The sequence below is a fragment of the Corvus moneduloides genome, chromosome 1, assembly GCF_009650955.1.
Source record: "Corvus moneduloides isolate bCorMon1 chromosome 1, bCorMon1.pri, whole genome shotgun sequence".
Classification (NCBI taxonomy): Eukaryota; Metazoa; Chordata; class Aves; order Passeriformes; family Corvidae; genus Corvus; species Corvus moneduloides.
In genome coordinates, this window is record NC_045476.1 from 151,800,326 (window position 1) to 151,872,414 (window position 72,089).

Consider the following 72,089-nt stretch of genomic DNA (forward strand, 5'->3'; position numbering starts at 1 on the left):
CATCTGAAATGGCACCCAGCACCTATGTTTACTAATTGGATAGAACCCTGAATACTATTAGATTGAGGAACATAGAGAGAGTCAGTAGAGAGATTCAGCTCTCACCAGGCTGGCAGCTGGATCTGCCTAATCTCCCCTGAGGGTACTGACTACTGCAGTGGTTTAGGCACCGAGCTCACATATAGACATTTACTTGGAAACACCTGATTTTAGGTGTCTTCATCCCAAGCAAGACCAACCCATGACGTATCTGTTATAACAAAGCATGAATTCAGAAATGGAAGGCAGAACATGTTGAAAGGAGGAAACTGCAGGGTTTATGCCTTTGTGAGGGCTCAACAACTGATACAAATATCAGTGGGCACTCCTCCTCAGTCCCCCTCCGAATGTTTCAGTGGTTGCCATGTCTAGAACAAAGGGGACTACAAAAGGGCAACCTTCTCTTTTTACCTTCCACTGTTTGAGGTTAAACAGTGCCTCTTCTATGGAAGACTTACATCAGCAATCAGCTGTAGGCCAAATACAGGGACAGTTTTTTAATAATTATCCTGTTCTTTTATTAACACAATTGGCTTAAGCACCAACCACTGCATTAAAAATAATCTGAACTTGATTGTGCCCTTCTGTTTTAGTCAGGAGTATCTGCCATATGCTTGACAGAAAGGGACAATATTCAATGGTAGAATTTTTGAAATGCTTCCAAAATTAACCTTCCTGTTTCTTACTCTATTAAAAACAATTCTCTCCTGCTACTCAATGCAATTTACAGGAGGTGCTTGGAAGAAAACAACCTTGAATTTTCTTATGACACTAACTTCAATCATGATAAATCTCAAGATGAGAGTAAACAGGAAGATATAAGCCTCTTTTACAACCATGTTTCTGAATAACATTATAGTCAGAGATGTTCTTTATAGTCTCTGCTGAAAAAAATGCACTGAATTTTATTGTCATCATCTGACAGATGCCACTACTGTCCTTGTTTAAATCAGCATTAAAACGTTAAATATAACTTGAAGAAAAAGCCTGTTATAAGAGTTTGCATTTAATGAAATACAAAAGTAAAAAATAATTACCTAGAAATTAAAAATGAAACTCGAATTTGCTAAAATAAAAATTCTGCATTAAAGGTATGTTGTGTGGGATGCTGAATTGCAGAAATTAATACAAATACGTGTAGAATTGAATAGTTTACAAAATTGACAAAAGTGCTAATTGTGCGTGCCAAAACCCCACTTTCTGTCTTAACTACTCAGTGAGTTTAACTTTTTTAATATCTACTTTTAGCACTGTTCTTTAGAAGCAGAGATAACTATTTAGAAAGTTTTACAAGACAGTGCCATACCAGTAACATGAAATATTACTTAATAGCTCCTTCCTAAGTATTAAAATGATGCAAAGAGAAAATATATTCTTCCTTTTAAGAGCAGAAAATTGTGTTCTATCTGATTTTTCATCTTCGCATTTATTGAGATAATTATTAGAGGTTATTCTGTAGTTTGGAACAAAAATCCAGAAGTTCCCTGGTACATGTGTCCAGCCAAGCATTAATTAGTCTGAGTGCCTCAGATTCTTGCTTTACTTTCTGTATTCACTCTTCCTAAGATAGCCTAAGTGAGATTTTCTGTGATGATGTGCTGGACCCTCCAGAAGTCTGATGGAAGCTTTCCAAGGCACTATCCTGCAGTCAGGAGCTCTCACACAGATTGTTGCACCAGCAGCAAGACTGTGGGCAAATAGTGAGAAGCTCTGGAAGTTTCTGTAGAGCTGCCACTGAGGAACTTGCTTTTGTGGAAGGTAACAGCCTTCTAGAAATCCCAAGTTAGGGACCTGAATAGGAATGGCTTTAGGTACCACAAACCCGGTCCTTGCCTTATCTGATCTGATGAAAAATTCTGTAATGTTTGTTGATGGAGTTTTGCAGTACAGCTGGAGCCATGTGTGGCCATGGAAGTGCTTGTCCCATTTATAATGCTGCCAGTAATATTGAATCCCAGCACTGAACATCACAGGCGTAGGGTAGGGTATATTTTTTGTGTAACATTTTTGTAGCACATTCAGTAGTGACATGCTTACTCATTATGAACAGCAACACACTTAGGGAATGGACCTGTAATTCTAAGTATTTTGACCTCCACCATCTCCATAAATATTCAGTAAATCTGTACTGAAGTAGAATCAAGAAAACTATGCCAGACCTTAGCTCTCACCAAGAAATATTTCTCCTGATACTGCATTAAAGAGCCATATATAAATACCTCTAGGGCAGTAAGAGATGGAAAGCAACTGCTTACATCAATAAATCATTAGCAGCAATTAGGACAGAACAAAATTGGCATCTGGCTATTCCAGATGATGATTGAAGCGATGTATAATTGTAAAAACCATGAAAATGTAAAAGAGGTATTGGAAATCCATACTCAGTGAACTAACGCAGGCAGCCTGAGCACAAGCTGCAAGTCACTAGAATTTGACAAGCCTTTTTGAGCAACACTGTTCTGAAAGCAGAGAAAAGGCATATGAAGTGTGAAATAGTCTGTAAGTTAAGAGTTGATGGACTGCCTGGTCATTTCCCAAGTTCCCTTATGAGGTCTAAATAATCAGCAGCAAAGTGAGTGCAAACACAGCCTGTTTCCTCTTGCACTGGAGTTACTGCACTCTTGTGAGCAGCATTTTGTTAGTAAGAGTAAAATTTGGTGTACAATGAGAAAATAAGGCACAGATGAAACGCCACTTGACTAAGTACAGCAAAGCAAGTGACAGAGTGGTGTTGATACAGCTCACAAGTGCAAGCAGGTGGGAGCTTCAGGAGATGGGACAGGTACCCAGCATACTTCAGTTCAAATAAATAATGCCATTTGCTACACTGCATTTGGGTGTGTACTTATGATTCCTACGAGGAATCATTTGCAATAATTCAGGCTGATTTAGACACCCAGCCAAGAGTGTGTAGATTTCCTGCATGTATCCCTTGTGCATAAGGCGGCCAAAATCCTCCTTAAATCTGGAAATTTGGTTGCTCTTCATGGAATATTTGTGGAAAACAACATGGCTTTTTCCTGCTGTATAAATATCAATGTGGGTATTTTTGCACTTAAAAAAATCTAGCCGCTTTACATGTGCAGAAAATTTGCTATATTTTTATATCTGGCATTCAAAATACTCTGAAAATCCACAGAAGTGACTGCTAATGAATATGGCTTTAAGAAGTCTAACATTTCAGTCTCTGTGTCTGTTTAGTACCTAGTCTTTCTGCTGTGACTACCCCTGATGGGTTGGAAGGCAGATGACTGTGCAGCTGGAGGCACCTTCAGATGCTTTCCTGCAGGTCATTAACCCTTTTTCTGCCCACCCTTATTGGAACTACCAGCATCTATAAGTCACATAGGGCAACGATAGCGCTACACACAGAGATTTTTTATTTATAACATCATGTGAGGCATAAAGCACTGTCAATTCAATGTACGGATCAAACAATGGTGTGACAAAAGAGGAATGCACTTCAGCTCAAGCAGCCTATGCCCCTATGGTCTAATTTGAAGGCCACTGAAATAGCTGGAATGAGATAGTCATTTCCTACAGGCTTTGGAGCTCTCTTTTGGTTGTTTCTGTGAAATCCTGAGTGTGAAGCAGAGTGGTATTTGTGGGGTTCTTTGTGTTTATGATTATAAATATAATCCTTCATTCAGATGCTGTGATGCTGAAAGCTGTAGAAATCCCCTAGGCTCATATAAAGAGTAAGGCTGTTTGGTAAAAAGGAGATTCTTTTGCAAAAATGTGTTATTTCCATTTATTTAAAAGCAGCTTTCCAGCAGCCAATGGATGCTGATGGAGTATCCACTGAAGTATGGCAATTTCCTGATTCCAAATTGGTTTTTCTCCTTCAATGCTATCAGGTTGTTTTTATCTTAAAATATTTTCCTGAGAAGACCAGTGACATTTTTTGGCTTTTACAGCTAGAGAAACTCAAATCCTCAGAATTTCATCCCCATGAGCTATCCCTGGCCCTACCATATTTCAGTTCAAAAATTCTTAGTCATGCACCCTTGTGTCACTGCACTTCCCAGTGGATGAATATGAAATGAACTCCGTTAGGAATTAGCTCTTCTGAAGAGCTGTCACTGATGTTTCTGGAGACGTGATGTCACCAGCAGGTCAACGGAGGGGATTCTCCTCTCTGCTCTGTTCTCGTGAGACCCGGCCTGGAGTGCTGCATCCAGCTCTGTGGTCCCCAGCATAGGAAGGACATTGACCTGTTGAAGTGAGTGCAGGTGAGGGCCATGAAGATAATCAGGGGAATGGACCACCTCTCCTATGAGGACAGGCTGAGAGAACTGGGATTGTTCAGCCTGGAGAAGAGAAGGCTCTGGGAAGGCCTTATAGCATCTCCCAGTACCTAAAGGGTGCCAACAGGAGACATGTAGTGACAGGACAAGGGGAAATGGCTTCAAACAGAAAGAGGCAGGTTTAGATTAGGTATCAAGGAAGAAATTCTGTACTGTGAGGGTGGTGAGACACTGGCACAGGTTGTCCAGAGATGTTGTGGATGCTCCATTCCTGGCAGTGTTCAAGGCCAGGTTGAGATGTGGCTCTGAGCAACCTGGTCTGGTGGAAGGGGGGTTGGAACGAAATGATCTTCAAGTCTCCGTCCAACCCCAATTCTATAATTTATGTGATATCTGGCCTCAAACTATTAATATACTCACACTGTAATAGAGGGGACTTGTATTCTGGTTTGTAAATGAAAAGTAAATTCCAGGAAAATTATACCCACTATTTAGCTTGCTGTCTAACTAGGAAAAAAAGAATGAAGAAATTAGCTGACTTATTTTATGTACAAAGCAGAGCACTTGACCTTTGATTCTCTGAATTTTTCTAAGTGTGGATCTCTTTCCTTTTTTCAAAGCTTCCACTCTGTGTCTAGCTAAGAACTGGAGAATACGTTGATCACAGATCCAGAAACCTATAATTACCTCCTCAGAGTAGACATTTCTTTGTTTTTTGTTACATAATACCAAATTTCTTCTCCCCCTCATCTTGAAATATCTTTCCTCCTATTTTTTCCCCATCCAGATCGCCAAACTAGAGTGTGGCCTTTTATTTTGAAACTACTAATCATGATGTGAAGCCATTTCATATGCAGGTAATTACATTCATTTAACTTAGTTGCACAGATAATGCTAAGAGAAGTATCAAAGCTCTCACAGGGCTGATAGAGTTGCAGAGCGAGAGTTGCAATGTTTTGAACTGAATTTTGTACCATCATTGTCCTACCTACACTACATATGTAGGAGAAGTCATGGGGAAAGAATCTTCAAGGATGTAGTAAAATGTACTGCTCCCCAGTTTGAGAAATGTGTACAAGCATTAAATACAAGTAGGGCTTTGTGCTTGTTGCTGACAGACATCATTGTTGAGCCAGGAAGTATGGTTTGCATACAGGAGATGAAAGCTCTTATCTACCAACCCCGAAACAGTAATTTAAACTAAACATCTCTATTACTTCCTGATGCAGGCAAGCCATTATTAATTTGATATCTCATCAGGCTTATGTGCTTCTAAATTTGTCCATCAAGTGAAGATTTTAACAAAGAGCTTCAGTTTTACAATGACAAGTAGTGAAAGCATAGAGAATGTGTTCTTTAGGGAAAAAGTAAAAGCACTGCCATGGGAATTAATGAGGTGATAATTGGTGCAGGGGATGCTTGGCAGACACAGGGCTCCACTCGAATTCAGCGTGTACCCTTTGCTGTGTGACTATGTGTGGGGCAGAAGCACGGAACTTTAGTCAAACGTTTGAAATTCAAGTTGTCCTACAGTTGTAAGTGTGGTGTAGCTGGGGATCAGGGATTGGCCTGGGTATGCAACACTTCACCCTTAATTCCTGGTTCCAGAGCTCTCTCAGCCAGCTGCTGCATGCATGAAACAGGGGATTGTCCCAAGAGAAGACCCTGCCTTGTAAGGAAGGGCTTACCTGAATTCCCAGCCCCTGCACAGCAGAGATGTTGGGCAAGAGCTGCAGGAGCCATCCAGAAGTGTCAGACTGGCCTGGAGATTCCCCATGGCAGCTTCTGCTGTGCCTGGATGGACTGACAGGCAATATTTATGTGTTAGATGTGTTGATTAACCTGGCCGGGAACCCAGCCATCCAAATGACTCACCCAGACAGTTTCTGCTACAGAACTGACCAGACTGCACAGGGAAGACACTTGTAAATAGTGGAAGTTGTGCAGATGAAGAAACAGGCACATAGCTCAGCAATTGGTACACATTCAAGATACAAATTTTGTGCATTATTTAATACTCTCAGTAGAAACAGACCATACATGTGCTGGAGTGGTCATGCAGGACCACTGCCCAAATGGATCATAAACCCTGAGCAGAAGTTTGAGGAGCCTCACCAGGTCCAGCTGAAGATGCTGCTGAAAGGACGCTCACAACAGAGACTCCCATCACCACCTGGACGGTAACCAACCATGCTGTTTGAGGGACTGGAGCACTATCCCATGGGAACAACCTCTCAAATCTATTTCGTTTCAACAAATACTCTGTGAGTGTCCATGCAACAGTGGCGCAATGCTCCTGGGGCACTGAAACAACTTGCATACAGCAGACCCCAACACACTCAACACAAAGAAAGAGAAACATGATTTCACCTCTATTTGAGCACCTGTCCTTTCTCATAGAAAGCAAAGATAGCCTCCATCTTACTCCTGATACTCCTGTTTTGGACTTCAGCTCTTGTGCTAGTGCATATTTAATTGTTTTACTGGAAGTGGGATCTGTAGCAAATATTTTCTGCCATCTTAGAGATATTATGTGGTGATTAAACAGTCTTCTGACAGGGAGAATTGAATCAAATCTTATCATGGATAATTAAACATGGATCCTTCATATCTCAGGAGTCTATCTTTGTAACTTTGAGTAAGATGTCTTGCAATCTCCTCTGCCATCTTGCATGAGACTCCTCTTACTTACTAATGAGAGTCTGCTTAAGAGCTAGGAGCTCATGGCTCCACTTATAGGGTGCATTTTGAAGGAGAAATTCCTATCTGTCTTAAACATTTCTCAAAACTTTTGGTGATGGAAGGTTTGTGCCCTTGGTTACTTGTTCCATTGATTAACTATTCCTCTAACTAGAGAGTTTCTTGCTCAGCTTTCTCTTTTGCTGCAAATTGTCCTAATCTGCTGCTTGTCCTTCTTGTTCTCTGCACACCCTCTGCAATATCACCTTTCTTCTGCATTTGTACCAGTCTGCTAAGCTAAGTCAAGCCTATTATATGTCAGTCATGCTCTACAGAAAAGATTTTCAAAGTGCCACTTTTCTTAACATCAAGCAGAAAGTCTTTATCTCTGTAGATATGTAACATCTAAACCAGGACATGGCACTCCTTGTCAAGCTTCAGAAGTGCTGATGAGAGGAGAACTGCTGTCCATTTTCCAGGTTTGAAGGTGCCTTTCTGGCAACAGCACGATATCAGTCATTTAGATATGACTCCCTGTAGCCATCCTTTCTGCTGTGTTTCTGCCCAGTTATTTTTCCTTTTTCTTTTTTTTTTTCTTCCCAAGTGTAGCACTTTTATGCTCTTGTCTATGCCACGCTCCATCTTCCCGACTTCAGATCACTTCACCAATATAGTGTTTTAAATTCTAACCATCTCAAATGCTTTCAGTTCCCCTTTGTTCATTATTTTCACATTTGAGGACATCCATGCTTTTCTGTTATCCAGGTCATTGATGGGGGTAGGGCACAGTATACCTGATTGTGTAGGATACAGCCTGTGTGAGTTACTGAAAATTGAGTACAATCTTACATCAATTACTGCATTCATATTTATAGTGTTTGAGTCCACTAAATTCATACTCATTTCAAGAACTTCATTAAAAAACCACAGCTATACAGCCTAGACAGTAAAAAACAAAGTGTGGTTGTGAGGAGCCGGATAGCCAAAGTACCCATTTAGTCAGATTTTTCAGCAATAAAACATTAATCAAGCTTTTTCTAGAAATCTCACCAAATCCTTGGCAAAACCTCAAATTTCAGCAATGCAAAATCTATCTGAAAATAGGGCTGACCTCTTCACACTTTACTAACAACACTTTATGCCTGAAAAGCTATTACTTGCTATCACTGCTACAGTTATATTTTGAACTCTCCAGAATGTTTTTTACTTTTCATCTATTTTCATAAGATCTACTACAAATGAGCATCTTTCTACCCATCAGTGTAACAGAAAGAACTGTTATCCATATACTTCTGTGAATAATTCAGGAAAACTTGGCTCAGTAAAATCTGGGACTCTGGCTACTGTTAAAGTTATTGCTGGCTCAGGTTACTAAATTTTTTAACTCCTTGATAAGTCATTTGAAACATAAGCTTTCCAGACTGTTTCGGTTTATTACTCTCTTTAAGTGAGCAGATCTAAATTAGAATCTCCTCAGATCAATAGCTCATTTTTATCACAGGACATTTGAACTGTACCATATAGATCAGATAAATCATCTTTCACTGCACTTGAAAGTTTTAAGCTGCAGATCTGTGGTGTAGAACTGCTGTAGGTTGGGTGCTAGGAAAATGATATATTACAATTGTTTCTCCCTACCTATGGCTCTTCCTGAATAAGTACCACGTTTCAGCACAGTGATTATTTTAATTGCAGATGTTTCCTCAAAATGCATGATATATTTCTCTCTCTTAAAGCAGGTTGTTTACTTTTACATTACAACCAATATTTCCTCACTGGGTGCTGCTCAGATTATTTACACCATGAAAAACACTAAGTAATGTATTTGACTCCATGAGATCCAGACCTAAAGGAAAGTGGAAGTTGTAACCACAGCTGTGTCCTGGGCAGTGTACAAATCACAGGATGATGGAAAATTCATGCTGGAAGGGACCTCAGGAGCTCTCGACCCTATCCTCCTGCTCATATCCAGACTGAATTTATCTTTCTTTTTCTTTCATTTTATGCTTATTATCTCTCATCCTCCCACTAGGCACTCAGCTGTGAAAAGTCTGGCTCCATCTCCTTGATGACCAACTTGTGGGCACCGGGAGCTACTTTTGGGAACACCCCAAGTTGTCTCTTCCCCAGGATGAACCAGTGCTCTTCCCTCAGCCTGTCGTCACATCCTCACAGGGTGAGTGCTGCTACCCTGAGCATCTCAGTGGGCCTCGGCTGAACTCCCTTCTGTTCATTGGCGCCTTCCTTGTGACACTTTGCCTTCCAAAGATGATCGTTCTTTGATTTTGATATTGCTGCCCTTTATGTATTAAGCCATTATATGTTGTCTGCTGATCAAGAACTGCCACAGCAAAAGTCATTACAGGGCTTTTGGAGGCAGATGACATGACATTGCATAGAAACACTTGAACTTTTTTTCTGAAACACTTTTTTTTCTAAAGAAAAACAATCCTTTTCATAGCAATTTTTCATTTGTTTTCTTTTACTTCTTTCAACAGAAAAAGTTCTTGAATGCATAGGAGATATTTTTTTCCTTCATTTTGCCTAATTCATGATATATAAAAATAAATAAAGGATTCTTAATCTCAGTCTAAAGTATAATTCTTTTGAAACAAATCAACTTCTTTGCAGACCCTGTAGATAAGGTGAAGAGCCCTGTGAGTTTCAGGGCAGAAGGAAGCCTGATATAAAGAGGGATCCTGCAGAGCCACACAAGCAGGAACATGTGCTCACCACCCAGCACGTTACTGGTGTGGAACTTCAGCCACCAAATCTCCACAATTAATCCATTCTCAAGGCCTTGACCTGAGTCTTTCCATGTGGCAAATGTGAAGGGCAAAGTCTCAGAAAAATAACAGATACAAACCAATATTCCCCCATGATCTTGTGCACAGGTGTTAAAAATTAAGTCCTGAGGTGTTTTTCCAGGACATCATCTATTACCCTGGTCAAAACATGGTTCCAAGAAAGCATTTATACTCCTGTTAGAAAATAAGGATAAAGTCCAAAGTTTTTCACTGTGCTATCATTGCTTCTGTTGGACTTGCAGCCGTACATTACAGCACCACCATAGCAACCACAGGTAGGCTTCCACATCTGTGAGTTCCATGCTAAATCAATTGCAAATTGTGTACACATGCACTTTAATTCATTAAGTTCATTGTGGTCTGTCCTTCACTGCCATTATTCAGTATTTTCATTATTGCTATGAACAGAGGCATAGAGGATGTGTTTATTAATTTTTCAGATGACCCCAGTCTGGAAAGGGTTACCTGAAGGACTGAAAAATAGAATTGGAATTCAGAATACTTTTGACAAATTGAATAAATTGTGAAAACAAAAAAAAATAAAAGAAGATGCAAATAGATCCAGTGAAAAGTACTTATACACAGATAGTGGGAATTGCCTACTCAAATATGCAATAGCAAAAGAGGGGTAAGCACCGGTAAGAGGAGAAGATCTGGCTGGGGGGAGAGGGCACTTATTAAATCACAAGATGAAACAAGGTAAGTAATATTATACTGTTTTCAGAGAAGTATCCACAGCCATGAGATATATAAGTAAGATTTTGTCTACGTGACACGTGGTGGAAATCTTTCTTCTTTCAGCACTGGCATGGCCCCAGCTGGAACATGTGCCCAGCTGTTGATGCTCAGAAGCAATGCAGCCTCTGGTGAGTGTCCAGGGGAGAATGGTCCAAAAGAACAGCCTGAAGGAACTGGAAGTGTTTGCTAAAGGAAAAGAGAGAGGCACGACTGCGGCTCGTAACACATAAAGTGTAGCTGTAGAGAGGGAAGGAATTAATTCTCCATTATGAAATAATGGCTTAAATTACAGTGAGGTTTAAGTTAGGCATTTGGAAAAGCTTTCTAATAACAAAAGTAATTAAGCACAGAAATAGACTGCATGAGGAATATCCATCATTGGAGGCTTAAAGAGGGGGCTGTGTAAGCTGTATAGGAATAGGCAGCCCTGCCATGGGGCTGAAAAGGGGGAAGAGCTGCTCTGATTTGGGTGCTAGCATGAGGAGAAGATTTTCCAAATGCAAATCTCATGGCTGTAACACACTGCTGTCTGTATAATGCTAGCACAAGATGACCTGGAACAATTACTTAATTTATGGATGTGCACAAACCCCAACAGAAGGCCTGTTTTTACAGATGGCACCTCAAAATGTTAAAATACATGGAACAGGGCATAAAAAAATTCCTCTGATTCAGTTCTTGGTATGAGGTCAGCCCAGATACTCTGCAGGAATTGGGGTCCAGCTGATGCTGCAATGTTCTAGTATTGATATGCCAGACAAAGCCTAGCAGGTGAGTGCTACCAGCCTTTGTAATAATCAGCATGCTCTTACTTAGATGCCTTCCTAATAGATTTTGCTTAGATCAAATTTTTATTGGTGTCTGAAAACCCCAGACAGTGGGGGACAGTGAAGAGAGGCTGGTGAAGAAGTTTGTTTCTGGTAGGAACACAAACTTCTATTTTACTGAATCAGCTCATATGTTGGTATCCTACAGATATCTACAAAAGCCAAATACTTTTAAAGAGAAAACTAGATCCAAATTTATCCACAGAGTTTTAATATTAGAAAAAAGCAAGAGCCAGAGTCTTTAAATGTCATATTAAATGCAAACTTATCCGTATTCACCAGCTTGATGCTACCCCTAGTATCATCAGGTAGCTCAGGGACTTGATTACAGTCATCATGACAATGCTATAATAAAAGATTATGAATAGCTTGTTGCTGACTTGGGAGCAATCTGGAAATCTCATATCATAAAACCAGCATTCAGTCTCTTTAACTTTATTATATTAAAAAAGTTATAAAAACTCTCTGCGTAATTTTTACCGTGCTCCGTACACAAGAGAGCCATTATTTAACTCTTCATTTAATTTCCAGATGCTTCACATGCACCATATAAAAGGCATCCGGAGAATCCGGGCAGGAAACAGACTTATGGTAGGCAGCTCAAAGGTATGCATGTGTGGAAAATGCCATTAAAATTATAGCTTATCTAGTGTGCTTTGCTTCCCAAAACTAGAAGAGTTTCAACTACTTACTCAGGTTTAGCTTCAGGCTGCAAGGTTGATGTCCCTTCAACTTGTCTGGGAGTCCAGGTGGGCACTACCTGGGGGTCACATATGTGCTGCACCTCTGAGATGCCGGATCCTCTGAGATGCCCATGTGTTTTTTGCCTTGCAACACAGCCAGTGTGTCCCATTTGGTTCCCTTACATCATGGTACATTGCTGCAGGCTATAATGCAGTGCAAGTGTGGCAGTCTTTGAAGTCCCAGCCCTGGACTTTTCAGTTTTCCTATACTGGACTTCTCAGTTTTTCTTTAGCAGAAAAGAGAGAGAAAATATGTGACTGCAAAGAAAATCTTACCCAGTGGCAATTCCCAGGAGACAGAGCAATGAGGGCTGCCTCCCACCAGGAATTTTCAGGCATGCCATCCCTGTGCTATGGAAGAGGTGTGGCTGGGAGCCCTCACACTGCAGCTGGGCTGCCTTGGCCCTGGTGCCTGAGTGCATTGTACATATTCAGAAACTAGGAAGGGAGTAAGCAAAAAACCATCTCGCTTCTTCAAAGTTTCAGTGTTCTTGAACATTTGAATTGTGAGCCCTGGTTTCCTCCCTCACAGTAATACACATTATTACAAAGAAAATTTTAGAAGTCATGGAAGAAAGAAGAAGTGCTTGAGCAATGACCAGTATGGCCCAGGCAAGAAGGATGTGAGCACTGTTTCAACACCCACTGCAATTTTACAGGCTTGAGAAATCCTCGTTGCTGGGAAACAAAACACAAATTGTCCCTGCAAATGCTTTTACCAGGTCGCTCTGTCCTTTTCCTAATTCAAACTTCAATTATAGAGATGATAAAATGGAAAATAAATATATATACAGTAGCTGAGAAAAACCAATTAGTTTTGCACCAGGTGAGAAATAATGCAGAACTCCTTGTGTTTTTAACAAACTGGCTCTCAATATATATTGTAATCTATCTTCATGACCCAAATATACTTAGGAAGAGCATGACAATGAAATGTATGTAGGAAGTGTAATAAAGGAACTAATTCAGTAAAGTTACTATATTTTATTAGTAGAAGAAAACAATTAAAATTATATCCAGGTAGTAACTTAGAAGCCAAATGTCATAGCTGTCTCTTTTGCTGCCAAAATATGTGTACTCTCTTCCTAACACTCTCTTCCCCAAGGAAAAATAAATGTATCTAAGAAATACTTGTTAGCAATGCAATTACAGGCTTAATTCCCCAACCAACTTCAGACATCATAAAAACAAAACCATGCAGAAGCCCTTTGCAATTGCAATGGAAAAGAGACAGAAAACCACTAAGTGCTCAGAGAAAGATGATATCTTTTTAAAACAAAAGCTGACACAGTCTTTGACAATAACATTTGAGATTACATTAGCATTAGTTTTTCAAATGCATTGTCTTTTTCTTTTAAGCTACAGCCTAGAATGAAAAACTTCTTCTAAGGTTAGACTGCTACTCCTGGACAGGACTTTTGGGACACTCAGACATCAAAGTAGCTTGCCAGACTCTCAGAAAAGCAAAGTAGCTTTGTATCAAAATAGCATTTCTTGGCACTGTTTACTTGTGAAGGTCTGGTCCCTCCAAGGAACTTAATGACAACTGGGTTATTTGTACATTGTGGGTTCAACCATGAGACCTGAGACACTGGGAAGCTAATTGAGAGCACCTCTGAAGTGTTGGCACTAAAAAAATGAGATCAAGATAAAAGTTTGAATAAATAAAATAAAAAGCACAAAAAAATGCTAAACCTTGCTCTTTTTTTCCCCCCCCACCATACCAATTAGACCCATATTCGTATCACAGCTTGGAGAAAGAAAACCTTCAAGAAGCCTTGCATGGTCCATGGGAGTTTGTAGCTGTGCAAGGCTCATGTTTGTGGTGTCCTTCAGGATTCCCATGATAGGGTCTAGATTCATCCCTATCTCCTCATCGATTTGCCAGTGTGCTCCCTGCCCAGCCTGAGCACCCTGGGCTCTCTCCCCATCCACGGCAAGGCCTTGAGGTCCTCCAGAGATACCTGTCTTGGGAGGGGCTGTCTCATACCCTTGGCTTCACCAGGCAAAACTTTGGACACCGTGGAAAGTCTGCTCGCTTGAGGAGTAGGTGTCCTGACCTGAGGCTCCAGGCTTTGTAGAAGGATTTCTACTTGATTTGGTAGCAGCATATACTTTTACTGTTGGAAGTAAAGGTGTACACCCCAAATTAGTACCATGTTCCTTCTAGATCCTCACTCCCAATGAAAGCTTGAATTTCTTTGACAAGGGCCTCAAAAGTCTTTTTCTCCCCAATGACATTGTGCAATTTAAAATACCCATCTAAAACATTGCAGGTGACTTCTACCCCTAGTCAGTTACCGTCAAAAGTCTCCATTCTTTTGAAAAATTGGCAGCAAACCCAAGATAAAAATATTGATGTTTAAAAATTTAGTATTTTAAAATATTGAACATTAACGTCCTTTTAATGATTTTTAAATTGGATCAGGGTAGATATTTTCCTTTTGACACTCACTTATAAAGGGTGTTTGCATTGATAGGTTCACAAGAAGAGGCAAGTGAGTTTTCTTTCAATTTGTCTTGCCTCCAGCCTTGGATCCCAAAATTGCAGATGGCTGGAAGGCACTGGAGCTTCACTGGGTGAAAGAGCATATTCTCACTACAAATGTAAAAACTGTAATAACCAAGTCCCAGAAAACACAAATGCCTGGATCCCTATGTTGAGGGTGATGCAGTGCAGAGCTACTAAAGCTGATGCCAGAGAAAGGTAGACAGAAGAACTTTGCAGATGATCTTTAAGATGTCTCATGGCTCATGAAAATGATCGACTTCAGTGGCATTTTCAATTAATACATGCACTGATTTTTCCTCTGTACATTTAAGCTATCAGTATCTACTCCCATAATGACAGGATGAGAGGGATTGGATTTTTTTTCATATTTAAAGTGTAGCTGATTAAAGTTGAAATGGGATAAAGGATATGCTTTTTTACTAATGGAGATTTTGGATAATAATGACAAGAAGCTTTCAATTGCAAAAGCCAGTGTGATGCCTCACATGTCTGGATTGGAGGCAAATCTTGAGAAGTGTCCTTGACTAGGGTCATTAAAACTGGTATGATTGGATTTGTGGCATTTTTAATGTAGACTCAGAAACAAACTGCATTATTATTGAAAGCCTGAGATGAATTTATTGAGATGGTATGAATAATTTTTCTGAAACAGAAATTCCACAGACAGCTGCTGTCTCTCTCTTAATGAGTTTCAGAGTCTGTATAAAGAGGAAACCCACATCTTTGTGGAAAGCTCAGAAGAGATTTCTTTCTATCCTGCCTCACAGCCTGTCTCCTGAGAAGCACAACCATCAGCACTGACAATAATAAACACAAAACAGAAGTCTAGATTAAATGCTGTGAATGATCTATGGCTTCGTTTTGCTGGTATGCACCTGAGGCTCAAGACCCTTTTGCAAAACGATGGAAACTCATCTATCTCACTAACACAAGTTACGTGCCTACAGTGATTTCAAAGAGAAACTGGCTTTATCTGTAATCTTCTAAAGTGGATTTTAAACCTTCCCTGAATTGAAGGTGCTTAGACCTGATACTCTGGCTTAGCACCCTAGAAAAGCTGAGATCCACTGTAAATCAGGTTCCAGGTCAGGTTTATTTTTCTGACATCACGAGTCTGCAACAGGATGTTGCTATTTGGTGATTTCTAAAGGAAAGATTTGTCGAGATGCTCACAGATACACTGCAATAATGGTGACATTTATGAGATGGGGAGCCAGCAGAATCTCTCACTGGGAATGAATTATAAGCCTGTGTCAGGTTCCAGGGTGCTCTGCTGGAAAGGCCACCTTCATTTTCCTCCCTTACTCCCTCCTGGCAGCAGAATAAAGCTGCTTCTCAATGGTGTTTCTGGGGTGACAAGAAATGTGGTACTTCTGTTTTGTAAGATTGCTGCAAATGCCCTGGGTCCATACTATGCATCCTTGGACCTGAGTCTATTCGCAAACCAGCCTTGCCAGACAACCACATTGTCAGGTCCAGTAAGTGGCATCAACTTTAAAAAACATTAAAGAGCAACCTTTTATAGTTCAGAATAAGACAGGAAGCTCCCGGAATGAGTCATAAAGTTGATTGCTTCCACCTAATAAGGGTGTATAGGTGGCTATAAGAACCTGGGAAAAGGCTCTCAAGAAAAGGGCATTAGAGAGGCAAAGGTGACAGCACATCTGAGAAAAAACATGCATTTCTGCTGTGGCTGTTCAGAAAAGTGCCTGAGACACAGTCAGCTCCTTGGCTCACAGGTTCCAGAGAAATGTTTGCACAGCTGACATGTGGGAGGCAACATGTGGATCTCTGATGGCATAAGCTCAATTATTTGCATTTATATGTACAAATGTGCTACCTTTCCCCATGAATTTCAGACAGAGTATGTGTTCTGTGAGCTGAGGGAAGGAAGGGGTGATCCCATTTCATCGTATTCATATTAGAGCACCCATGGTAAAAAAGACTGGAGAACTAAGAGCAGCCCACAACATTTGCTCACTGCCTTGTTCTAATCTGTCCCATGAAAGCAGTGCACAGGTAGGGTTCTCAATCACAGTTTACTTCTGCCAATAATATGGTAAAACAGACAGCACTGGTGCAATGCTTCCCATTAGTGCTGAAGCAAATGTCTGAGGTGAGGCTGTGAGAGGAGTGAGGCTGGAGGACTTCTCCTCCCCTCCAGGGACCGCAGCTGTCAATAAAACTAACAATCTGAATAAAGCAGAAATAACAACCTGCAGTCCTTCCTGCTGAAATGAAGATTTCAATAACCTGTGCTGCAAATGGCAATAATAAGCAGCCTCTTCTGTTTCGAACCATTAGGATAGAACATGCCAGGGGTAGAAATCAGTCGTTACTTAGAGTGATTGCTTAGATTAAAAGGATTGTGCAAAGCTGGAGTGAGGGAGGTTGACTTTCCTCCCAATCCAAGCAAGCAGAAAGGCAAACAGGGGGCTGACTGTTTCCAGGCAAATCAGCCTGTTTTAATCACCCTCCTTCTCTTTTTCAGTGCATTCACTCGAGCTCCTTTGTGCACATCGGTGTGTGCTCTCCTGTGCTGGACCCTGGGCCCGTGACTGGGACAGCACGCACTCCCCGCGTGACCAAAGAGCAGATTCAGCACCAAACATGGGTGGGAAAAAAAGAAAAACAGGGAGGGAGGCCCGAAACCTCCAATCTGACACGCTCAGGGAGTTACTGGTTGGCATGGAGTGATGCCACTGGCACTAGGAAAGCAGCTTTCTCTCACAGTTTGTCTCAGGTTTATTGGGAAGATTATTAAAACATTTTAATTTAAAAATATTTGGTAGAGACTTCTGTATAAATCAAGAGGACATTTCTGCCCATATCGCTTCAGACAGAGAAAAGAGAGTTTAAAGGGAAAAAACAAGCAAAACCCCATCGACTTTCCTCATGGCTGCTAAAAAGAGTCTTGAAAGAGCTTGTCTTGTGAGCGAGAGGGACACCAAGAAGTACTCCTTGGCCTTAGACAGGTAACACAACTCTTTGTTTCCTTCACTGCCATTTCTGCATCAGAGCAATATGAGATCACCGATCTGCCAACCAGCTGCAGGAGTTGAAGTCTGAAGAGTATCACCATGCATACATTTTACTACTTTCAAAATGTTTTGTTCAGTTTTTTCCTTCCCAAACTTTCTTATTAGATATTTGAAACCTTTACTAGACAGCAGTCTGATGTGTCTGTGTCTGTGATGGATTGAACCAATCTACTGTTGAAGCAAGTGTCTCCTGCTATGTATTTTATAAGCTTAGTAGATCTATTGTAGGATGCAAAACCTCATCGATTATGCTGCAATTTTAGGCTGAATTATAATTGTGCGATTGACACCATGTTTGACTCAAGGCTCCTTCATGCTTGAATGTCTAAATTATCCACTTGGTTTGAAAGAAGATGCTATATTCTTGTGGATAATCTATTGGACTTAGAGTTAATGTACCTCTTGTGTGCCAGAGGTCCTGTGAGTAAAAGCTTGCTAGAGTGGGGAAAGATCCTCTGAAAACATATGATATACTGTAGATTGGGTTAAAAAATGACTATAAATGTCTATCATGAAATAGTTTTGCAGTTTAACTTATTTTCATTCTTCGTCTTGACTCAGACTAGCAAGTATTTTTAAAAGAAAATAGCTGCTCAGTTACAGCTTAGCACCTCTTGACATTTCCATTATCTCATTGGTTTTCAGGTTATTTATTGCTTGGCTCTCTTAAAACATGTGGGACAGAAACTTGGTGTAAACACTGTCAGTTCAAATAGAAATCTGTCTCTGTCTCTTCATGTTCTTATACTGGGGTCAGTGCCATCGTATTTTAGTCAATTGAACATCTGGGTTATTATTTAAGTATTATTACATGGCTCCATAAATATAGATGGCACTGTCCAAAATGACTTCTGTGGTAATATTTATATTTCAGAAAGATCCCGTATGATTCTGCAGTTCATTTTAGTTTTTGAAGACACTCAGTGCTTTTCGAAAGTTTGCAGTTTTGTGGGCACAGCTTCAGTACTTGAGGTCCTTTGGCCCCTTGCAACCTCTGGACACAAAGGACAGCTCCGGGCAAACCCATTATATGGTCCCCTGAGACAGGGACAGTTGTTAGGCTGCCTTGTGAGGAAGCAATTTTTTCCCTGGATCACCAGTAATGGGGAATATCCCTGGTAAGATGAGAGGTAAAATGCACACCAGGGACAAGTATCCCTGGCAGTTGATCCTCCCATCTGAGCTGACTCATGTTCTGAAGGAGTCAAATTTTTTCTAATAATTATTTCTTAATTTAGGATTGAAATTAGTTGAGGTGAATTGCTGAAGCAATTGTGATTGTTGGGCTGATGCTGCAGCTACATGCAATAGCCCCTGAGATGGAGGGCTCTGCAGTGGTGGTCCCGAGGTGGCTGAGTGATGGAGGTGGTAACACAGCTCTCCAAAATGAAGACAACTTGTCATCTAGCCATGTGACTTTTGTGCTGCATCTCCATTTTGCTTTTTCTGCCAGATGAAATTTGATTAACCGCACAATCTAATTACTCTATTCCAGAAATAACCAAAAATGGGGGCTGAGAGCCAGAGTCTCCCTCCTGTTGGAAAGAGCTGGTAGCACAGGGGAAGCCCTTGCCCTGCTCCCTGTTGCACCCAGCAGCTTGGGGTGCCAGCCTGGTGACCCAGGGTGCCAGCCCGGTGACCCAGGGTGCCAGCCCGTGAGCCACAGCCAGCCCATCAGGAGATGCAGCCTTCTGGGCCTGGGGCCACAGAGCAGCTGCCTGCACAGCTACAGGTGTACTAAGCTAAGAGTAGTAATAGGCTTATCTGTTGTAGATGTGGTCTCACAAATCTGTCTGTCCCAGGTGCAGGACTTTACATTTGTTCTTGTGAAATTACAGATGGCTCCTGTTGAGCTCTTCCTCCAGACTCCTTATGGCAGCCTTGCCCTCCAATCCATCAGCTGCCCCTCCAAGGTTGGCATCATCTGCCAATGTAATCAGGGTGCACTGCACCTCCCCCTCCAGAGGAAGGCATTACACAGGATGGGTCTCAGGACAGGACACGACTTCCCACCAGACTTGAGGAAGGTTATGAACCATTATGGCTGCAGGGTCTGAAGCTGAGCACTCAGATCCTCCTGCTTCATGCAAAAGTGTTGTCTGTAAGTCATATACCATCTATCTTTAAATTAGATCTAAACTAGGTGTCTGAGGTAGTTTTGTTTGGTCTTTTCATAGTCAGTGGTGGTATTAAGAGAGAATTAAGTTCTTCTAATGATTAATCATTTATATTCTATTTTGTCTCTGAGACAAGAGAAAAAGCAGGGGAAAAACCCAGCGGTGGGCAATGCTGAAAGCAGGAAAGTCATGTGGAAATGTTGGGGTTTGTCTTCATGCAAAAGTTTTTAACAGAGGGCATTAACATGACCTGTAGATATTCCTATCTATAGGCCTTAGACTCATAATTGGTTCCTGTGTGCCAGGCTCATACCAGCAGGTAAAAAGCTTGAAGTGAACCTGGGAGATTATTTCTTCAGGTGAAGAGTGATTTTCTATAGCAAGAACATAAGGAATATTTTCTTTTTCTCCCTTCCTGCAGGCAATATGAAAACTCTTATGAGATCAAAGACTCATCATCAAATAAAGGCTTTCCACCACTCCTTATCCTTTACAGAATCAATGCTCAGGAGGGTTATAGGTGTTTCTTGTGATTTCTGGACTGTTTTAGCTGAGGGCCCTGTGGTTATGTCTCCTTTGTACTGGCTTGCCAGCTGGTCCTAGTAGCACACAGTACTTTAGCAGACTCGGCAAACCCAATCCCATCGCCTTTGCCCTCCTGCAGGGGACATAAGGACCCTGCAGAAAGGACTGTGTCTGTCTGCCCAGTACTGGCCATATGCCGTCTCCAGTACGCCCACTTCAGCTTTGGCCACTTTCTCTGAGAAAGAAAATTAGAACCAAGGTAGTAACTGATATGAAGAAGAAATTAAATAACTAGGGCATCAGCTCAGAAAATTGATGGTTCAGAGGTATAACAATGATACACAAAATCATGAATGATGTGAGGCAGGTAAACAGGGAATAGTCATTCATTATTTCTAACAGTATAAGAACTAATTAAAATAGCAGGCAGACATCTTCAGAGTGACAAAAGACACATTGTTTTTACACACATCATAATTAAATTGTGGAACTCAATACTTTCAAGTCAGCTGGTTTTGTGGAATAAAGATGTGTAAAAAGGGGTTGGACAGGAGCTCTGGTTCAGAACTGGGGAGCAGTAACTCTCTGGGAATGTTCCTCTTTAGTACTTTGACATTATGTATTCCTTCATGCTTATGACAGAATTTGGATACTTGGCTCCATGCACCTCTGGTCTGTCTCCAGGCAGCTATTGTTATAGTGTTATGGAGAAGGAAAATTATTGACAATGCTTTTACCCATATAGGGCCAGGCCCTCAAAATGAGGCCAAATAAAATAACTAAGGCATGAATTCCTATCTACTGGAAAACTAAATGTATGCAAATATATAAATATTTGCTTTTATTTTGTGCCCTCAGTAAGGAAAATGAGAAACTGGACAGACAGGCTATTAACAGGGTCTTAAATACCTTGGAAATATTCAAGATTGGTACATCAATTGAAATCGGAATGGTGCCAGCATAAGGGATGTGACTATGGCTTTGATGAATTTTTCTCTGAAGGCAGTTTCATTATCCTTTCAGGCACCAGAAAATTACTGTTTTCCCTCATGAAGAAGATGATCTCCTGTGGAAAGTGCAGTGATTCCACATTTTCCTCTTTTGACTGGGGAACTCATAATGGTCTAGGAGGATAGCAATTATTCCCATAAGCCTGCAGATCAAGGCACCCAGCAGATCAAGTGAAAATAAACAGAAAGGAAGTTGTAATAAAAAGCTATTGCTAATGATTTGTGTGGAATCTGCAATATGTATTAATATTTTCTGCTTCCCCCTTCCGGGCATGACTCAGTTGGAGCCCTTCAGTGACATTCCCCTGACTATCTTTTTTACAAAGGAAAGAGAATTCAAACTGGAGAAAAGATTATGTTTTAATCTGTGACTTTGCACAGAGATCTGATGCTCAAAGGCTGTATCTTGCTCTAAAACACTATGAAGGGGTTTCTGGTCTAACACAGCTGATCTTTGCACTTTAAGCTTTTGATTCACACTTTTATAAAACTGCCTCTTAGATTCTTAGATTCTTTTAATTAGTGGCAGGCAGCTTTTGAAAGAGAAAAATAATGGTTACGTACAGGAGCTGGCAGGAGTTTTCCCAACTCATCAGGCCAGATGCTGTTCTGCAAGTTCAAAGGGAGCAGTGAATGCTTCCCACCTCTGGCAACTGGGGCACTTTTATTTAGGTACCCTTTAGACAGAAAAATGTGACATTTGTGGGTTTATGCTGTCTCTGTTTGCTTTTGCATCTGTCCAGCAAGATCTGAGGGGCAGTGCTTTCCTGCCCCTCAGTGATGCCCCGAGGCTTTGTTAGTTGACAGAGAGACTGGAAGACAAAAAACAAAAGAGAGTGAGATCACAGAGTGACCTATTTTGCTAACAGCAAGGAAAGGACTTGGAGGCTCAGAATCTGCAGCAGTAATTTTGGCACTCCTGCCTGAGAGGCTGGTGAGCTGATCATGACTCATGTCATTAAGATGATTTTAATGTTCAATGCCAGCTGATGAAAATTGAGGTAAGGGGAAATTAATTTTACATGCAAACCATATAAAAGCATTGGAAGTTAACTCCAGAGAGAGATCATGAGAAAGAAAATCTTGCCTGCCTGGATCTCCAGGGGAGAGTGAGAGAACTACAGCATTTTATTCAGCCATCTGGAAGGAATTAATTTGTGGTACCTTCTGTGTCTAATTCATCAGGAAAATATTGTACAAAAATGACACAGTGCACATTAAGAACCTGATAAATGTAAAACTAAAGGACTGGAGAAGGACTGGCTGGTGAGGACCCCAGCTGCCGGATGGGCAGCCCATTCCCCAGGCAGTCCAGCTCCCATTTATTTGTTGTTGTGGGGAAAATAAAGGAAAATGCTGACAAAATGACTAAGAAGACTCACTGTCTCCAAACATTATGCATTAAATCTGACCAGTTGCTCTTTCACACATATGTACAAGGGGAATCAGCCATCTCTGCTGAGCAAACAGAGACCACATGCTAACCTGGCTGGGAAAGAGGCTGACTCAAGGGAACACCACACCCTTGGAACATCTCAATAATATTTACAGAACCAAATTCACATGGATTATCTACAGTTGCAGAGCTTGGCTGCCTAGGTGGGTCTTCTTTCTCCAGTACCTCTGTGGTGTTGATGAACATAAAAGGCCAAGGCATTCACAGCTCTGCAGGTGCCTTTGCCTCTTGCCCATCAGTGTGGGGCATCTGGCAGGACTTCAGACATGCTGAGCAGCTGCAGCCCCCTCAGGCTGCCCAAAAAAAGCAGCTGGAAAAAGCTTGTGATTTCAGTACAGTTTTTTTCTTGACATTGACTACTGCAGGTTGGCAGCCACCAGCTGATTTCTTTCCAGTGAGATTTTAGGCATCTTGACACTTCTATAAACCGTGCAGAAACACTACAGAAAGTCACCAGGACTCTTGTTACTTCCTGGAGCCCAGGTTTCCTTCACTCAGCTGAAGAAACAATTCTTCCTGGTCCCAGAGAAAAGTCTGAAGTCAAAAGGGGGAAAAGCCACTGGGGCAGCTAAGCTCAGCCCCACCCAGGCTGATTTCAGACTTGAAAAAAAAGCGGTGGAGTTTGCTGTGTTTCTGGGTAGCCCCTGCACACACAGACCTCAAATAGCTGCAACATGTGGTTATATGGACGTTGTGTATGTGCATCTCGGCAGAATTCATCTTCTGGTGCCACAGTCTCAGTACACTGTGATCACATCAGGAGTAGCTCTGGCAACAAGGGTTGTGTTGGGAGACACAGAATGGTTTTAAGTCGAGCCTCCTGGGACAAGGTTTAGAGGGGGCTTTTTGCCATTTGGGCTCCTTTTCTATTGAGAGATAATGAGAAGGGAACATCCTTGCTCACCAAAACACCTTGGGAGATTCTCTGAGTTGCTCTACTGAGAGCACCAGATGTTGTGGTCATCCAGCAGCTTCCACAGTTGCAGTGCAATGTGCTTGGCCCAGGAGCTCTCTACCCCCACCCTGTATTTCCTGTGCAGGAATCCTGAGAGGGACAACACTGAGGTTTTGTGGCAGAGCGGACTTGGCTGAGAAATCCCCTTGTGATGGAGCAATGCTCAAAGAGCCACTTCTGCTGGACTTCTCACCGTTCCACAAAATCAGTGGTGCAAAGGATTCAACATACTATGGAGAATTGATTTCTTTGATCTTTTAAATACCTTTGAGATTTTTTGGCTAATATTTTCTATGCTCAGACTCTGCTGGAATATTGGTAGATTTTGTACATATGTGGAAATTTGAGATAAAATAGTTCTGTGTGCAAAGAGATGAGAGAAATATCTTTAGCTGATTTTATTTAAGAAAAAGAAGTTTGGGGTGGTTTTTTGACTAGTCTTCCTGACAAAGCTGTTTGGAATAAAATCCTGACTTTTTTAGTAGAATTTTCTCCATGTTATGCTGAATTTGGTAGCTATTTGCATGAGGTACAACTTTTTCAAAGTCATGTGGTGTGCATGAGACACACAGGTTAAGAAAGCGACCCTGCGCTTCATAAACTGCTAAATGATGTAGGAGCGCCCAAAGAGCTGGGAAACACGGCCAGAGCACTCATTTCATGTGCAGCTCCGTCCCAGAGCCTTGCTTGTGCGAACAAGCCTCTTCTATGACCTGCTCTGCTGTTCCCAATGCTGCTTTTATCCTTTGAAAGCATTAATTACATAGTTTCTGGTGCTGTAGGGCTAGACGCCTGAATAACCACGGTTTTTCTTTTCTAACCTTCTGTTTCTTTCTATCCCAAAGGATGAGCTGGCTTCAGAAGAATTCAAATGAAGAGAGGCAGCAGCAGGAAGCAGTAGCTAATCCAGCGTATCACTGTCACAGCTACTCACAGGCCTATGAGAACAGAAAGAGGGAGCAACATCAAGCCAGGAGGAAGCTCTGTGTAGCATCAGTAATTTGCACCTTCTTCATGATTGCTGAGATAACAGGGGAGTATGTGTGTTCAAAAAGAGTCCAGTCAGGTGCCCAGCACAGCCACATTCTTCCCTTCACTCAGACTACAGGGACCATGGTGACAGGAGTGAACCCACCTGGCATTAAATAACTCTCCTTTGTCCTTTAAAAGAATTGGGAGGGGGAAAGGGTTTAAGTGAAATTATCAAAATATTTTCATATATTCTTTCAAGGATTGCATCTGGGTAGGAATACAAAGATCTGAAATGGTCTGAACTGTTCTTCCAGGTCTTAAGCTTGACTAGAAGTGACTAGCATGTCTTAGCATCATGTCACAAAAGGTTTCTAATAAATTGGGTTACATTCTTTTTAAAAGATTAAAAGATTTTACATATTTATCCAGGCGAATGAGACCTCAGCACTGATGGAGGCTGCTAGCAGCAGGATCTGAAAATAAATGCAAGAGTCTTTACAAAATCCAGGGAAATCCAGGGCCAGATTAGCCATCTGTTTTTCTACAGTTAAGTCAGTGTATTTATATCAGGGCACATTTATCTTTTAAATTGGCCTGCTGGTGTGTCTCTGGATCAATGGAAGATTATTCCCCTACCTAATTAGCTTTCACTTCTGAACCCACCCTACAATACCCAGTATAGGTATTTGGCTTGCTCATAGAGCATCAGCTTTCATTTTGTCTCACTGATAGGCTCTCTCCATGGATTCTGTGATATTTATATCCACCTGATAGTTCCTGGCTCTTTAATTTGCCCTTCTCTGCAGTGAGCTGAGGTAAGGGAAGGCATGAGGAATCCCACAGTCTTTTGCCATATGTGTTCCAGTCGATGTAACAAAAATCAGCCAGGAAGGCCTCTGAAACCCATATTTTCCCAGCTCAGACATCTCTGGAGCCCCATGAAAACGAAACAGAAAGGCTTTGTCTTCCCCACAGGTGAGAAGTGGAGGCACTGACAGAGTTGCTACATTTCTGCATTCTCCCCTGGCTGCCAAACCCAGCAGGGACTTCTCCAACTCTTCCCTCTGCACGAAGCCCCATTGTTTGTAGGTGACGTGCATTTCCCCCATGAAAACCGGTGCATGCTGCTAATCCCCATGCAGCAATTTCCCGTGCCAGAAGTAATGCATTATTAACAAAACCATATAATCTGTAGGCTTAAGTTTGGTGAATGCAGCTATGCTGGAGGATAATTGGAAGGACAGATGATATGTTAACTAAATGTTTCGTTTTGCTTAATGAATCATGCAGCTTTTTTGCAGTGACAGCTTAAGTAACAGGCTTGAAGATCGTTTTGCTTCAGACCATTAAACTTTGACAAACCAGTTATTAACTGCAGTTACAGACAGCTCTCTGTGGAGATTTTTGTAATTATGAACCATACATTTAATTTTTTTAATCATTAGGCAAGACTACTGTGCCTGATGATTGACCACTGAGTGACTGACAATTTCTACTGCTTGTGGTCTATAAAGCTATAAGCATCCATTGTAGGGAACGGTAAGTCTTAAAGGCCACTTGTTGGGAGTATTGATAAAAAGCTGTAAAAGCCTGTAACTATTACACACGTTTTGCTCCTGAAGATAAAGAATGTCTTCCCATCCCCTCCTTGCCCTCTAAGGGCAAACAGCTTCCGTGGGCATTATTATGCTAAACAGAAGAAACAAAGCTGCATCACTCTCAGGGAGGCTGAGAAGTTGTGCTTCTTTGAATGCCTAGATCTTTCCTGATACTTTTTCACAAACCGTCTGTGCTGGCCATTACTGGTTTCTCAAACAGGGCACTGCTGGTTGAGCCTGATACACCACCAACTCCCTTTGAAAGACAATTATCTTCTGTTCTTCTAAGGCAGATCCATCACAATTTGCATAGACTTGGAGATATCAGTCAGACCAATACCATCCTGTGTGGAGCCCAGATATGAAAGTGCTTTCCAATGGTTTTTGGTGGTTAAGGACCAAATGTGGATTTCAAAGTACTTCACTTCCACTTGGGCAGTAGAAAGAAAGACAAACCCTGCATGTGGCCTCATGTCAGAGCAGAACATAAAAACTTGATCAGTGAGACAAGTTGCTAAGTTAAGCAGACTGAGATCTCTGAAACTCACCCGAGGCATTAATTATGCCATCAATACATAAAATAAAATTTTGCAAACATTTTTCAAAGACAGCAGGCTAGAAGCAAACTTTTGAGATGCTGTCCCACAGAACACGGCAATAGAGTATATAAAAGGGTTTTGCCCACAGCTTGTGATCAACATATCTGTTTGCTGAAAGATACCCGATGCCTGTCTTATTAACATCTGGGCACTGCCAGACAAGCCTTCTTCCCCCTGCTATGCACAACTGCCTCCCTCTTGAGATACAGCTACTCTGCAAACAGTGAAAGTCTAAGAGATGTGCCATGACCAAAAAGTATCTGTGCATTTATACTTGAGCATGTGCTGGGAAATACTTATTCTGATGAATTTTTCATTTTACTGTAAGGAATGAGATGCCCCCAAATTCCACAGACATGATTTCTCTCCTTTGGGAAGTAACTTTGGGCAAAATTCTGTGCTGAAAAAACTTAGGTTGTTAGGTATTCTAATCTAAAATATGCATAGAGGAGGAAATTAAATAGACAGTCCGTCCTGCTGGCACAAAAATGCTCCAACTATAAGGAAACAAGAGATATATCTACATGTCCTTTTGGCAGTGGTGTGTTGCCAAAGATTTGAACGAGGCATTTTATTGTTTCAGTATCCGCACTGTAACAAATATACATCGTGTTGCAGTATCTGCACTGTAACATTTTATGATGTTTTATAGGCTTCATTGATTCTCATATGGGTTGTGGTCAGGAGAAATTAGTGAGCTGAAATTAATTAAATGACTGAAGAATGAAAATGATTGCCAAATGCAGAAACTAGGTGTTTTGGCTCTATTATTTCACATTTCTGATGAAAAGACTTCCCTGTTGTAATGAGTTGGAAGGACAGTGGGATCCTTGTCTTCTCCTGCAGCCACCAGCAGCTGGGGCAGTTTAAAGCAAACTTTTAGTTTATTGGATTTGCCTTTAGCCCTGAGACATGGTTAGAAGAATTTGGCAAAATAATGATATTTAGCTTATTGAGTAAAAGAAATAAAGAATTAAAATAACCCAAAATGTTTTGAATTTGGTGGGGTTTTTTCTTCAGAATCCACATAAATCTAAACCCCCACAGAGTAAAATTATATTCAACCACATTTTTTGAGCTCTGGCAGGAAAATTAAGTTGTGCATTACGGATTCAAAATGGTAGATTTGTGCTGAGAACAGAACATTTTTCTCTATGCCCTCACTAAAATGATTGATTGCTTATCACAGTTCTCCTACGGGGACCTTTCCATGTATTCCTATTTTAGTGTTGCCTGTGACAAATAGAGTCAGGCAGCAGGAAGAACATTCATATTTTCCTATGACAAATAGGAAATGAGTCCCATAAGCTAGGTCTCTGAACTGCTGTACATACATAAAAATATCAGTGTTCTGTGAAAAGATAGTGGGAGGATACTGGAAATGTGATTCCTAATATGGCTTTTCACAAAAAATCAGATATTAAAATAGTCAACAGTCCAATAGTAATATAACTACAGAACTAATGTATCACAACTCTTATTGTTCTTAGGTCTCTCTCTAACAAAGAAATCTGGCTTATGTATTTCCATTAGTTCATACCTTTCATTGCTTGAATGAGGTACAAAATTAAATTATCTTTGAAGATGTTTGGGTCTTGTGTATGATGACTGAAAATTGAGTGTTCCCTTTGATTCTCAGCAAAACAGGTCTTGAGTTTGATGTGGTTGGCTCAACCTTCTGACCAGAGCCATGATGTGGACGCATGTTTCACACAGGTGGGCAGATCGCCGGGAGCCTGGCGGTGGTCACCGATGCGGCACACATCCTGGTGGACCTGACAAGCTTCATGATCAGCCTCTTCTCGCTGTGGCTCACCTCCAAACCTCCTACCAAACAGTTAACTTTTGGGTGGCATCGAGCAGGTAGGAAACATGTCACAGTATGAATATGTGGAATGGGAAAGAGAAGTTATCACAGCCAGGGGCTGGAGAACATGCTGATGTCCAACATAGGTCTGCAGGCATTGAGAGACAGTGCACTAATGCTCCCACAGGTCTCAAGACACAAAACCAAGAAAGACAGTGATTTTCAAAGAAGAGTCACCTCTTAGTTAAAAGCATGTCTTTCAGTTCATTATTTACCATAGTTTTGGGCTGGTGCTAACTTTGGTTGAAATAACAGTAACTTCTTTCAGTGACTTGAATGTGTGGAGGACTGAGCTCTCAATCTGTTATGAAACACAAGTTTCTATAAAAGCAACAATAAAAATGAGGGTTTGCTCCATTTCTAAAGCAAATGATTAAATTATTTTAAAAAGTCAGTAATGTTACATTCATAGAAAAGTGAGATCCTTTAACATTTACCCTTTTCTAGATTCTCTTCTTTCATATCTCTTTATCACTGTTGGTTTTTATCAGATGCAAACACAGGCAGGTTTTTTAAGCACTCTGTCCTCAACCTAAAACAATGATTTTACAGATGATACCTAATACCAAAAGCCTGACAATCAAACACAAGTGTTTTTATAAAAACAAGACACTAGCAAAATATTAACCATGAGAATCATTTTGTGGGAGTATGAGTCTGTTCAAGATTTAGACATGTAAATATCAATGCCTCCATGTACATGAGCACCTTTAAGCATGGGGTCCAGGTCTCTGATACATTCAACAGAAATCTTGACTCCATTCAGCCTCCTAAACATGGAAGTCCAGTGTCACATCTCTAGAATGTTTGAGGTTTATGCATGGTAATGACAGCTGTTGCACAAGACCCATAGCAGACTGCACAGGGTGCCAAGCACAAGACCAGGGCACGTCAAATGTGACCAGACACTCACAGTTAAGAAACCAGTATTTTTTCCCAGTCAGTCAATGGAGCAGGGAACTGTGTCAATCACCATTAATTTGATGTCCATTGTCCACAGGGCAAGCTTAGACACTTAGCTAATGCCTCCAGGAAGACAATTTAGTTGTCTCTGTCTGAATCTCATGCTGGATGTCTCAGGGCTCAGTTTTGTCGCTTATATGTAAATGATTTGTGATGTTTGAAATCCAGTTGCCACTCTGGAACTCTATGAGTCAATTATACACCTTGTGTCAAGCCATACATGGAGGTGTTAGTGTATCTCAAATGACTCTGGACGCCTGTGCACCTGAACCAAGGACTCAGAAGATAAATGCTTCAAGGATGTTCAGTAGGAGGGTCCAGAAAGAGCTTCTGACTCAGATGTCTGTAGGCCAAGGTTTGTTGGAGCTGCAGAAAGTACCAGGGAAGACATATGCCATAGTCATCCTGTCTTTCTGTAGCTTCCTGAGTGTAATCTACCAGCTCTGCTGGAAACAGGCTGCTGGGTGAGTGGGAGGTTCAGTATGGCTCAAGCATGGCTGGCATTGTGTAGACAACACACAGCTGAATTTTGCAGACTTAGTAAACTACTACTTAACATCAGTTGAGCCACCATTACTTTTTATGTTTATGACCTCTTAGCCTGGGGGGAAAAAAGTGAGACACCTCTCTTGCTAATGTAGGCAGGTTCAGCCACTTCATGTAACTTCATCCTCTGTTGGAACTAGATTATTTTTATTTTGTCATTGCAATGCAGAACTTCAAAACCAATCCTTTATTGCCTTTTTATCCTGGTAGCAAAGAGAGCCTTGCATCAAATGTTAGAAGCTATTTAATTGCATTCCATGATTGGTATCCTGTTTCTTGCTTAGTTTCCTGGCTATATTTTCAGTTTAATATGCAGGTGTGTACCTTAATAGAGTAGCCGAGGGCAGTCAGGTGGCAAAGTCACTATTCACTGACTACCAAGGTCTTGCAGGTGCAGCCCTCCATGTCACTGGAAGCTGTTTCTTCACTGCTTCCCTCAGACTGATAGATATTGTCATGAAAAGACTCTGTATGGCAGTGCTGAGGTTTAGCAGAAGCCATCTGAATGCCTCCTGCCCTCCATGCCAAAGCAGTGCAGCTACTTTCAGCAACACAGAAACACAATATTGAATAAGACTGATAGTGTGAGCCAAACTATTTCCAAGTACAAAAACTCTCTTGCACCTTAATTTCCCTCAGCTGTGACTCAGAGATTCCCACACAATCCTACACTATTGTTTGCTGTGCTCTGTTAGTGCTAGTAGGTCTGAAAAAAAGTAACTGAGAACATCTCAAGTGAAGTATTTAGTGCTGCTGAACTGGTCTGTAAGCTTAACTAAACTTCTGCTAAGATACTCCATTGAAAAGTAATACGTAAAGATGACTGCTAATGTTCTGTTGTGGAAGATATACCTAAATCCACACAGGTGAATGCCTGTGTTCACAAGAGCTCTTGGCTGCTTTCATGTCAATGATAGCACAGCCATCAACACCTTCAGCTGGGCCAAGTTTGCAGGTTCAGCCTATAACTTGCAGAAAAAAATTGTATTATTTATGTTTACTTCTATCTACTTTTAAGCAAAACTAGATTCCCCTGTTGGTGCACTTTCATTTATTACTTGCCAGTTTTAGGCAAAACAATTATTTGATAAGCATTTCCAGCCTGCAGAAGGGGTGATCCTCATAAAATTATGTTAAAAATCATAAGCTGTTTTAATGGATTGTCAGTGGAGGTCTGTGCAAATGCTTTCTGGTTGTCTACTGCCTTTCACTTTGCTGTGAGCTTGCATTTTCTTTGGTATTGTCTCGGTTGTGCTCATTTACCCATTCAAGTCACATGGCAATTACTAGTCCCACATCCTATTAAAAGCATGCTGCACGTTCATATGCACTTCCCTGGACCTCTCCTATAACAGTGCAATAAAAGGTGGCCTTGGGGACTGGATTTATTTGAGCCCAACTCAAAGCCAATAGAGACAAAATTAAATTTTGCTACCCCAGGGAAAAAATAACTTCTTTTGTTCTCATCACAGCTAGTGGCGCAAAATGATTTTGTGGCAGTGGCAGGATGAGTTCCAGGATAAGTTTTGCTGACAGGACCTCGCTGGAGGCTGCTACTGTCTTTCTGAAGTGTGAGGTGGTGAGAGGTGTGCAGAAACGGGGGAGGCTAATGGAGGGGGATTATGGCTGACAATGGGTTTGGGTGAGCTGTGCCTTTCTCCTTCCTTCAGACCTCTGCTCCTGTTGATGCCTGAAACCTAAGGCATCACTGTGATGAAGATAACCTTGTTGGGGGAGGAGGGCTGGTCTTTGGGGGTTTCACACCACACTGTCAGGGCCAGGCAAACTCCTTTTGCTCCTCCCAGAACTCCCCAAATGATCTTTTACATCTCTCCAGTTTCTTAGAATGTTGCATGAACTCAGCAATGGAAAGGGCACAACAGTAGGAGCAGGTAGAACAGGGTTAGGCCACCCCATGCATAAGGCTACCCTGGATAGCCACTGGATTTGCTATGATCAGAAAGGAGGTTGACCCATTCTTTGTGAGCATCAAGTCTGCCAGCATACAAGAAGCAGCTCTCCTCGCTATAAAGCTCACAAACCTGGAACCATTATCATCAACCTCTTAAAATTTCTTGCATTCCTATTCTGACTCAAAATCAGATTGTTTTAATTCCTAGAAATTCTGGGAGCTTTGATGTCTATGATAATTGTTTGGATGGTGACGGGTGTGCTGATATATTTGGCTTGCATGAGGCTGCTACACCTGGATTACGATATTGATGCTACTGTGATGCTCATTACCTCTGCTTGTGCCGTGCTCGCCAACATCCTGTAAGTTATTTTGTTCTCCTCTCATGACATTTGAACCTTGAACATGCTGCTGTAATTCAATAAAAAAACTACAAAGAGATAATGGCCTCAAAAATATTAAGTGTTTATAAGTTCCATGAGGATATGGAAAAGGGTCAAAACGAGAGGTCCTGCTTCTCATTGAAAGTTGCAGCTGCTCTCCTCCTTTCTGTTAGCTGCCACCCTGGAAAGGCAATTTATGAATGTACAAACCCCAGGAAAAGATTATTCTCCATCTCACTTTTTATTAGATGTCAGAATATTCAAGAACTCTATAAAAAATGTGGCCTCATTAATTACCCCATTCACAGTCTTTCTTGATTATGCAAACCACTGAAAACCTAGGAATTATCTGCTCAGCTGCTCTGCATCTCTACTAGTGTGTCAGATTTTACTGTTCAGCATTCAGAAGTGAGAGGGGTGATGATGTGTATGACCTCACTGCTTTCAAGGATGCAATATATCCACTGATATTTGCAACTTTACCTGTCTTGCAGACTAAGCCTGATTCTGCACCAGACTGGCCACAGGCACAGCCATGGGGCACAAGCCAGGGAATGTGTGTCAGCGCCTCTGGAAAAGCCAGCTCTGAGCAATGCCAGCCTGCGGGCAGCCTTTGTGCATGCCATTGGAGATCTATTCCAGAGTATTAGTGTGCTAATTAGTGCACTTATAATCTTCTTTAAGGTTGGTTTTATTAGTTCATGTGCCTTCCCTGCAATCAAGGATAAGTGCTATTTTCACAGCATTGTGACACTAGGTACTATGTAAATATTTCCTCTGTCTTAATCATACACATTGTAATTGTGTCAAAGAGAGTTATTCTTTTTCTTGGGAACTGAAATAACTGTTGAGAGTGTAACCCTTGCTTCTTGGTGTTTCAACTGGATGCTTTGGTGTCTCTCCCTTTCTTCATCTGTAGCACCTTCATTCCCTGCACTAAGGCTCTCTAACTGGCAAAGGAGGCCAGCATTCATTCTGTACTAGTTGAATGGGATATATTATTCTTTAATGTTAACTAATTAAAAATGACAATAACCACAAATAATGAAATTAACTTTTCATATTTTTCTAGCCACAGTACAGAATAGCCGACCCAATCTGCACATTTGTGTTTTCCATCTTTGTTTTGGCAACTACCGTCCCGATTTTAAGGGATATCTTGACTGTCTTAATGGAAGGTAAGACCTGATTCCAGAATCAATACACTTACATTATGATTTTTTTCTGTTTCTTTCTCCATAATGATTATATATGCTAAAAAAAAAGTATAATAGCACATTTCTGAATCAGTTTCTGATATTCTCACGACTCTGATCGTACTTTAAACCGACTTTCAATTTTAATCAAAACAGTTTTCTACCATTACATTAGGTTTACACATATGCCAGTTTTTGTAAAAATCAGTGTACTAGTGTTTTGCTAATGAGCTCTGAGTTTCTTTTGTTTATCATATGTGTAGCATTTCTTTCTATCACCCCTTTGGCATATGAGATGCCTACTCACATTGTTCATTGTGTATTTCCTTTACCCGTGTGAAATACATGTCTTTGCCAAGAAAAAGTGCTTTGACTGTGCTTTGAACTGTGTCTGTGAAATAGGCTGAGTGCAAGAAACAGAAGTTTACAGGATTTTCAGTTGCACCAGTCCAGAAAAACAAGCTATTGGAGCTTTCCAGTTGTGTTCAAGTGCATGGGAATAGAGAATTCTCAGCACAGCAGCAGCAAGAAGAGCCAGGCTTAGCAATATTTAGTCCTGTCAGATGTGGGCCTGAATATTTGTTTTGCAAGGCCAAATGACTTGAACAGTCACAGATGCATGTTTTTGCCTTCCTCACATTGAATAATATAATGCAAACTCTTTCTCAGCTATGAAGACATGAGGATTAAAGGGGAAAGTAGCTCTAACAGTGCAGGTTTTGAATGGCTACTCAGTGTGACTGCCTGAGTGGCTACTTCTTCTCTCTTTCACTTACACCTACTGCTGTTTCAATAAATAAAATATCCAATATTGTTACAATAGTCTCATTCTAGGGTTTTTTTGCCTTCAGTGATTGTGAGATAGAGATACTTCCATGTAGAAGTATACCTAGACAAGAGTGTGGCAACTAACTGTATTTTGGTTGCCAAAATATCAGATCTCTTGATTACTGGAAAAAAAAATATCAAACTACCAGGAAGGGGGAGCAACCCTTGACACTCAGGAGTTTCTTTGTCAAAGCAGTAACTCCCAGCTTCTGTAAACAGTGCTGACATGCCAAAGTCATCAGTGCTCTGTTCCCCTCTGCAACAAGCCCACTATCCTCCTGAGCAGCTCTCTGGGGATTTTCCTATCTCCTAAGTAGCATATTCTGCCCAGAATTTTCTGAAAAGGGGTTGGAAGCTGGAGCTACTGTTTCAGTTTACTGATCCAAGTGGATTATGATGAGTATAGCTGTTCACATAGGCATAGAGATGCACTTATGAAAGATGTTGGTTCAAGGCCAGGACATGATCTGGCTAAATAGCTCACTACCATATGTAAACTGGACACCCAGATTGTTCCCTAAAACATGCTTGAGTCTCAACCTTCCATTGAGAAGTTTAAAACAAGGGATAGGATTCAATAGCACAGTGAACTCTGAAATAGATGGGCTTTCCAAAGCATCGAATACTTTTATAAAAATGATACATCTAAGTGAATAAAGGTTCGCGATTCATTTTCCTCTATGGATCATCATTCTTATCCCTTAAAAATATTGTTTTCCCATTGTACTAGTTTGAAAACAAACCAGTGGGAGGCACCAAGTCAGAATAATAATTTAATGGAAATTAATGAAAAGGAAAAAAAGTAAAAGAAAACACTGGTTCAAACTGACAGAGTCAAGATACAACCTGACACCCTGTTAGGCAGGGTGGTGGTAGCAGTCTGGTAGAATGGTGGCTGCAGTCCTCTGAAGCAGTGATCCTGTAGAAAGGGGCTGCTCTTCCTCAGAAAGTCCAGTGGTGGCTGTGTAGCTCCTGTCCTCTGGAAATCCAGTGGAAAGGATTGTCTCTGGTGCTCAGAGTCCCAGATTATATCCAGGATGGGATGCTTGGTTCCTCCCTCTGGGTGGAGCATCTCACAATGGGGTAATGAGTCATGAGGCCAAGTGTTGATTAGGCTCATTAACAGAAGATAGTCCAGAGGGAGTTATCCCTGAGTCATGTGGCAGGACAATGATGGGCCATTAACAGAAAGATAGTCTGGGGGGAGGAGGCAAGGAAACACTGCCCCACCTGGTTTCAACAGCTCATGAGGATGGTAATGGAATACCCTGCAACCCAGGACACCCATCAATTTCTCCTTTTCAGGAACATCAAAAGGATTTGCTTATGATGCCATAAAAGCAAGAATTTTAGCAGTTGAAAAAGTGGAGTCCGTTCACAACCTTCATCTTTGGTCTCTGACAATGAATCAAACTGCTCTCTCTGCTCACATTGCCACAGGTCAGTAAATTTCTATAAGCAGGGAGTAACTATCCAGCTGTTGTCTAGTAAAGGTCAGTCTTTCTTGATTCAGATTAAACTGACTATGTATCTGTTACTTGTCAAAAAAATTGTCATCATTTTGTTGGGAAAATAAAACCAACAATAATAACAAATAAAGCTCTCAGATCCTCCTCCCAGAAACCTTGACTAAACAACAAGGACCTCTCCTTAGCCCAAAACTTGAAAGCTGCAGAGGCTGTGGGGCAAGGAAATAAATGGCAAGCTATTTTTAATAAATTAAAAGAATTAGACTCAAACTGGATTTTTCTCACAATTTTGTCAAACTTGAAAACTGTTGGTCTCTACAAGAAAAACTTACAGGGCAAATCTGCATTCCTGATGTATCTCCCGCAGTAAAACAATCTTTTAAAATAGATGGAGTTTAGAAGTAGCTCCAGTTCATCTTTTAAAATATTATTTTAAATTGTTGTTCTTATCCCAGTTGACAAACTGTCCACTACCCAGGTCAATTTTCTTACTTGTCTGTCTGCTTTTTATGTATTAAGAAAAAAAAAAAAGCCACCTGTGTTTGACCAAGGACAGGGCTAGAGGTGAAGTCCTCCATGGAGTCCCCACTTTCCAAAAACAGAGAGTCTATCAGCCACCCAAATCACTTGGCACTGCTGCTACTCCCGGACTGGATGAACTAATCTTTATTAAGTATTTCTGCTTTCCTCCAGTCTTCAGCCAAACTGAATTTCTATGGTGATTACTTTTAACTTAACTCTTGCCAAAATTGCATATTCCAACCACATTTGAATGAACAAATTTTGCTGACATGGAGGTTCCTGAAAGGAGGATAAAAAGGACAAGAAACACTTTTCAAACAAACTTCCTGTTCCAAGTTTCTGTCTATCCTAGAAGTATACAATATCTATATTCGATATCAATGTCTATATTAGAAGTATACAATACTTCTTTAAAGTATTGTCAAAATGTATGTGTTTTGATTATTTTCTGCTTACTATCTGTAGCAGACACAACAGACAGCCAGAAGATTTTGAGAGATATTACCCAAGTCTTGTTTGAGCACCACAGCTTCCACTCCATCACCATTCAGATTGAATCAGGACAGGATCAGAAAACAGACTGTGTCTTCTGCCAAGAGCCCAGGGATTAAAGGGAGCAGTGTGCTATGCCAAATAAATTTATCCCCTCTTACAGGTCAATGGAGACTATATGTGCTGGTTGAATGTAATTGATTAACAACAAATGGTAATTAACTGAAATAACAAGCCCTGCCATTGCAGGCAGAGCACGGGCCTTTCTTTGTTGGTATCATCTACCATGAGAGAACATGTAGTAGATCCAGCCATCAGCCAGATTGCCTGTCCATCAGCAGTTTCTTTCAATTACAAGAGGAATATCTAAATTATTCTTGACTAGACCAGAAGATCGGCAGTAAAGCAACATTTAGAGTGCCTGTCTGTAATTACAGGTAACAAAAACCAATCAACCTTCAAATTACCAACAGACAAATTATCACAGGTATAATGAAATGCGAGTTTGGTGTTATTAAAGCTCAACACTCACTCAGGATGAAAGAGAAAATTTAAATTACCAAAGAGTTGAAGAAATCTGGGAAGGAAAGTGATGGTAGCATGTGCTTTCCCTGCCTTTTGGCAGACACTCTTCTTCCTGCCTATTAATGGAAGTATCAGATATGTACCATACTCTTCTGCATGGATCACAAGAGAATTCATTCCGTTCATATTTGGCAAATAGCTCTTTGTTTTAGCTAACCCTATTTATTTTTCAGCCAGCCTTCAGGCAAACTCTTTCTTGCCAGGCATGGGCAGTATTCTGTACTATTAAGACAACCCATAACTCGAATAGTGCTGCACCATGATAAGTTACGAGAGAAGATATGAGGTGGATTTCTGTGTGTCCATATCACAAGGTACCACTGAGTCATGGCAATAAAATAGTCCAGGTGCTCTTAGAAAATGAAAAAATAATCAGGGCAAGGAAAGACTGGGACCCATTGTGAGCATCCTGTCTGATGTCATAGCTCAGAGTTCACGCCTGTGGGGTGTTACCTAGTGACACTACTTCCCTGAAGTTATATCAGGTAATTGGAAAAAGCCTTTGGCATATCACACAGCCATTCACTTTAAAGGGAAGTGACATGCTTCTCCTTCAGGTAACTAATTCCCATGTTTCCTAACAAGATCTGAGTCATGGTTTTCCCGAGTGCTCCCACAAAACCACTCCAAACCACATGCTGCTTGCTCACTCCCACATTCCCCCTCCGCTTCCCCTGGAGAGGAGAAGCAGAGGCACAAAAGGTAAAGATTATAGGTTGGGATAAGAACAATTTACTGGAAACAGCAATGAAATAAGAGAATGAACAGGAACAGCAGCAGTACCAATGACAGAGTGTACAAGAGATGAACAATTCACATGAGTGCTCACCTGTGGCAGTACCCCACTGTGCTGCCACACTACATGACCCCAAAGGGACCCTTTCCCCATCCCTGGGAAATGACAGGAGGTGGTATAGAATAACCTCCAGGTCTTGGCCATGCCCCATCCTGGCTACTGCAAAAAATTAACTCTGTCCTGGCCAGAACTAGGACAATGTGTTAAATCTTCCTCTTTTACAAACTTGGCAATGCTTACAGCAGAACTGACAACAAAGAGTCAGGTCTTGCTGCAATCCCTCTATTTTTGTCCAACCAACTGAATTAAACTCTCGCCTGTTAGCAAAAGCAGGGCTTGCACTTCAAAATGCATGCTCCATTGCTCCAAAGAACTTCAATTCCGCCCCTGGCTGTAACAGTGCTTACCATGCAGAACTAGGTGTAATGTTTTCCCACTCCACAATTCTCTCTCCAACAGCTTTGGGGCTCACTTTAGTAACAAGTTTGTTAGAACAAAATAAATTATATGATACCAAGTGGTACTGAGTTTCCAGAAACAGTAATGGAAGGACCATTGTGTTATTAAGGTGTAAATAGACCTTGCTTTTTAGGGAATTCAGTTTTATTAGCAATAGGTTCACATTAGTTTTCTCCTTTATCATTCTAAGGAGATTAGAATTTTTTATTGGGGCTTTTGACTACAGATAATACATAATTATGTGATGATGGATTGATGTATTAAGCTGGCATTTGTTACCTGGTAGGGGGAACAAGAAATTATTCTGCTTAGTGGAAGATCTTAGTCAGGTAAACCTCCCACTGAAATCAGATGAGGTATTAAAACAAAACACCCGCTAGGAATTTCATGAGTATCTCATTACTTACCAGCTTGAAAGAGCTGAGGCCATAGCAGTGATATTCAGTACAGCAATAAAGACAATTCTTGCCCTTCACAGCTGAAACTCCAGAAGATAAGACACAAATAAATCAAAGCACAGTAAGAAATTCTAAATGAAGAAGTTAACTTGTATTTCAGCCAGTTTCTCTGCTGGTATAATTTAGCCTAGTTGCCTCCTACCAAAGGCAACTCAGTTGTGCTTGTCAGGCAACCTGAGTATTCTTTTCATTACTTAGAGAGGACAAGTTAATAGTGTGGCCATTATATGAAAGAAAATGTCTTTCCAAGTGTTTGGAACAAAATGAGGACACAGACCTGAATATAATAGGGAATTCTGAAGAGTTTTATGGTCAAGGACAATGTAAAAGATAGTGCATGGGTGACAGAAACATCCATATAGGACACAAATTCAGTTCTGAGATTAAGGTTGAGGTAGGGAAAAAGGCCAGAATTTTAAGAGCAAGAGTAGATTTTGGAAAGAATTTAAACAGGCGATATGGTCTACTAAGAAAGTTATGTTCAATAACATGGCAGAGAAGAGGGACTGGAAAAAAAAAAACTCAGAAGTCAGTACCAGGACTGCTAAGGCTATCATGCAAATTAATTGAAAGTGGGAAAGTGTTTCATTATGTTTGGAAATTATCATTATTTGATAACTAGTTATCATTAGTTGTCATTATTATTTGAAAAGAGGACCAGTGAAATATAAAAATGTGAGGAAAGAAGGAGTTAATCCAAAATAATGATCGGCAATGAAAAGGAGAGAGGGGCAAGTTGTAAAAATGTTTTAAGAAGGAGTTGAGGCAGCAGCTTCCATCCACAGTAATGTAACCTGGGTATGTGAGTAGTAAAGGTCAGGGCAGGATCAGGGAGGCAGAGGAGAAGTCTGGGTTTGTTAGCAGCAGCAAATGTATTTCAAGCAAAAAGAATTTAACCACATATCTTTAGCGAAAGCTAGAGACCTAAGGCAATTTAACCTAAATATGATAGATTGAAGATGAATTTAGAGAAAATATTTACTTGTAGTTATAAATATTGCTATAAGGAGCTATGCATATGAATGTAAAATATATGTTTGTTCTTCATTCCTGTCTAAGTCTGATCCTCAGGGATATTATCTTGTTATAAGGTTGTCTTCAGAGTACTGTCTGACTGACTGGGGAGGATTTCTGCAGAAATGCTATTGCGATATGCAGAGGTCAGAGACAATTTCTAGACTTGTCTGCTTTTATTAACTTCACATCCTTTTGATTGTCAGAAGAATAACTACAATAAAACTGACCAAAAATTGCTAACTCTAAATTAGTCTTGGAACCACTGTGAAAAGGAAAAGTATTTCTCATGTAAGTGGTCTGTTTTCCATGCCTAATTATTTTTTGATGGAGTTCAGTTCATGTGGGCAAGTACAGACTTTACTGGATAACCCATGCTGAAATTCTGTGAACATGTATGTACTCATTTTCCTCTAAATTTTGAAGTAGATATTATGCAGCTTGTAAATTATGTATTTCTCTAGTCCCCTAAAAGCAGTGTCTCTTTTTCACTTTCCACAAGGATAAGGAGTTTGTAGAAACTCAAGACTTTTTGGAGTAGAAATCATGAAATAGGCAAATGCAAAGCTAAACTTTCCTCATTCAGCAAATTAATTGACAAAGAGCTTAAGTGCCAATAGTGTGCTGAGATGACCACCAAGCACCGACAGAAGTATTTATAATTATTCCAGCTGGGAACAGTTAAGACACAAATCTGTTATTAACACCAATAGAATAGTCTCTTACTGTAACTAAAGTCATAGACATAGTTCTGTGATCTCCTGAGATGTTATTATGAGAACTGCATATGAAATCAAGGATTATATTTCCCACTTAGTGTGAGAAATCACAAAAGTAATTCATCATCTCCAGAGGAAGGCAAACAGATATCCCTGCCCGTGGCAGCCAGTGGTGGGCTAAGGAACAAGAAATGTGCAGGTCTGCAATATGTCTCTTTCCATTGTCAAGAGGTTTTATCAATTTTGTCTCGGAGCGTTTTCTCCTCTGCTTTAAAAGCTAGCATGCCCCAACACACATTCCCCAGTACCTTCACCCCAGCCACAGCAGATGTGTTCTCCTTCCTTTTTCATTCCTTTTGGCTATTGTTCCCTTCTTCTTTGCTCTTCTGTTTTTCCCCATTTGTCTTTTTTCATCGATGCCTCTATTGCCCACCTATTCAAATTTCAATGCCAACATATCCTTTCTGCTTGCAGCTCTTCCCATTCCTCTTCAACCTGTGGTTAGATAAAAGCTACTCAGAAAGAAACTGCCTTTTGCTCCGTGTTTGTTGAAAATGTGGCATAATGACCCATCTTTTTTCATAACAGGAACTTAATAAAAACAAAGACCAACAGCCATTCCAGACATCACATATTAACTCATGTCCAGCACTGCTATATATTTACTTTGTACTACAGTTTAGAACTTTCATAGCCAGAAAATTATCAGAACTGTCTCCAGCTTAAGGTACTCTTTCATGTTCCTGAGCTTTCTGATAATCTCTTTCAGCTAAGAAAAATAAAATCCTTTCTCACTTGAGTACACACAGTTTAAGCAAGAAAGAAATTACAGACTTCCAGTTGTTTAACTGCCTCCTTTGACTTCTCTCTGTTTGGACTTTGTGTCAGACAGTCAGTGTCTAGCAAGAGTGCACTGCAGCAAAGGAAGTTTTGGATAGCAGCCCGCTGAGAACAGTGTCTGGAACGGAAGCACAACAGAGGGTTTTTAACATGGTTACTGGTGCACATTCAGAATTTTCCATCCCAGGTGTTATGTCGATGAGAGACATGTCTGCTTTTCACTACAGTCTCAGGGTTTGACTTTCGATTTTTGAAAAAAAGGATGGAAAGAAATGAATGAACGGAAGCTAGAAGGGTTGTATTGTGAAATGTTCCTGGTGGCAGCAGAGACATTTTACCCTACAGCTTGCAGTCTAACAGCAGGGCTCTGTAGCTTTGCCTCCCAAACTGCACCGCCGCATGCTCTGCCAGCTGTGCTGTCTCTCCTAATGCACAGAAGCTGCCATGGCATACAATGAAAGGTGTCCTGCTGGGACACATGCCATGTGACTCCTCGCATGCTATGGCTACGAGCTTCTCACCTACAGGGACTCCTCATGAATTGCAAGGGCAGAACCATCATCCAGGCTTTGGTGAAGCACTGACTTCTTTTTTCCTACTGTGTCATTATATTCTGTACTAATTTTTTTCTTGGAAACTGAAGCTGACTGGAACAGTTCATGTACCTTCTGTCTAAATAAGAAAGAGCAGGAATTCATTAATCATGGCACAACCTGCTAATCCACAAAGAGGTACAAGGCACTCTGGGCTAGCTCCTGGTCTAGGCAGTAGCTCTGAAATTAAAATGCTTGGAAACAGTGTGCTTCCCAGCAGCAACCTGCAACCTGGGTCTTTAACTTTTGGCTCCTGCCTTGCTTTCTCATTTGCTGACAGGCAAGCATTAGCAGTGCTTTGAAAGACATGCTGTGCTTTGAAGGATGTGGTGCACTTTGAAGGAGCAGCATAAACAGCTGATGAGCTTATAAGGACATTGCATCCAGCCCTTCTCTACCATACAGATGGTTTTTGCAAAAGCAGATCCTTTGTAGGATGGAAAAAAATAGTTATAAGGGTATAAATGGGAAACCCCATGGGCTGCAATGCTGTCACGGTACCAAGCACCTGGGAAATGGCTGGGAATGAGCTGCAGAGATGTACTCTGCCTGCAAAGGGGCACATTGTCCCTCAATATGCATGAGCAGCAGCAACAATTCCACAGGAGTACCGACAGGAGAAGAGTGTGAATGTGAAATGAAATTTAACAACTGCCTCTGCCCTTTCAACTACACTTAGAGAATTAAATGCAGAACCAGGGAGCACAAAAAATGTTCTCTTAAGAAGAATAGTTTCGAGTTTCTCTGAGTACTTTCTGCACTGTGAGTGTTTTCAAGAATTGATCAGGCACACTCATTTCTATGGTGTATTAGCAGAAAATAGCTGGTCATCCATTAGTCCCCTGCTGAGTTTCAATTGCAAAGATGTGACTGAAAGCTGGTATTAACTGTGACAGAGAGGCTTAAGAGCCATATAGACTTCAATATTGTACAAAAGACGTGAGTCAATAAGGCTTTTCAATAGTAGTTTAATGTCATTAATTTGTATTCTCCTAGCGTGCAGAGTGTGTAGCAGGCACAGCTCAGGTTTTTGTGGTCAGAGATGGGCTCTGCTCTACCAGGGCTGGAGAGACCAGGGACAGGACAGGGAACATGATGAGGGAAATCTGAGTGATTTTTGTGAGGTCATATCCAGGGTCTGTGGTGGAAGCTGTTATACAAACCAGCTTTCTCTGAGCATGCTGCCCAGGAACAGACACATAAGTCAGCACTTACCTGTATGGACTGGGTTGCATTAGACAGCTACATACTTTAATATTATGGGAAAGAAGAAAGGAAAGTCAGAGAGGACTTAACATCATTAACAAAAAAAAGGGATACCAAACACAAGACCCAAGGAGGAAAAAAACCAACAAACCAAAAGCTTCTTTTAAAGGTGCCAAGGAAGGTGTATTGGAACACATCACATCATATTACTTTGTATTTTATTTTTTAGCAATGTGTCCACCTAAGCAGGCTGACTTTGAGGACAACCAAGGGTGTGCCTTTTTGCCCTGGGAGAGTCTGCAGATTTACAGGAGGAGAGATTTGTTCTCCATGAGCCCTATGTTACATCCCTTCCATAATGTCCAAGAAAGGGAATGAGCCTGAATAGTGACAACACAGTCAAGGATACAGACAGCAATGAACACAGTACTTTTCTTCCTGCAAAAAATATAAAAACCATTTTATATTTATCATGGATATGTCCCATCCTTTCTCTACCAAAAAAAGCATTGAAGACCTACCCAGCAACTGAGCCTGGGTTGAAAGCATGAGTCACTTTCTTTACTAGAAAAATTAAGTTTTATTTTTATGATCCACTAAATGGTGAGAGGAGACACCCTGTCATGGAACAATAAATTCAGGCTTAAATCCTGGGGCTGGAAAAAAAGATTTTATCTTTCCTTGTGTAATTCTTCAGGCAAATTTAAGTTTCCAGAGAGTATTTTAAGCCTCAGCTAACACAGTGTTATTCCATTTGGTAGTTGCCTGCAGAATACTATATTTTGTTTCACCTTTTCACTTCTGTAATTCCAGTTCTTTCATAAGAAATAAATGCCTATTAATCAGGCTTGGGTTATTGTAATGAAGGTAATGTCCTACTTTGGTTTAAAAACCTATATGAAAAAACCCATGCATGAAAAGGAAATATTGCCACCATTTTAGGGCAAGGACATGGAAGAAATTAGTCCTGGCTTTGCAGGCACGGTCTGTGCAAACCTGACACAAGGGCAGGTCTCACTTCTCTAGCATTACTGCATCCCTGAGGAGCTCATCTGTAGCTGCTCAGTAGTGGAGGGTCCTCTGAGTGTCTTAAGCATGAACTTCAAATCCCCAGGAGTGTTGTGTTTCCCTGTTGGTAGGTTATATATTTGGGAAGTCCCAAGGCTGAGACAGCTTTCACTCTTCCTGGTCACCCACTCCTTCTGTGGTGACCCAGCTTGGACATCATTTGTGCATCAGCCATGGGAAGAAGATTTTGGTGTCTTGGAAAGCCACTGCTGGGACCTGGTAAAGATTTGTTCTTAAGCAGCTGTCATTTACGGCCAACCCCAGGGATCAAATGCATTCTGTATAGACACTGCACCACACCTTGTTTACAGCTTTCCCTTCTCTGAAACACTGACCTGGGTTAAGTGAGCAATGAAACACTGAAAAAAAAAAAAATAGAAAAAAAAGTGGATTATTAACTACTAAAAACCAGCAAAGCACTAGGAACCTTCTTGGATTATTTTTCAATGTATGTAACAAAACATTATTGAGAGGAAAGAATATAATCAATACAGAGGAGCATTATAGCTAGCTGTGCAGCAATTTAATGTGAGAAATGGATTAAGGTGACAGGAAAAGTCAATGCAGTCTTAAATTAAAGGTGAGGAAAGTCAATGAAAAGTCAAAGCTGGTTAGGAGTCCATCAGGTAAGAGAGGCTAAAGCTCTGGTAAGTACAAAGTGCCTCAGAAACCTTACCTTATCACTGTAGCTCTGTGTTTTTCATGTTTGTTCAACAGAGTAACTGGGTATGTGTTTGTTCTCAGTTTGAACCATTAAACGATTTGAATTCATTGAGCTATTTCAAAGAAGATTTGCAAAAGTGAAGAAGTCTGGGGTTTTATCTTCTTTGTTTAAGGAATAAAAATGTGGAATTTTCCCTCGGTGTTATATTCGCAAACCAAAGTCACTGGAGAATAAACAGGATTATAATGTTGCTGGTACCAGAGGAGACAGCTTTGGTTAAATAAAGTAGGGATAATTTTTACCTGCAATTTTAGCTCAAATTGTAGCTTTGTTTTGTTATATGAAAACAAATTATAAGGAAAAAAATTTGCATTTCAGCAACACCTCTGCCTTTAATTCTCTGGGGTTTAGAAACCCTTTGATAAACTGAGAAATCCCAACCTAATATTTCTCTTATTTCTTAAACAAAAACAACAAACAAACAAAAACCCACTCCCCCCCAAACAAACACCACCCCGCACCCCCCCCTGAAAAAAGGCTGTGTCTCTAAATTTTGTTGTAATACTCAAAATCATGGATATTCAACAATGGTTGCTGTCAAAAGGCTCTGCTCATAAGTCCTTGATTTCTCATACTCCTACTGGAATATAAGGCTGACCAGAAAAACCTCAAAATGTCATGGCCCATGTGCTATGATTTATATGCTAATATCTTGCGTAGCTGTTGAGATTTCAATATTTTTTAAGGCTTTGTCCAGTTCACAGCAGGAACCAGCACTGCTAGTAACACGGAGAAAACATACTGACGAGGAGCATTGGATTCTAGGTCTTTGGTTGCTCAGTCGTGTTTTTGTAGCTTCATTTTTGATGATGCTGAAGTTTCAAGTTATGTGTCAAGCTACCTGTTAGTGTTCAGGTAGAAGCAGCCTGGAAAATCTTGTCTTGCAATTGCCATTACCTGAGATGTCAGGCAGAGCTTTCTCTTGCCTTTAGCGTCTCCCAGGTGTGCAACAGAACTTGAAGGAACTTCCATCACTTGCACCTACTGATGCCAGAAGACAGGCCGTTGTTTCAGTGCAGTCTTTGCTCCGTTGACGCTTGACACTTGCCCCACTTACTAGCTATAGTAGTCACCAATTATTTGTTCTCTACTTAAAAAAAGCTGCTTTACCTAGACATAATCTGTAGCATAAATGCATGTGAATCTGGCCTTTAAGCCAGGACCAACAGTTCATATTTCAAAACACAGCACTTTGTGACATGAAATAACAGTAAATCCACACTGAAGTAGGCACCATGTATTTCCCCCCTTTGCAGGTGACCAAACTTTCTGACAAGTAACAGAGATTGAAATCTCTGCCATCACAGAACACAGATAATGAAACAAAGCAGTTAGCATATTGGGGCTAGAAATTTTGGGGGCTGCCAGTGTTCAACTCGAGTTTGCAAACAATTCCTTTGTAGTACTTTGAAAACAAACCAGTGGGAGGCACCAAGTCAGAATAACAATTTAATAGGGAAATTGAAAAAAAATAAAGGCAGAAAACACTGGTTCAAACTGACAGAGTCAGGATACAACCTGACACCCTGTTAGTCAGGGTGGTGGTAGCAGTCCAATAAAATGGGGGCTGCAGTCCTCCTGAAGTGGTGGATGTGGTTCTGTTGAAGCAGTGATCCTGTAGAGAGGTTTGCTCTTCCTCAGAAGGTCCAGTGGTGGCTATGTAGCTCCTGTCCTCTAGGAAACCAGTGGAAAGGTTGTTTCTGGTGTTCAGAATCTCAGATTATATCCAGGATGGGATGCTTGGTTCCGTCCTCTGGGTGGAGCATCTCACAATGGGGTAATGAGTCATGAGGCCAGGCATTGATGGGCTCATTAACAGAGGATGGTCAGGAGGGAGTTATCTCTGAGTCATGTGGCGTGGCATTGATGGGCCATTAACAGAAAGATATTCTGGGGGGAGGAAGCACTGCCCCACCTGGTTTCAACAGCTCAGGAGGATGGTAATAGAATACAGTGCAACCCAGGACATCCTTGTACCACAAAAGCAGAAGATAAAAAGAGTTATAACAGATGTAAAACTGTAGTCTTGCCAACTTTGTTGACTCCTCTGACTGGTGGGGTTGAAAGTGCAAAGGCTTTTAGGTTGAAAGGCTTTTATTCCAACAGCTAAACAGCACAATGCAGTCTAGCTCCCACAGAAACCTGGAGAAGAAGATTTGCAAAGAGAAGACTTCAAGTCTCAGTTTGCTTGCTACATGTTTTTCAATCACTCTGTCGATCGTTAACAAGAGCACACACAAGAAAGGCAATGGGCAACCGCAGGTCATAAGCACTGATTTATTTACTCACTTTTCTTGTAGTGGAATATGGAAGAGGTTTGAAGTCCATGTCAGTGGTCATGTTGCTCTCTAACAGAGAAATGTATCCTGCTATTTAGAAGTAAATATCTGCAGAAAGTCAGAAGTAGCAACAATCACCAGAGTGGATTGATTCTGGTTATGTAGAAGTATCTATTTTAAATTACTATCCAAACCTTCTTCTTTTTACAGTGAAATCAAATCCAGACTTTTCTCTAAGTTTAGTCAGTTCATCAGCAGACTTATGGGGAATTTGGGCTTAGGAGACCACCCCAACTGACCTGTTTCTGCATCTGAAAACACCATGAAATACAGCGTGGCAGCCTCAATTATACTGCTCTCCTATATAGACCTGACATTTGGATGGGAAGTGTGTTTCACCCAGTCATACATGCCCCATTCACAGCTAACACAAGTGGCCTCTTGATGCTCAGGACACCTTTGGGCTGGGGATGGCTGTGGGCAATAAATTTCATGGCAGATACATGACATTAAGCCTGTCCTTGGCTTAAGTTTTCTGACTGCTCCAAAGGCAGAAAGAGTAGACAGGGACTTGAGAGCATTTTCAGTGAGCTTCAGACTCACTGCTGCTTCATAGCCTCTTGCATGGGCATTTGTTTTTGCCATTTCCAGCCCAGACAGCAGAGCTTGGGGCACTCAGGGGAAAGTTTCAATGTGTCTCTGTGGCAATGGTATCACTGACACCAAGCTGCAACATCAGTGAGGGCTTTTGTCTTGCTCTTGCTAGTCTTTCAAAAAGTGCACATTAACTCTTCTTGTGAGGGTGTCCAGAAGATTTGGTTTTGAGAAAAGTAAGTAGGGCTAGAAAGCTGATTGCTGAAGTATTTAGAAATTTTAGTTGCTTAAGGGAAGAAATAGAAACTAATGAGGAAGGACATGCCAATTTTAATGTGATGTTGCTGCACCAAACACAGATTTGCAGAGATTTTAAAGTTCATGGGGTGTGGAAGAGTCATGCTTATACTTCTGCTAATATTGTTCGTATTTAACCTTGCCCTCATAATCAACCTAAATTAAATGAGTTTTCAGTCCACAAATCCATCACATACATATGATGTTCTAATCTTACTCACACACCAAGGGAATTTGTTTCTCTAGCTAAATCGCTAACACAACATTATATAGATAACTTGACAGCTTATGTAACAAGCACAGTTTGGGTTGGTGAATGTGTATGGGGAATGTGGAGAAAAGGAAAAAAAAGAAGTAGGTTCATAAAGGAGGGAAAAGTGTACTGCGAATTATTCTACTACATAAATATTTCCTTGAGCTGCAAGCATGCCAGTGTGGAGTGAGATGAAGGACCAAGATTAATCTGAAAAACAGAGTAATGCTTAGTTCTTAGGGAAAATCAAGGTGAAATGCTCTCAGTTCTAATCTACTTCCATTTACCTCATTTGACTTTCTTTCCTCAGACTTCAGAAGAAGTAGGCTTCATCACAGCAGAGTTTTATATCTTTTTATTTTATTATAGTTATACCATATGGCCTTAATCGCTTACTCTTGTCCTCCTAAGAGTCTGAACCATCAGTTGCAGGTGAAACATGTAACATTTTACAAGATTTCCAAAGACCTTGTCCTTCCACTGGAATAAAAACCCTTAAGGGGCATAGCATGCAAAATGAACAAAGCTTTTATGCTCCAAGTGTGAATTTAGCTGTCACCCATGGTGCTGTCATTCAGTCCCTTCCTTCTGCCTGAAGGTGGTCTGGTTATTGCTCAGGACTGTGAAGATCCAAGCAGGTCATGCTACTACCCACTGTAACAGAAGCTGGCAGCAAGGTGTACCACCTTCCCATTGGGTTTTCACTCTGCCAGCACTTCAGAAAGAGAGAATCTCCAAGTACGGAAATCAAAAGCCTTTGACTCAGCCAGTGAAAACACCCTGTTTTCCTGACTCTTAAACACCCAGAATAATAAATCTAGTTGGAGGGGACTTGTGGAGGTCACCCCGTTCAACATACAGTTCAATGCAGGCCTAATTAGAGTAGGCTGCTCATCTCCAGCTGAGTTTTAGATCTCTCTAAGGATAGATATTCCACTCCTCTCATGGCCACTTATTCCAGTATTTGATCACTGTCACGATAAAAGTTTTCCTTCTATCAAAGAGGAATTTCCCAAATTTCATATTGAGTCTGTTGCCCTCTGATCCTGTCTCTGCACACAGCTCTGAGAAGAGTCTGTGTCTTCTCTGCATCCTCCCATTAGCAGTTTCAGGTAGCAGTAAGATCTCCCTGAACTATCTCTTCTCCAGGCTGAAAAAAATCCAGTCCTCTGCCTTTTCGCCTAGTCATTTGCTTGAGCCCCTGACCATGTTGGTGTCCTGTTCACTGACTTGCTCCAGTCTGTAAATGCCTTTCTTGTACTGAGGAGTCAGAAATCATAATCACAAACAGGATTTTGATCAAAGGAATCATCCGTAAAAGAATAATGAAATCTCAGTAGGAACTTTGGGAACCTGTATCAAATCTTTCCTTAGTCTTATATCAGGACATGCATATCTTAGCACTAAGATCTTAACAGGTTAAGATGAGTCAGTCTCGAGTACAGACTTACAAGAAGCACCAACCTTACCCATGAATTCTCATTGGAAGCTGAAATTGAGGCCTTCATATAAAGTTTAATATAAAGATGAATGCAATCTACATCAATTCACTGAAGTTGTTTCTCTAATCCTCTTATGTGCATCAGCCCTTCTCCCTCAGGGGACATAACACACACAAAGTGCTTCATTATCTTTATTCTTCCAAGCTTAACTGAAGCAAACTCTTCACAGATGAAGGCAGAGCCTTTTCCAGTCACAAATTTACTGAAAAGACTAGAGGAGACCTGGTGAAGTTGAGAAGGTTTTTGTAAGGCAAAGGCTGATTTTGAAGGGCACTTGTTCAGAAGAAGCTGTTTTGACTTTTCTCACTATTACTGTTAGCAATTTCATCAACATGCAGCTTACATGCAAGTAGCAAGGTCACTGTTATATGTTACAGCTTCAGAATCATAGAATTGGTTGGAAAAGACCTTTAAGATCCTTGGGTCCAACCCTTAGCCTGTCGCTGCCTGGTCCACCACTAAACCTTGTTCCTAAGTGCTACATCTGCACATCTTTTAAATACCTCCAGGGATGGTAATTGTTCCAATGTTTGATAAGCCTTTCCATGAAGAAATTTTTCCTAATATCCAATCTAAACCTTCCCAGGTGCAGCTTAAGGTAATATCCTCCTTTCCTGTCCCTTGTTACCTGGCAGAAGAGCCTGACCCTGCTGGCTACAGCCTCCTTTCCAGGAGTTGTAGAGAGTGATAAGGTCTCCCCTGAGCCTCCTTTTTTCCAGGCTAAACACCCCCGGCTCTCTCAGCTGCTCCTCATCAAACTTGTGCTCCAGACCCTTCACCATCTCCGTTGCCCTTCTCTGGACACGCTCCAGCCCCTCAATGGCCTTCTTGTAGTAAAGGGTCTAAAATTGAACCAAGGATTTGAGGTGTGGCCTCATCAGTGCTGAATACAGGGAGGAAACCACTGCCCTAGTCCTGCTGGCCAAACTCTTTCTGATACAAGCCAGGACACTACCAGTCTTCTTGGCCACCTGGGCACACACTGGCTCATGCTCAGTCACTGTCGACCAGCACCCCCAGGTCCTTTTCCAATGGCACCTTCCCAGCCACTGTTCCCCAGCCTGTAGCACTGCATGGGGTTGTTGTGGTACAAGTTCAGGACCCAGCTCTAGGCCTTGTTGAACCTCATACCATTGGCCTTGTCCCGTTGATCCAGCCTGTCCCTTTGTAGACCTTCCCACTCTCTGGCAGATTTCAACACTCCACCAAACTTGGTGTTGGCTGCAAACTTTCTGAAGTGGCACTTCATGCCCTTGCTCATATCATTGATAAAGGTATGGAACAGAACTGGTCCCGGTACTGAGCCCTGGGAACATTCAGGGTGCAGCTGCCAACTGAATTTAACTCCATTCCCGACCACGGTCTGGGGCCAGCCATCCAGCCAGTTTTTTACCCAGCAAACTGTTCACCTGTCCAAGCCACGAGCAGGCAGTTTCTCCAAGATAATGTTGTGGGAAATGGTATCAAAGGCTTTACTGAAGTCCAGGTAAACACATCCACAGCTTTTCCCTGATTCACCAGGAGAGTCACCTTGTTATAGAAGGAGATCAGGTTGGACAAACAGGACCTGCCTTTCCAAACCCATGCTGACTGGGCCTGATCCTCTGGTTGTCCTGCATGTGCTGTGTGATGGCACTCAAGACAATTTGCTCCACAACCTTTCCCAGCGTCAAGATCAGACAGCCTGTAGTTCCCTGGATCCTCCTTCTAACCCTTTTTGTAGATGGGTGTCACATTTGCTAATTTCCAGTCAACTGTGACTTCCCCAGTTAGCCAGGATGGATGATAAATGATGGAGAGGGCTTTGCAAGCTCTTCTGCCACCTCCTTCAGTACCCTCAGGTGAATCCCATCCAGCCCCATGAACCTGTGTGTGTCTAAGTGGTGCAGGTCACTGGCCATTTCTCCTTGCATTATGACATCTTCTCTGTCTTCCAGCTCAGGGGTCTGCTCACCTGGAGAACAACCGGTCTTAATGTTAAAGACTGAAGCAAAGAAGGCATTAAATAACTCAGCCTTTTACTCATCCTTTGTCACCATGTTTCCCCTCACATAATAAAGGATAGAGATGATCCTTAGCCCTCCTTTTATTGCTTTTGAAACCCAAAAGAATGCAGGGATCGCCTCTTTTAGAGTCCTGGTACAAGCTGGAACTGACCAAACATCTGGTTCACCCTTGGTAAACTGTGCTTGTTAGTTCATATTTGGTTTTCACAACTGTTTCTTTTACACTGCATTCTGTAAATCTGGAGAGTTTCAACATGTCCTTTGTCCCCTTTGATGTAAAAAACCCTGTCTACGAAAATACTTTTTTTCTTTAATTTTCAAGGGCACTTTTAAAGACTTCCCCTGAGCCACTCTATACCACAGAAGCGCCCCAGGACAGCTGTAAGGTCTCTGTTTCCCTTTATGGAAAAAAAAAGGGATTTTTATGTTGGGGTCCCTCCCCCGCCGTGTAGCCCTGGGAGAGGGGCCCTGAGGGCACAGACACGGGGCTTCCCTGTCCCTGCTCAGCCTCGTTCCCTTTGGTTGGTTTGTGTTCCCTGCGCGGGCAGAAGGACCCTTGGTCCGGTGACTGGAACAGTTCCTCAGCAGAGCCCCGGCCATGCGGCTGGAGAAATAAACATCTCTGAAACAGCTATCAAGAATCTGTCTGTCCATATATATTTCCTTTCCACGGGACTCCTGGTTTGATATATGCGTGTTGCAGGATCCCCACTGCAACAAATGGTGAAGAATTGAGAGCAGAACGATCCCCGATCCCTAAGCGACTGATTTGTGTGAGTAAACCCTGGAAACTTTGGATTCCTCTTCTTGGTTTTGCTTTGCTATTCCATATCTAAACTATGGAGGAACCGTGGGAAGACTCTTGGCTCTCAGAGCCGCATATGGACATTTATCTTAAACTTAAAATGATTCTTGAACAACGATTTGTAAATTTTAGCTTGATTCAAGCTCAAAAAGAACTGAAACACTTCCTGGCATGGTTGTTTAAGAACTTTTTCTATGTTTCTTGGGATTTAATTCTTACCAAGGGCTTTTGGAAAACCGTTTGGACACAGTTAATACTGGAGTCAAAATATATGCCGATGGAAGAATATTTTCGTGAATATTATTTAGTTACTGAGACTGTTGAGCAGTGTCAGCTGTGTCCTGGCGAAGGGAAGCCTGGCGCAGGGACCGTGCGGCCCAGGCCACGTGCACCGAGCGCTCTGCGAGCAGCAGCGAGGCAGTTCCCGCGTGCGGGCGGAGCCAAGCGAGCCGCAGTGTCGGCGGCGGAGCGAGGCGCGGCAGGAGCGGCGGGACCCGGCGGTGCCCGCCCGGTCCTGTGCAGCGTGTGGTGGAGCGAGCCCCGTGAACGCCCGACCGAGAGGGGCGGCATACGGGCGGTGGCTGGCAGCAGCGGCAGTAGAACGGAGCCGCGCCCAGCCGAAACGCGTGCTGGAGCAGGGCGCGGGGGGGTCGTCGCTCGGGGGCCCGGCCGAGATGTGGGTGCAGTGCCCAGCATCGGCAGTGAAGCTGCGACCAGAGGAGGCGACGCACGGAGAACTGAGCGGCGCGGCCCGGCCCGGCCCACGCAGCCCCGAACGCGACCCCGGGAAGAGCGCGCAGGCACCAGCAGCCCCGACAATTCCAACACGGGAGCGACCGAAGGAGAGAGCAAAGACGCAGCGAGACAGAAAACAGCAGCCACTCGGAAAAAGGAAAAGATCATAGAAACTAAGATCTTAGGGATAGTAAAATGGTATAATGTTAAGCAAAATTATGGTTTTATAACAAGGTGTGACAACCAGCAAGACATATTCGTGCATAGAACTGCTATTAAAAAGAATAACCCTGAAAAATGCATCCCAAGCTTGAGAGATGGAGAGGTGGTGGAATTCAATATTGTACTAGGGAGAAAAGGGTTACAAGCATCGCAGGTCACTGGGCCTGATGGTGTTCCTGTAAAAGGCAGTATATATGCAAAAAATCGTAGTCATGTTAGACAGTATCTCTATTGTAAGTCCCCCCTACAGTCTCCCTTTCCTAATCCCACCTTTCCCTTTTACCCTATGTCCTATTACCCCCAGTGTATTCCCAATCCGTTTTTTCATCCATGGTTTCCCTCACAAAACCATGCTTTTGCCAATTGTTTCCCCAAAAATCCCTTTCCAATGCCGAGTGGGGGATGAAAAGGGGGAGGGAAGAAGTTAAACCCTCTCCTGCCTCAGTTTCCCCACAAAGCATGCTCAGAGAATTCTGTCTCCCTTCTGTCAGCCCTAAGATGTTCCAGAGAATCTGTTTGGACATTTAAAGACTCAGGAGGTGGCTTGTTTTGTTTTGAAACTGTTCTTGCTATGTTTATCCAGTTGTTTTCATTCTCCTTTTATTAAAATAAAACGGGTGAGGTGTTGGGGTCCCTCCCCCGCCGTGTAGCCCTGGGAGAGGGGCCCTGAGGGCACAGACACGGGGTTTCCCTGCCCCTGCTCAGCCTCGTTCCCATTGGTTGTTTTGTGTTCCCTGCGCGGGCAGAAGGACCCTTGGTCCGGTGACTGGAACAGTTCCTCGGCAGAGCCCTGGCCATGCGGCTGGAGAAATAAACATCTCTGAAACAGCTATCAAGAATCTGTCTGTCCATATATATTTCTTTTCCACGGGACTCCTGGTTTGATATATGCGTGTTGCAGGATCCCCACTGCAACATTTTTATTCTAATTAAAAAATTTAAGCCACCAGTAACAAACAGTTATCAATCATGGTTCCCATTTCAGGATGAAGTATTATTGACATGACCAAAAAGAATTGTACCCATTTCTTGCCCAAAATTTCTTTTTTTAATCTTCATTTTTATTTTAAGATAGTTTGTTTCTCCAATAGAAAAGATAGTTTCACCTGCAATAAAGCAGTCAGAAATGGTTCCAAGTTTTCATTTTTTAATAATTTGCCAGCTATATTCCATAATTCCAGTGCTGCTCTCTGCACTGATCCCACATCTATTGGGAATTTTCTGTGTACTTGTATTCAAAGGCAGGCTGATGGATTCAGTATGACTTTTGCTATTTTGGAGCTTTTCTTTTTCCTAGCATTAAGAGAAATCCCTTCAGTTCAGAGTGTAGAGATTTTAACTGCTAATACCTCAGGTAGCATGAGGGCTGACTCCATGAGTAACCAGAGTGGCTTGGCATCTGTGATGGAGAGAAAACATAAATTACTTTGTTTGCAGGATCAGAGTAGCATGTTTCCTCTGCCTTGGATGCTTTCCGTGATTTTAAAAGCAGAGCACTTAACAAAATATTATTTACTTTATCACTGCATCTAATCACTGATATGCAATGGCATGTGGAAAATTTATGGTTTTGCTGGGGCAAAATTATGTAGTTATCATGTGGTGGGGGTTTGTGACCTTGGCACCATGGAGAAATTTTGCTGATCTTACCCAAATGCCTTTTGGAACCTGTCCATTGGAGAAGGAAAAAGAAGCAATCTATAGGAGCCATTTATCAAGTATGGAAAAAGAAAAGGAGAGAAGGTCACAGGTATGACCTTCTTTGATCTCTTCCACAGCCCGTGATGTAGTGGCACTAAACAACTCCTGTGCCAGATGCATAAGATCATGAAGATGACTGTGTAAAGGGGAAACAGATGAGCCCACAATGGCCGTAGCAGAGAACCACAGCATGTGCTCACCAGTGGTTGATATATAACACACCACAATTATAAAAAGGCTTTCTGATAATCTTTTCAATGGCAAAATTTTGGGCATTTGGAATGCTCAGGAAGATGACTCAGTCTTCATTGATAACAAAGCATAGCTGTGTCATGTTTGCTGACTACCTTGGCTAACTGCTGTGCAGATAAGCAGATACCCATGCCCTGACATGCTGTTGGCCAGGCTGAATTATGTAAGTCATTACCAATGCATAATTTACATTGAAGAAAAAACAACAAATCCAGGGTCTTGTTTTCTTTACAACTATGCCTTTTACACTGATGACATGAAGTCCTACTTGTGACTATGTGGCAATGCTGAGAACCCAGAAAGTCTTCAGCTTCTGAAATGCAATAGAATCTGCCTTAATTATTTGGGAAAGAAGAGACTCCACACCACAGGCAAGTTGAACAAAGGTCTTCAAGTCTGTTGGGCTACAGACTGAGCATTTTGTGAACAGTCTCAGGCCAATCACCATCTATGACTGTGTAAAAATTACAAGAGCAAGAAATTCACTTTCAAACAAAATATGGGCAAAATACAATTTGATCAACTCTGTCTTAGCTGAAGGCAGAGGTAGGAACCTGAGCTGAATAACAGTGTGAGTGCCACATGAACACTGACATATTCATTCTTACCTTTAAGGAGTTATTATCCCTACTTCAGAATACAGAGAAATGAGAGGCAGGGAGAACAAGTGATTAGCCCAGTCACAGTTAAAATCTATAGTATGGATAGAAAATAAATCCTGATCTATAGAAATCTGTGTTTGAATTGCAAAATGACCCTTTCTTCATTTTATGGATAGGTGTTTAGAGGACTTAGTAATGTGAAAATAGTTTAATAACCCTGGCAAACATGCCACAAATCCATAGCTGTTGTATATAAATATCTCTCAGATATCATTGCACATCCCAATCTGTCCTCTATTCCTTTTGCTGACTCAGTAAGGTGTCACATAAAATTAGACTGAGAAGTTAACACATTAAGCATTTATTGACCTCAATAAGTTACAGTCAAATGTGCCCAGTGTCTTAATGAACAGAAATAAAAGGTCATTTAAAATACTCATACAGTAACTGTGATGTGATACAAAATATTAGTTATTTATTATAACAGAATAAGTATTAAAGTCTTTAACTCTTAAAATACCAAATTACAAGGGTCAAGATCCAAGATTATCCTATTTGTCTGATCTACCTGTAAGACATCCCAAAGAACTGGCATATGCCTTGTTATCACTATAAAAATCCTTCCCTAAAGTCACTTACTTCTAATAAAAAAATATTTCATCTCTAACCTAGCAATATCAAACAGAGAGTAGTCACTGCTTTGTCCTTTCCATGGCAAGGGTATCAAACAGAAGATTAAATTAGCTCTATAAACCAAAGTGGGGTTTTTTTTAAAGAAAAACCTTTCTTCACTTTGGTTCCCCAGGAATTCTCCCCTGCCCTCTCTGCACACATTAGCAGAGAAGAAAAGTCTCAAATTCTGCAGGTGAAATCTTTATTTTCCTCAAGGTGATGGCAAAATATCAATCAATTTAAGGCTGTAGTTTCACTGCTGGCACTTAGCAAGAAACAGGAGAGAAGCCCATAACAAAGATCTCTGCCTTAAAAGTCCCAGTCTCTGACATCTGCATTGGATGGCCATCTACTGAAGATACACTTTTTTGCCAGCTGCTTTGTATGACTGAGAGCAAGAAACACCTTTTGCTAGAGACAAGGAAATTCCTGTTAGTCCTTAGATGTCTTTGCATTGATGTAGCAAAAACTTTGGGGCTAGGATTGGTGTGGTACTAACTTGCAAAGCCTGGAAAAGAGAAAGCCTCGAGGGTAAAGTAGGAAAATTCCTCTTTAGCCCCTGAGCTTGAATGAGGAGGTAGATTAATTTTTCTTTTACAAATGCTCATTTCAGTTCAGAGGAGGTATGGCCTAAAGGGCATGCTGACGACATTCAGTTTTATATTTCTTCCTCAGAAAGCTTAATGAATATGTTTGAATGCCGCAGGAAACCTCTTGTTAAGGAGCTGGATGAGAATGAGGTCACACAAAGGTAACTCAGAATTTGAGGAAGCATAAAAAGTACAGGAAAAAACCGAAATTGTTTTATGTTGTCACAATTGCAGTCAGTTGACTATTTTCCTAGTGCTGAGAATTCAGTTTGTGATCCTTGGAGCCACAGGTTTCAGTGAATATTAGGAACCTGGTTGCCTTTTCGAGAGCCTGGCAGGTCCAAAACATATTCTTGCTTGGAGTCTCTCACCACATGCCACAAAGTTTCCCTGAGAAGGGCACCTTGAGGACATCAGTAGAGAAGCTGTCTTGGTGTCCTTTAAATTTTCTCTTGGCAACCCTTGCCCTGCCTGTTTGTTAACATTTGCTGTAATATCATCAAACTCAGCATCTCTTTTTGACCGGATGCCCCTGCTAAACCCTTTCAGAGTTCCACGTCCCTCAGCTCTACAGAAAGGAGGTGAGTGATGAACACTTTGTCACTCCAGCTGACAATGGAGATGTCAGAACAAATTAAAGATATCTTCACAGCAAGCATGTTGTTTAAACTTTAATAAACCTTTTGTCTCTGCTGTGCCCTTTGACTGACCCCTGTGCAGCAGCCAGGGACAGGAGCTCAGCCGGTGTCGCTGTCAGAGCAGAGCTGGACCTTGGGGCTCAGCTGAAACTCCTGCTGCAGCACATCCTCGGGGCTCTGCAAGGGCCACAGCCATGCTGACCAGCATTCAATAAGAATAAAGCAAATAAATGTATAAATAAGAGATTAATAGATGAATGTGAAGTGAGTTGAAATGCTTTCCTTCCCTTCAGCACACCACTGCATTTCACTTCAGAGAAACTGGTTTGGGGTTAGAAAAACATCACTGAAAATAGACACTGGCCCTTATCTGGCAAATAATGAGACTGGGAAAAAGTATTCCTCTGTTGGGGCAGCCTTCTGCTCTAGATGACATGCAATGTCTTTATTACTGGATTACTAGATATCAAATTAAGTCTAAACTCCAAAGCCTATGGTAGTGTTTGCATGAAATAAAATATCTTCCTTTGCAAGATAACTTCTGTAGACACAGAGAAACCTTTAGATTGCAAAAATTCCTCAGCAAAAAACACTTGGCAAGAAATCTCGCTGATAAAAGAAAATATTCTTCTTCAAACTATTCTAAAAATCCTGTGACCAGTAGAAAAGAAATGCAGCCAGCTGGGAAGAGGGAGAGGCCCATAGGGAAATGAGAACATGAATCTGACAGAATCTTAGCATGGTCCCAGTCAAATTTGCTTTGAAATTGCACTTTAAATTATTTCTGCAGAGCCAAAGTCAGATTACTGCCACTTTTTAGCATACCTGATGCTGACAACTGTCAGCATCTCATTGATTTTTGCAATAGTTTATGATTTATCTCTGGAAATGGGTGACTCAGTGCCAATCTCAGGCAATTTTTTTGAAAGAAAAAAAGGCAGCCACAAGGTCCAACCCTAATGGTCATCAGAAAATCTGAGAGTGTAACAAAAATGCATTTTTACTACAGGCCCAGAAATCAGATGGTAAATATAGTAAATCTAACCTTTCATTCAGTCATGTGAGCTCAATCTCAGTATTTGTAGCTTCAGCATGACTTTGGGGATAGGCAATAATAAAGTCTCCTTGTCTTCTTTGACAAAAGGTGTAGCCCTTCTGTCCTTTTGGTTCTTCTCAGGGCAATTCCTCTTCCAAGCTGGCAGTGTATCCTTGGCCCATGGGGCATGTAATGCAAAAGCTATATTAAAAAGAATCTAGCAATTGCATAAGAGATACCCATTTTCCTTCTTCTGAATTGATTTCTTCTCTCTTCTTGCAGTTTCCTTCTTCTGGTAGTCAGGCAGTGCTGCTTACACACAAAGCCAGACCAGGATGAGTGGTTGTTCTGCTGTGGTGGGGAAGGTTGTCCTCATCTCATTACTTCTGTCCCTGCTCCTACCCTTTTCACCTGTACAGGTCTTTGCTCCAGGGCAGTGTAACACTTCCCTTTTGGGAGTGTTTTGCATGCCTTTAAATCTTCCTCACAAAACAACTGATGATTTAGCTAATATTGGACACACCAGATTAAAATGAGGACTGGAAGAGACTGACATTTATGTTTACTGCAAACTGACAGCTATGATTCTGGATATTCATGTTTAAATTTATTGCTGCCTTTTTTTTTTTTTTTTTGTCAGTTTCACAAATTTGAATGACACATATTTACCAAAATTGGAATTTACCTGGCCAGGTAACGGCAGAATTAGTCATAAACTTACTGAGAGGAATGGATAAATTTCTGACAGGCATGGGTGCCATGGGCACAGGCAGACCATGTACTGGCAGGTCAGGAATCAAACACCTTCAGGAATAAAAGCCTGCTCATTTTTTCCAGTAATGAATTGCAGTTTTCCCTCTATTTCTGGTGCACTTTCTGCCATGGAGATATTGAATGTAATTTTCCTTTCTGATAGTTGCATCAAATTGTATTCATTAGCACTTTGTACAACCCAGCGTCTTTCAACATTTGAATTGAATCTCCTTTCCAAAATACTTTTTCTCCAGTTCTGGAGACTATTTCATCTTTCTGCTGTGTCAAATACTGTCTACAAGATTGTATGGAAGCTGCTTATTAGTTTCCTTAACACTTTCTATTATTGGAGGGCTTGCCTTTCCATTTGCAGGTATACCTGGAAAACTATAAGCTGAGCAGGTATTTGCTCTACTAGTGATGATGCAGGCCAATACTATAACTACAAGAAGAGTGTCTGTCTCCTGATTACTTATAATTTTTGATAACAGAATGTAGAAAGCAAAGCCTTATCCCAGTATAACTTTTATTTTTATCATCTCTGAGCACATGTTCAAGCTTCCTCACTTTTTACACACATTAGCTGATTCCTCTGAAGAAAGAAAAATGGTAAATTTCCTTGTTGGTGTGTGTACATCATGCTGACTGCATCAGGAAAACCTCTGCTCCAGTGGGGAATATTCAAATCCTTTCTGGCAACATCATTCCCCTAACATCAAAACAGGAGTGTTTTGTTGCCTGAGAAATCTTGTATTACATCGATGAAAAATACAACAAATATGCAACATGGGAAGATGCTCTTCAAACAGATCTTTTGCAAGATCCTGTGTTCTAGGAAGTTTTATTCCCATGCTGTGGGACTGACCAATTAATCAATTTAATAGTAGAAGGCTCTGAGTACCAAAAAAAAGCTGTTTAAGGTAAGACTTTCAAAAGCACAAATATGCATTAAGGTAAATGTAAAAAGGAACACATTTTATACCAAAATAAAACTTAAAATTTCTCTGTGGTTTGTTTTTGTGGCTTGGGTTTTTTTGTTTAATTTTAAATAAAAGAATGTAATGAAAGACATAAGTGTACTAATTGTGAGTAATTAAAATGGAAACCTTCAGAGTCTGCTTGCCAAGCTGTACAGACATGGTAGAGAGATGGTGTTCATAGCATTCCTTCACTGAGGAATTCCCAGCAATGCAAGGGAAGGACACACAGCCACTTCCAAAGCTAAACCATGCCAAGGGATATAGCATGGTTACCTCTGTGTCAGGTCTGTTCATGCCTTGAATCTGACTTGCTTTATCCTGCTTTATGAATATAATTTAATACTTTTATACATACAGGTGTGTGTGTATGTGTGGGGGTTACATGCAAAAAGATGAAAGCAAACATATTGTTTAAACATGCTATTTAAAACTGCTTTGATGCAAAACAAAGAAAATTGAGGAGAGTTAGCATTCAAAGCACCATTTCACTGGTATTTACTGAGAAATCAGACCTAATACAGACAGCACAATGCATTCCTGCTAACTGTGGTTTTATTTGCTTACCAGCGCAAATAAAATCGTTTTCACTTCTTCCAAAAGATATTCCTGGATAAAAGGTTGTGTCACAGCAGCAACTCAGCAGGAGAGAACTCAGAATGACCAAAACCACAAATCAAAGCAGACAGTAATAAAACAAACAAACAAACAAACAAACAAAAGTAAACCCAGGAAAGACAGGAGGTGTTTTTCATCTGCGTGCTTATTATCGGCAAAGAATAGCCTGTCTCATTGGCACTTGAGCTGCTAGAAATCCCTGCTGCAGTGGGAAGGTTATTCCACACACAGGATGTCAAACTGACAGTGTGGTCTTGGTGCAAGGGCTCTGGCAATCATCAAAGCAACTGTGATGGATGGACTGTTGACTACAGATGACAGCAAGAAAATAGCAAGAAGGTATGGCAGAAAGCAACAATTGAGGGTTATAATGACAGAAGCTGCAAAGATGCCTCATTCCCATACATCATGAATAAACAGAAATGAGGCTGGTAGTTCCATGGAACGTGTTAATATTGAGTGCTTATGCAGTGTCTTAAACCTACGCACACCAACTTTGTGTAAATATATGCCAGCATAAATCAGATGAAGTTTGGAGTTCTGGATTAAAGGGTTTCGAGTGTGGATTTCATTTCCTGACAAAAAAACAGGCTTTGAGGGAAAGCAGATGTTTTCCATGAATGTTTCTCTTGCACTAGAAATCTATTTTTCTAAAAAAAAAAAGGAGACATCAGAAAGAATCTGCTCAGGACTCTTGCAAAAATAGACCAGGGGAAAATATTATCTTGCAGACGCATTTTCTGTAGTGCACAAGGAACAGCTTATGTAAACACACACATTTGCATAGAGGAGAAATGCAACAGAAGGAAATTATGCTGACATTCAAGTTCAGTTATTTTTCTTTTTCCGAGATTTCCAACTATTACACATGTATTAATACTTATAACACCAGAATGAGAACACCTCTGGAGGTATTGTATCTGCATTATAATAATGGAGCTTTATTGGAGCCGTCATACAATATTTTCAGAACTTTGAGTGAAGAGGAAGGTGAAGCCAGACAAATTTTCCTTACACCAGCACATTGTATTTTTCCTCCACTGCATTGCAGTATAACAACTGCTTTGCTTGGCAGAATGGCATTTCATTACCCAGACATAAGGGAATTAATTTAAAAAATGGCTAAAGAATTAAACCATCCAATTAATAGCAATAGTTGGGCATTAATTCCCATTGACTGGCAACCCTGGATGTACAGACAGACTGGGGAATGAGAGGCTGGAGCAGTGCCATGGAAAGGGACCTGGGGGTCCTGGTCAATGGCAAATTGAACATGAGTCAGCAGTGCCCTGGCAGCCAGGAGGGCCAACCCTGTCCTGGGAGGCATCAGGCACAGCATCACCAGCCAGGCAAGAGAGGGGGATTGTCCCTCTCTGCTCTGCACTGGGGTGGCCTCACCTCAAGTCATGGGTACAGTTTTGGGTGCCACAACATACAAAAGGCATAAAGCTACTAGAGAGTGTCGGAGGGTAATGAGGATGGTGAAGGGCCTTGAGGGGAAGCTGTATGAGGAGCAGCTGAGGTCACTTGGTCTGTTCAGCCTGGAGAAGAGGAGACTGAGAACAGACCTCATTGCAGACCACAAGCTCCTCATGAGGGGAAGAGGAGGGGCAGGCACTGATCTCTTCTCTATGGTGACCAGTGACAGGACCCGAGGAAATGGCTTGAAGTTGTGTCAGGGGAGGTTTATGTTGGGTATTAAAAAAAAGTTCTTCATCCAGAGGGTGTTTGGGCACTGGAACAGGCTCCCCAGGGAAGGCATCACAGGACCACACCTGACAGAGCTAAAGAAGCATTTGGACAACACTCCCAGGTGTGTGATGTGACTCTTTGGGATGGTGCTGTGCAGGGCCAGGATGATTCTTGAGGGTCCCTTCCAAATCAGCATTAGAAATTTTTTCTAAGTAGTAGAAGTATGAACTGAATATAAATCCATGAAGACCATCTCCCTAAACTCATCATATGAAGAAGTTTCCAACGTACTCTTTTTGAGTGCTAACTCAGTATTTAGGCATTTTGTTCTACCTCTCAATAGGACATGACGTTTCTTTTCATGATGCAACATTCCTGCTGTAACTTCAGAAACAGGTCCCCGAAAACCAGATTGCAGGAGTTTCCACTCTTCTGTGTACAGCTTTGAGCAGTAGGGTTCCATCTCAGGGAACTCTTAAAGGGAGTTGGCAGGCTGGTATTTCAGGTGTTTTGAAGGGTAGGGAAGAGGAAATTATTTCCCTAGCTACAAGTGAATTTTCTCTCTCCTTTCAAATGTATTTATGGGGCTGGGAAGGGGAAAGTAATGTTGAAAAAGAAAATAGATCTTTTTTAGGAATTGTAGGAAAGGGGTTGGACAAATATATTAACGGCAGAAAAATAATTTTCTGCACATCTGCCATGAATTTGCATAATGCTATCTTAACTACTGTTCAAATCAAAGCCAGTTCAAGTAAACAGAAAAGACCCTGATTGAACTAATTACAAATTTCAGAGATGAGAAAGGCTAAGTAGGAAGTATTCGCAGGTTTACTTTGCAAGCGCACTGTAGTGTACACCATAGTGCAGTGAAAAATATTCTGTTCATGCACGGTTGTGTTATAATTGCCAAAATGGTTCAGTATCATTTCAGTTATTAAGGCAGTAATGAACCTTTAAATGCATGTTGAGTCCCAGTGATGTTATAGATTTACTTGCAGGTTAAGGAGTGAAAACCTTTTGTATGTTTGCTTTTCCCAGAATAGAAATGTTAAGATTTTAAGTAAGAATTAAAATAATTTGACTTTAAAAATAAGGTATCTAGTCTAAGCTAACCTCTTCAGTGCCATATAAAATCAGTGGAAACAGATAGAAATTCCAGAGGCAATTCATAAGTAAATGAAACTCTAAGAGCAAGTAGAAGCAAACAGACCACCTAATCCTCTACTGTCTCCAGAACTGCTCAGCATAAGATGCCAAGTGGAAAGTACACAAACAGCTCCCCACAACACTCCCCTACAGCCAGTGGGCTGGGGGGGGGTCCAAGGCCAGGAGCATCATCTCATCCCTCCCCTCCAATGAAAACAGCCCAAGAGACAGGGTACGGCTCAGCCTCCTCCAGTGCTTCTCTCTCACCACTGGCCATGGGATGAGCATGGCTGCCTGAAAGCCTCATTTGTAAATGATGCAGGCGGTTGTGATGATGTTTGCCCACACCTGGCACCTCCTCACCAGGTAGTGTCCACACAGCTGAGGAGCTGCTTTACAAAATCAGGGCAGCTGCTCGTTCTACTGAGGCAATAGAGCTGCGCCACAGGAACTTCCACTGCGTGGCCTGCAGGATGGTCACCATACCCACCATCCATCCTGCATCCAAAACAAGAAACCATCCCAAAAGGCCATTAATCCCTGAACTCAGCACAGCAGGTGCTCGAGCTGGTTAATGCCTAGCTAGCACAAGAAGTTGCTGAGCAGAGCTCTGCTGCAGCTGCAGATCTGCTCCCCAGTATGTGATCACTGAATTGTCATATTATTTAGAAGTCCTTGACCAGCAAGATGTATCTTTAATTTCAGCATGATTCAAGTGCTATTTTTCTCTTGTACCTCTTGTACAAATGAACTTGGTCTGCAGAAAAAACGTCTATCATGTTATATATCTGTATGCATGTATAAAAATCTTACCAGATGTCTGGGAATCAATAGGAAGGTGCTGGATTCCACTGGAAGTATCCAGACACCTGAGTCTTCTTGTGGGATCTCAGTCTTCTATTCACAGATGGCTGTTGTGAACTGACTTAAGAGATAACTTTATAATTAATTCTGCTTTATTCTGACAGAAAGCTGAAGTCTTTTAGCAAATCATATGGGGTAAATAACAAGCAGAACAGTTGGTTTGTTATTAAAATTAAAAATTTCATCTGCCTTCAAATTGCAGTTATTTTTAAAGGTATTTCTTAATATGGCTCTCTGCTGTATGAGTCATGACCTGATCCTGGTATCTTGGCAACTGCATTAGTTACTTCACATCTAGCAGCTCACATTGCTTGAGGAGATTGCACCGATTTTCTCTCTATATCCAGTCTCATTTTCTAGCACCATTCTGATTGCCACACATGTGGCGTCTGTTGCTCCCATCATTGAACCTAGCAATTGCAAGGACTTTATTCCTTGTTGCTGGTGCTCTGAGTTTTGGAGGAAAACTACCATGAAACAAGGATTTTCTCTGTCAAGAAACACATCCATCTGTTCGAGGCACTGGGAGAAGAGGATGAATAAGTACAGTAATGCTCCCAGTTTGTGATTCAGGAGGAGTGGAAGTTTAAAAAGACCAAATGAATGAAAGGAGGAAAAAGGAAAGAAAAGCTTTCCCGCCCCCCCCCCTCCCAATACCAGGCAAAGCATCACCTGTCTCCAAATCACTCTCAAAACACTTTTCATGCTATCACTGGGAGAAAGAATTATTTGTCAAGTACAGGTCTGAAAAATCTCAGATCCACTTGTTTCTCTTCTAAATGATGAAGGCTGTAGAATAGAGATTAACTGCCTGCAGCTAGGAATCAGGCTGGAAGGAAAAGAAGCAGGAAAAAATTAAGAAAAGCTTTATGTTTTATGAAACATGCAAGGTTAAACCTGCTATTAATTTTCAGGTGCAAATGGCAGTTCTACAATTAGTATTCAATCAAACCTGAGGAATGGGCTCAAGGGTATTGACTTTATGATCTTATCTACTAATTAGCTCATTCTATATATGAAATAGAAATACTTTCTTATTAAAATCAATGTTATATCTACTAATATTGGATTTGATCTAATGTTAGAGAAAATCTAATTATTACCTAAATAATAATAATGTAATCTCCTGGAAGAAAGTTAGAAGGAAGATTAAATAGTGTCATATCCACTCTGGAGATAATATGACTAAAGCAGACATGGAGAAGGAAAAAAAGAAAAACCCTCTACCCACAATATGCCTGGACACAGTGCAGTGAACATCTTCCCCCTTCTCTGACACTAAATGCTAAGATATGTTTACTTTTTTAAAGAACTGAGTCCACACTGCTGATGTCTATACTGACAAATGAGGCTGTGCCAAAGGTTCTGGGAATGATAACTCATTCATTTATAGTGGTAAACTCTTAAAACAAATCTCTGGCATGATTTTGCCCAAACCCAGTTAGCTGCCTTCTAAATATTTCCCAGGCAAAATGCAAAAGTTAGCACGGCCAAGCAGACTTCCCATGGGCAATCTGCACATGGCTAACCTGTCCTGGGACTGACAAGTGCAGGTGACAGCATAGCAGTTAGCCTCAGTACTGGAGAATAATCCTGAACATATTTACTTTACCTGTGTGGTCACAGACTCCTCAGGGAAATGTGACATTCTCTAGAAATAACACAAATGATAACTCCAATTGATAGCATAAAGCAAGTTTAGGATCCTCTCACTCATTGCAGAAGCTACAGACACATGAGAATGACAGAAAGGACCTACTTGTACTGGATCCAAACTAAATATCTTGTTGAAAGTGGATGCCCATTTCTAAATGGCTTTCTTTGTAATACTGCCGGTTTACAGCAACACAGAAACTGCTGTCAAAGAGCAATTTGCTTTTTTTTTCCCCCCATCCAGAATTCTTGTTAGCTTTTGAGTCAGACAGTAAAGATGGTATTTTTCTGTTGTCAAATACAATCCATTCTAAGTCTAGACCTGAATTTATTTTGTGACATGAAGAAAATTTATTAATTTTCCCTTTATCTCCGCTTCTAGAAATATATCTCTTCTTAAATTAAACTGTCTGAAATTCACTAGCACCATTTGATTTATTCCCCTGGGAAGAGAAGAGGCATCCTGATACACATTCCAGTGACCACCACTGGAAGTGTTCAGTGCATAAAAAACACATGCAGAGTGTGTAGAGAAGACTAATAGGAATGTTGTGACTGGTGTGAATGGGGAATGTATGGAAATGTCTGATCATGTTTTGAAGACACCCAGAGATCGGCAGCTCATCACAATCCTAGCATGCAGCAAGGAGCAACTTCACAGGTCACCCAGCTGGAATAGTACTGCGAGTAAATCCTGACAACTCACAGAGTGGGCTGAAGGGGAGACACGGAGGACCATCAGGCCCAAAGAAGTACAGAAAGGCACATGCAGAAGTCAGCACATGGCTCCCAAACCAGGAGACAAGGTGAGGACCTCTCCTACAAAGACAAGCTGAGGGAGCTGTGCTCAGCCCAGAGAAGAGAAGGCTTTGGGGAGACCTCATTGCAGCCTTACAGTACCTAAAGGGGGCTTATAAAAAGGAGAAGAGGGACTTTTTGTGTGGGCAGACAGCGACAGGACAAGGGGCAATGGTTTCAAACTGAAAGAGGGCAGGTTTAGGTTAGATGTTAGGAAGAAACTCTTTACAGTGAGGGTGCTGAAGCGCTGGAATAGGTTGCTGAGAGAAGTTGTCAGTGCCCCATCCCTGGAGCGCATCCCCCCTGGGTGGGACATTCAGAGTGATAGTGTTGGCTGAATACCTGCCTGCCCATGGGAAGTGGTGAACGAATTCCTTGTTTTGCTTTTGCTTTATCTATTAAATTGTCTTTGTCTCAACCTATGAGATTTTTCACTTTACCCTTCTGTTTCTCTCCCCCCTCCCACTGTGAGGTGAGTGGGCAAGAGGCTGCATGGTATTTAATTGCCCTCTGGGCTTAAACCATGACAGTGAGACAAAGACCATAAGAGCAAAGCTTATTATTAGCAATGCCAGCAGCAACAACAAAATCCAATAAAATAAATAAGATGGAGATTAAAGAGCAAGCTATTATTACAGAAAAAATAGAAGTAAAATACATCCCATTTTCATTCAGTTCTGTTATCTATTTTAGAACTTGTATTTCCAATTCAACAAAGTAGAAAATAAATTCAGCACTATACAGGGAAACAAATATAGAAAAAAATATAATCAGAATTATAGTAAGAAACTGGAGAGGGGACTGGAGACTTCAAAAATGAGTCAAGAAAAAATCATATACTGAAGTGTGTGAACGTATGCTTACCTACATTAACAGGCTGAGTGTGGGTGGTGGGTATGCCCACTGTAAACATGCATGGATAAACAACATGCAAAGCAAAATAGGTTAAATCAGCACAAGACATCTTAGCAGACAGAATAGGCAGTTATTGTAAAAGGCTTGTATAGGAATAACTCATAAAAAATCCTATCCAGAAAGATCGAGATGGAGAGAAAAAAAGTATTATTAGAAAGAAATACTAGTAGCAATATTCAAGTTTTTATCAAATATTAATGCAGCATTTGATACATGAGGACCTGTTAATATTAAAGCATAGTATTGAAATTACTAACATTTTTCCTTCTGATTTGTTTTAGGAAAATAATTTTTCTTTTTTTTCTTTCCCTAAAATTTATTTACAAATCAGATATCACATCTGTCATTTTCTTGTCCAAATTATTTTTACAATTCTTATTTAAAATTGATGATTTGGGCTAGCGTCTTAACTAGAACTACTCCTCACCTAAGGTTTCAGTGAAGTGGCAAGAGAATTCATTCTGAACATGAGCTCTGCAGAGTTCATTTCAATTTATTATTCATTTTAAGTGAACTAATCTAAATTAAAATCTCCTTGAATCAATACCTCATTTTTATCAGATCATTCTGACTATATCACACAAATCATTCAACGGCTCCTGTATCTGGCAAAGCTAAAATGGCTTTGTGGTGAAGATGGGCTTTTTTCCACCAAATAGACTTACACGCAAATGCCACATGCCCAAGCTGTTTATCTCTCACAACATTTGCTCTTTTTATGCTCATCAGCCAGCATGCTCTTACCATTTATCTTTGCATTATTACAGGATTATTCAAGTAAAATACCAGTAAAATACTAATGATGTGCAGGAATTTATACTTGGCATGGAAAATAATTAATTTTTCACCCCTTCAACTTCCTGTTTTAGTTAGCAAAATGAACAGCCAGTTTGTGTTGTTTGTAATCAGAATCATTTTATTCATGTTGTGACAGATTCTAATGTTTTTGTTGTGGGTACAGAATGAGAGAACATTCTGAACAGATTTTGTTCTAATATTGCATCTTTATATGAAGGTACTGGCAGTTACAAAGTAAGGTGTGGGGGGTTGTTCTTCTGACAAAGGCCATAAAAAACTCTTTGGAGGCTTATTTGTGTCTTGTTCTCTTTATTATTCTTTTATGTTTTGCTTGTATTACATAGCCTACAGTCAGTTCATAAAGTACAATAAAAACCCCGTTTTATACACACACAAATTGGCATGGCTGTATAAAATAGTTGCTGCAGATACTTTATGTCTTGAATTCTGAATTCTCTATGCATTTCCTTCCGGATTTTTTCTTTTTATTTCTTGGCCTTCTCAGCTCTGCTCATGATTTTTCAAGTGTAAGGCATGTGAAAAAAATGCCCTCATTCAGCAGAACACTTCAGGATGTAGGTACCTTTCATCATATGAATTGGTCCCTTGAAGTCCTTTGGACTTACATGCTAAACTATTTTACTGGGTTTTGTGTTGGTGCTATGGAGAACAGAGTCCTCTGTGCACCAGCAACAGTCGTGAGCATATGCTTAATCTAAGACAAGGGGAGTTCTACTCTATTCCCTAAAACCAAGCACATACTTGGAGAGCCCAGAGGAACGAGCGACTGATGCTACAGCTGCATTGCTGCAATGAAAGTGTCTTCCCGTGCCTGGGCATGCCTTAGTGGGATCTTGATGGGTTGGGGAAAAGCCAGGCACATCCTCCCATCTCATACACCCCAGGTGTCTTCTGACTGATTAGAGGGCAAGAAACCTATCTCATATCAGAAGATAAACGTGGTCACAGCACAGAGTACTAGTCATGTTGCTGTCAGATTACTTGTGTTAGAACCAAAAAGAGACTGTGACACATGGCATCAGAGGCATGAGATTACACAAGGATTCACAGGGTTTGGCTACAAAATGCATGAGAATGAGGGGATCCCCATATGCAAGAACATTCAAGGCCTCATTTTCTAAAATGCCCATGTGTAGCCCTGCATCAGGGTTCCTTGCAGAATCACCGCTATATTTGTGCTTGTGCCTTTAGATCTGAGAAAACAGTGCACTATAAATACATGTGTGATTATGTGGTCACATTTTTAAAAATAATTTAAAAATAAATTAAAATAAATCATCTAAAGATTTGATAATGTACCATTCATGTCCATGAAACTGTCTTCACTTAGAAAAGCTATTGCACAATTTATCCTTTAAAGTACCATGTACAAAGTCTACTCTTTTAGATCAATTGCCTCAGTTTTGAGCTCTTCCCTTTAAGTAGAGGAATGGACTGTATAAACCATGCCATGGTGTTGGAGGGTATACAAGTCTTTAACTATATTCTGTGGTTCACTAGTTCTCTTTCTTTCCCAAGAGCACGTGGGTATGCTGTAAGAGAGAGACTACGCACAGATTCATGGAGCTTGTTTTGAAAGAAAACATCAATCTCTTGAACTGACAGGTTTTATAAGAATAAATTTGGATTTTCCAACACCTTCCAACTTTACAACTGTTCTTCCATACTGCCAACCTTGTCTACCCCCTCTAGCAGAGAAAATCTATTAGAGCCCAAAACAGAAGCATTTCCACCAGGTTTCTAAATTGTAGTTCCTCCATGTAATTGCTGTTGCTGTAACAACTTTAAAAATGTAACACGTGGCAACACTTAGCCAACAATCAAGCTATATTTAAAATTTGAGAGGACAAGAATAATGAGATGTATGATAAACACCTTGTGGTCCATGGGTATAAATCAGAAGCAAACCTGGTAGATCTGTTCCATCTCCAACTACTGCTATGTTGTAACTAGGAGATTAAAATAAAGTGAAATTAGCACACCTCTGACACAGACCTTTTTTGACAGAGCCTGGAAAGGACCACACTGTGGACTCCACTCTGCTTGCCTCTGCCTTGGCATTAAACTCAAGAGGTCAAATTAATTCAGATATGATAACATTAATATAGAAATAGTGAACAAGTTTATATGAAGAGACCCCATAGTTCTAAAACAAGTTATGCTTG

The 72,089-nt window shown here is 41.1% G+C and overlaps 1 protein-coding gene across 1 annotated transcript; it reads left to right on the forward strand.

Annotated features, from left to right (window-relative positions):
• The first annotated feature begins 17,487 nt into the window (after nt 1-17,487).
• On the forward strand, nt 17,488-37,162 carry SLC30A8 (solute carrier family 30 member 8). Its single transcript, XM_032122825.1, has 8 exons — nt 17,488-17,567; nt 24,542-24,741; nt 28,582-28,728; nt 32,362-32,515; nt 33,031-33,220; nt 33,609-33,714; nt 35,866-36,000; nt 37,017-37,162. The coding sequence occupies exons 1-8, from the start codon at nt 17,488-17,490 to the stop codon at nt 37,160-37,162; spliced, it is 1,158 nt and encodes a 385-aa protein (XP_031978716.1).
• Nucleotides 37,163-72,089: the final 34,927 nt, after the last annotated feature.

What these genes read in the sequence shown, in the direction of transcription:
- SLC30A8 (XM_032122825.1), top strand. Translation starts at nt 17,488, where the DNA reads ATGGCTGCTAAAAAGAGTCTTGAAAGAGCTTGTCTTGTGAGCGAGAGG. An exon ending in TTTTGGGTGGCATCGAGCAG is followed by an intron (nt 28,729 to 32,361) that starts GTAGGAAACATG and finishes TTTAATTCCTAG; the next exon opens with AAATTCTGGGAGCTTTGATG. An exon ending in CTCTGCTCACATTGCCACAG is followed by an intron (nt 36,001 to 37,016) that starts GTCAGTAAATTT and finishes TACTATCTGTAG; the next exon opens with CAGACACAACAGACAGCCAG.